The sequence below is a fragment of the Micrasema longulum genome, unplaced genomic scaffold, assembly GCF_059751315.1.
Source record: "Micrasema longulum isolate JH-2025_06_02 unplaced genomic scaffold, ASM5975131v1 h1tg000939l, whole genome shotgun sequence".
Classification (NCBI taxonomy): Eukaryota; Metazoa; Arthropoda; class Insecta; order Trichoptera; family Brachycentridae; genus Micrasema; species Micrasema longulum.
In genome coordinates, this window is record NW_028278130.1 from 1 (window position 1) to 70,796 (window position 70,796).

The following is a 70,796-nucleotide window of genomic DNA, read 5'->3' on the forward strand; positions in this document are numbered from 1 at the left end:
TATTCTGCACAACCATGTTTGAACACCCACATTTTCTCAATTCTTCCATCTGTTGACTTTTGTGAAGTAAAAGAGATTAAACAATGTTTGATTATGTCCAAATGCTTGCAGACTGGCTGGATTTCCTCCCTAGGGAGTTGTTCGTATTTAAATTTATTTCAACAGAGAGGGAAAAAGTTTTCGAGAAGGGAATATGGAAGTCTAGGCATTTACAGGGCTTATGACCTGTCATTGGCTGGTTTGAGTGGCCACTTTACACACTGTGTAACATTCACCATTCTGCCCGTGTTTGAACATTCACATTTCCTCAACTCTTCCATCTGTTGACTTTTGTGAAGTAAAAGAGCTGAAACCTTTATCACGTGGGTGAGATTCATCCGGCTGAACCAAATCACCTACTAGGCAACGCCTGGAAACAATTTTCCAATTTTTATACTTCTTCTTTTACCAGGTAGTAATTCAACAATGTTTGATTATGTCCAAATGCTTGCAGACTGGCTGGATTTCCTCCCTAGGGAGTTGTTCGTATTTAAATTTATTTCAACAGAAAGGGAAAAAGTTTTCGAGAAGGGAATTGGCTGGTTTGAGTGGCATAAGCCCATAAGCCCTGTAAATGCCTAGACTTCCATATTCCCTTCTCGAAAACTTTTTCCCTCTCTGTTGAAATAAATTTAAAAGAGATTAGATCATTAATGATAGTCATTCATGTTCCCACCTCAAAAATGCTTTGCCTCTCTGTTGCAATAAATTTCAATCTTAATAAATCCCTAGGGAGTGAAATTCAGACTGTCTCCAAACATTGGATGTATTCAAAAGATTGCTGAGAATGTGGTTCTGTGCGTGAAAAAGAACCATAACCGTGCACGAGTGTTATCCACTCGATGGCTAGCCTCAGGCATGGTCCTGAAAAGGGAAATCACGCTGTCGTGGTTGGCAAAGCGTGATTACCTGAATTGCTGAGCGCAGACCAGGTCAGGAAGATGATGTACACGCTGACCACTGAAGACTGGAGGAGGCCACTGCTGGGAAGGGTCTCCTGGATGGCGGGGAGGATGGACAGCACGCTGATGATGACGCAGAAGATCAGGTTGATGGAGATGAAGAACTTGCTCAGGTCACAGCCGTCGGGCTGTAACAAAAATATTTACAGTGCATACCAATCTTAACACAAGAAATAATTATTTTGAACTTTTTTTTTTTCATTTCAAATGTTTAAGTTCAGTTATAATCACTTCACTTCTTCGGGAATTTCATTAGACTATGCGAACAACGGAGGGCAGAATACAAACTCTGTTGGCTTATTTTATGTTAAGTCACTGCACAATGTTGCACCAGAACACACAGTAAAGCGTCATATTTACGTTCCTTATTTTTACATTTTCCTGCCTTTTACACGGAAATGATCAGGTCTGATTTTTCTTCATACATTTTCATACAAATATTCCCCCATCTACGTTTTTTCCTTTTCGTCACTCCGGTTTTACGTATAAAAAACATGGCAACACTAAAAACAACTGTCATATAGATCGCAGCACAATTGTTTCACACTGACAACATTTTAAACCATCGTTTTTATAACTTTCAACAACAACAACAACAACAAACCATCACGCCGTTTCCCCGTAGGGGTAGGCAGAGAGGATAGAACGCCATAACACTCTATCTTGGCATACAGACCTCGCTTCCTCTACATTCATACATCTTCTCATGCACGCACGCCGATTATTCCTACTTTTGACATGTCCATCTTCAAGTATTTGATGGACTTGATCGTGCCATGTCTTTCTCGGTCTTCCTCGTTTTCTGCATCCATCAACATTTGCATCGTAGATCCTTTTAGCCGTTCTTTCGCTGTCCATTCGCTCTACATGTCCAAACCAACGCAGCACCCCTTTCTTGATTCTGTCAATAATGCAGGCGGCCTCCGTGGTGTAGTGGTCAAGACGCTAGACTCACGCACGGAAGGTTCCGGGTTCGATTCCCGGTGAGAACACAAAAAATAAAAATGTGATTTTTCTCAAGCCTGGGTGCTCTGTGATGTAATTCACCACTGTAATTAGGCCTCCTGGCCTGTTGTGGTGCAAAAAAAAATGTAAAATGTAAAAGCATGTCTCAGCCTTACACACTTCACGGATCTCGACATTTGTGCACCTATCATACATCGTTTTACCACACATTCGCCTGAGGGATCGCATTTCGACAGCATTCAACCTACTTTCATCATTATTTTTCCAATTCCATACTTCGCTCCCATACATTTCAATATTTCTATTGTTGTTTAAAACATAGCAATTTATTAATATTAAAACTTCATTGATCCTAAATGTTTGTCAACTGCGTCTCATGATTTGCACAAGTCAATATGACGTTTTTGTTCAAATGAAAACTACAACTAACCCTAAAGGAAGACACTTAAACTAAAAGGTCAATTACACTGCACCTGCTTTGATTTTAGATTAAGACAATAATTAATCCTTTATTAGTTGTTTGCCTTTTTTTATTCTTCATTTGCGTGGCACACGCGGTTGCGCGCGGTCCACGGCACCATTATTAAGACACAATTTCGACTTTTTGACATATCAAATGAATTCTGTTTTTTTTTAAACGTAAAACCGGAGTGATGAAAAATGTAAAAAACGTCAGTTTAGGGGAATATTCATGAGAATGTATGAAGAAAAATGGGTCCTGAACATTTTGGTGTAAAAGGCGGGAAAACGTAAAATTGAGGAACGTAAAAAAGAGGTTTTACTGTATATAGAATTAAAAATGGGTGAGAATATGTAGACCTGATATCAGTGGCGAGCGGAGACTTTTTTTATAGGTAAGCTTTAATTTTTTTCATAATTTGTACCTGCATGTACATACATACTACATACATATAAGTAATCTCGCAAATGAGTGGAGGCGTATAAAAAAAAGTATATCCAGGTACACGGATTTTTTTTTTATGGTTTTGTGTAAAAACAACTTCATCTCTCCAGCTCCAGTTTCACCTGCTGGCAACAGAAGACGCAATACCTACTTATTTTTAATCAAAATAATTTTTACCAACAACACAACAAACAAACAACAATTAATAACTTTGCGTAATATGTAGGTATATTCTCCATTATTTTAAGACAGTACATGTATGCAAAAGTTTAAAAAAATAAAATATGTTAAAAAATAAGGATAGTAAAATAAATATATTCATAATTCCTTTTTGTTTGGCACTGATTAAAAACACCGTATATTTGTTTGTAATTTACATTTTATACTGCAATTATTTAGGTACTAATATAAAAGAAAGTAAACATTCTATTGTAAGACGTCACTCCCATTATGTACACAAAAAAATATTTTTTCTTTTACTATATTTTTTTTCTGAAAAATAAAAAAAAAAACAATAAGATTAGATTTAAATTAATTAATTTATGCCAAAATACATAATTTTAACTTTACATATTACATTACATAACATAATAACATTCATTAGAAATATTCGCAATAATATTGCAACAAAAATGTCACGTGACCGCCGTGACCGCCGCGCTGCGCCGCGCCGAGCCGTCAGCTTCGTTTCCTTCTAAACTGAGAATGAATAATGCAAGAACTTGACGACACCGAGCGAGGCGCCACTAGCTAAAACGCGCGGACTAAAAAACTGGCGTCATATGTCAACAGAATACTATCAAACGAAAATGGTCTTTAGGAAATAACGCTCGAAATGCTACTCTCCAAATAGAGAAGCTCGAAATAATATCTGTAATCTGCAAGTGAACTTAGCAAGGAAAATATACGACGCACTGGGTTTTTGAATGTTAAAATACAGTATACATTTTGAATTGAAAAATAAGCTGCAATAATCGGAACCGGGCAATGCGCTGGGTGCATAGTTTGCATGTTGGTTTAATTGGTGTCCTGACGAAGAGACGGGCACGTCTCGAAACCGGTAGACATAGAAAAGTCGGTAAGTGGTTATATACAAATATTTAATAACATTTAGTAGAATCATATGTTTTTCTTTGTGAGACAAAAAAAAGTTTTCCTTTGGTGCTAGATGTAACATGCCAAGTTTTTTCAGAATTTTGTCAATTTTCGCCGAGCTAAAAAGGTAACGTTTAAGCCAAGAAAATGCATTATTATAAAATTTTAAGAGAGGCTGTACGCCCTTAATGTAAAGACAGGATGAATAAGTATTTACCCTGGTGTAGTAGACAAATAGGAGGGCTACTCCAGTGATGGCCAGCGCATAGTTCAGTAGGGTGGCCAGCATGAGAGCGACGTACCAACCTTTGGATTCAGTGTTCTCAGAATTCTCTGCAAACAAACCATTTTGATTTAATAATGTTTTGAGTGTGTCCGAATTGCAGACAGGTTCCCTACAATTATTTAGAACTATAAAAAATACATATATATATCAACAATATTTTGAGTTTGTCCGAATTTTTGTAGACAAGAACTGGATTCAACTCCCCGAGGAGCTGTTTATATTAACATATTACAACAGAGATAAAGAACATTTTAGAGAAGCTTATATAGAAGTCTAGGCATCTACACCTGGTCCATGAAGAAGTATAGAAATTGAAAAAATAACATTTTCAGGCGTTGCCTAGTATGTAGGTGAAACAATTCAATTAGATGAATCTCACCCGCATAAATAAAGGTTTCAGCTCTTTAACTTCACAAACATCAACAGATGAAAGAATTTAAGGAATATAGATGTTCAAATATGGGCAGAATGGTGAATGTTACACAGTGTGTAAGTAAAGTGGTCATTTAAACCAGCCATTGACAGGTCATAAGCCCTGTAGATGCCTAGACTTCTATATTAGCTTCTCTAAAATGTTCTTTATCTCTGTTGTAATATGTTAATACAAACAGCTCCCTAATATATATGTATTACAAAAACAGCTAATATATATATATAAGAAAAACAGCTAATATATATATATTACAAAAACAGCTAATATATATATATATTACAAAAACAGCTAATATATATATATTACAAAAAAAAAACGCATCCCAAACTCTATGAGGCCAAGGGCCCTGTGTTGAGTTGGGAGACAACATAATGGTAAGTGGAAGCACGTACACAATTAAATAATAGCAAAAATAAAAATTAAATATTATTACATAAACATACATATATGTTTCAATAAACCTAGACAATACGGATAAAAGTATATAAATCTATGCAATATCTCGCAGCAGTCTCCTGCAATGGTCTCTTCCTTTAGACAAAATCCAGACTTGTTAACTCTTCCCGAAAATGGCTTTAATTTCGGAGAATTTAATACGTTCATGCAGGACATTGAACCACAGGCCACAGGGCCACAAAAGAGAAACTCCTCTGAGCAAACGTCGTATGTGTTTTTGGAATTATGTCATTGAAATTACAAGAAAACCTCGTACGGGCAATCTGCTGGGATCTACTCTTGTAGCCGCACGACCAGAAATGTGTCAATGACTCTTTTAAAAAAATTATTAGATTGGGTTGTGGTCCTGTGGCTAGTGTCTCGGACTCACGGACCAAAGGTCTGTGGTTCGAATCCCACTTTACCCCAACTTGATTCCATTTTTTAATAGTGAGTTATTTACAACTCGTTGAAAATGGCCCTCAAAATTAAATATTTGGGTAAATCATAAGAACGCAAATATTTCTTTTTTTTAAAAAAAAAAAAAATAAAAAATAAAAAATCTAATGTCCAGAACCTTCATGAATTGGAACAATGTCTCCGATGGGAAAGTGGGAGGACATCGAAGGATCACTCTAAATATTTATTTTTTAACGTTTATTAGGGGGTTCATGATAGACGCGGTGCAACCTCCCCAGCCCACTATTTTTTTTTTAAGGTTGCTATCTTTGCTTTCAATGTCCTCAATTAAATGCCCGAATTTTTACTACGCATAAGAAAAAAATATATATCCAATTTTGTTTTGCTTTGTATGTTCGTTTTTGTATTTTAGAACATGCACAACATAAAATTTCTCCGAAGGGCTTACCAATCCACGACTCGGCCCAAGTGATGGCAAAGTCCACAATCTGCACCAGCTGTATGAGGATGAAGAGGAACCCTCCGATCATCCCGAAATACATCCACGTCACCCCGAACTCCCCCTCGGGGATGAAGAAGGCTCCCACCACTCCGCCAATCACAATCAGATACTTCAGGCCCCAGAAACTAAATAAGAAAATATTCGTAAGATATAAAAAAAAAAATAACAAAATAACTTTAACTAATAATTAAAGTACAAAAAGGCATTATAAAGGTCATTCTTATCTAATGAGAATTCCATCTATAGAACTTTGTTAAGCCTTGATGCGCCTGAGATATGCCTAAATTATTCTGCTAAAGATTTGGAGATGGACATCGTCATCCTGTGCTCGAGGACATGAATATATAACAAGGGAAAAAAGTAATATTGCGGAGTAATTACTAGGTAACTTCAAATCATCATTATTCCCTTTCCGCACCTAATGGTGCATAGGGCACTGCATTCGCACACCAATCGCAGCGTATCTTGATCATTTCTGTTACATGGAGGGAAGATGATCAGTCTCACGCTTTAGGTACTATGAAATATTTTTAGTGTAAAAACACCCTTTCAAATAAATATTTCTTATCAGCCATGCCGAAAATCGAACCCGAGACCTCTTGCATGGTAGGCAAACACGCTGACCATTACACCACGAGGCCGACAATTCAGTAAATATATTGAGTGTTAACATGGGTTAGAAACTAGCTTAAATATATCTTCTCTTCAAGCCTGTTGAAATAAATCCGACCTTCTAGTCCTATTTAAAATTCTCAACTCACTCTTTGATGCGACTGAACTACTGAGCTCAATAAAATTAAATATCCCAACTAGAAACCTCAGACAAAACATACTCTTTCATACCGATAACCATAGAACTAACCGTGGTTTTCATTCCCCTATGCCCAGAATTCTTAGGTCTGCCAACAAACATACCAGTCTTGATTTCTTTGATAACAAGTTGTCTTCTTTCAAACAATCACTGAATCAAATTCAATTATAAACACCAATGGGAAAAAACATTTAAGTTTGTAAGTGAAAATTCTTGATGGAAGTTCATTGTAATTTATTATATAAATAAAACACGAGTGATACTTTAATCCACAAATTTGGAATATCCAGTGACCGGTTTCATCGCTTTCGCGACATCTTCGAGACTGGTATCTTTATTAAAAAGTTAAATGTATTTATACAGAACAGAGGTAAGGATACATAATTCAAAGTTATATATCGTGAGTGTGGTTTTGAAACAAAACCACACTCACGAAGGATGAGACACCAACAATAAAATAAAATACTTAAACTCATTAAAATAGCATTATATCCATTAATTAGTTAACCCATAGAAAATTTGTTGATAATGATCCTTAAGATAAAAATAACTTTATTTAATTTACTTACATATAACTTTGAATTATGTATCCTTACCTCTGTTCTGTATAAATACATTTAACTTTTTAATAAAGATACCAGTCTCGAAGATGTCGCGAAAGCGATGAAACCGGTCACTGGATATTCCAAATTTGTGGATTAAAGTATCACTCGTGTTTTATTTATATAGTAAATTACCAATGGGAAATAAAATAAAACTAGGGAATAAATCCACTTACCCATTTTGGATTCCAGCTCGTGCATCTTTAGAAGATTTAACTCCAGCAGTTAGAAGGGCCATCATAGTGAAGAACAAGAATAGAATAAAGTAGATTCTAAAATAAAAAAATACATATTCATTTTAAAAGATTTTCTGAAAATAGAGATGATCAAACACAATATGATCACAATAATTAATTGGTGAAATAAAAAGTATTGATAAATCAAATTGTCATCTTTCTCTTATGCCTCCTCATTTAGACTTGTTGATCTGTTAAAGCAGAAAGCTGCTACTCTTGGGACGTTGGAATCCAACTGTCTCTCCATCTTCGAGACTATCCGCCAGGAAGACGATGACCAGGTTTGCTGTCCTGCGGTCCAAATTTGGAACTCACATAGTATGTTTATAATTTTTATTTTGTATCTTGTATTTATTTAAACATTATTTTTGCTATGCACATATATTTTTTTTAATATGTATTTTGTTTTTACAACGGATTTTTTTGGGTTTTAAATATGTTTTACTATGTATTTTATTAAGTATTTTATTTTTTCTACGTATTTAAAAAATATATATTGATAAAACATATTATACTCCCGGGAGTTATTAAAAAAACTCATTTGGGACCGTACATAAACTATTTAAAAATCATTTTTGTGACAATACATCATATCATACATAGTCAATACATCTGAAATAGAAAGAAAACATTACATAAGAAACATAAAACACAGTACTTTACACCACATATATAAATTACATTAATAACTATCACTATCAAAAATATTTAGGTAATATTTTTTAATTGCGACACTTCTGGATTAGACTTACTATGCATTTTATTTTGTCTACTATATATAATCAAATGTGAGATCAGTGTGAACGGAGATATTCTGAATCAGGTAGAAGAATTTGTGTACATGGGAAGTAAGTTTACTAGGGACGGAAAGGCCGAGAAAGATATTGAAAGGAGGGTGAGTGCCGGGAACAGGGTGAACGGTGCACTGAAATCTACTTTGGCAAACAAATGTTTATCGCAGGAGGCTAAACTAGCAGTTCACAACGGAGAAAAATGATGATGAAAGTAGGTTGAATGATGTCGAAATGCGATCCCTCAGGCGAATGTGTGTTAAAACGATGTATGATAGGTGCACAAATGTCGAGATGCGTGAAGTGCGTAAGGCTGAGCCATGCATTATCGACAGAATCAAGAAAGGGGTGCTGCGTTGGTTTGGACATGTAGAGCGCAGGGACAGCGTAAGAACGGCTAAAAGGATCTACGGTGCAAATGTTGATGGATGCAGAAAACGAGGAAGGCCGAGAAAGACATGGCACTATCAAGTCCATCAAATACTTGAAGATGGACATGTCAAAAGTAGGAATAATCGGCGTGCGTGCATGAGAAGATGTATGAATGTAGAGGAAGCGAGGTCTGTATGCCAAGATAGAGTGTTATGGCGTTCTATCCTCTCTGCCTACCCCTACGGCGAAAAGGCGTAATGGTTTGTTTGTCTACGTATTTTACTGGGTTTTTTAAAATTATGTTTTTACTTCATTTTTTACTATGTTTTTTTGCCATGTATTTTGCTGCGTTTTTTATTTTTATAATTGTTTTTACGTATTAATTACTGTTTTTTTAAATATTTTTTTGACAAGCTTAGAACGGGGTAAATAACCCTAGTTAGATAGTCAAAGCATCTCTGTATACATGAATAATTTTATACATGGAATATAAATAAAGGAGAATATAAATATATTGGTTGGTTGGAAGAAATTGCCATTTGGCAATGAGCCCGCCAATGTACAAATAACATTATGTACAAAAAGTTAAATAAATAAATATTCTTTCACTCACATACAGGGAATCAAGAATAAGTTAATGTACTGACCGCGTGCATTTAATTGATCACAAATTGACAATACTACAGTGAGTGATATAATGAAAGCTTTTAATGTTTCTATATTTTGTTATTTTCAGAGTTTGATTGAAAAGAAATATTATACACATTTTTGGTAAATAAGTTTTTTAAAAATTGTTAGTGAATATGCAAAACTGAAGAAAGACACTAGCCTTAATGAACGGTTTCAGTAAAGGGGCGGAAGCTTTTACACAATAAAAATATGGGACATGTTACCTATAAACGGCCAGGTATCCAACGGCGGCTTCACAGTCAAACGTCACAGAACTCGGCACGAGGGAATTCTTTGTAGAATTTACGCAAAATGGTAACTGAAAAAAAATTATTTGATTTTATAAAAAGGTCAATTTGAAAAATATTTTTTTAAAAATCAACTTAAAAAAAAAAAAAAAAAATATTTTTTTTTTAAAAAAACTGAAAATTGAGACATTTAATCGATTGGCGATGTTTCTCTAAAATGGAAAAATAAAAACAGATTAAATAAGATCTAAATTTGTTTGAAATCATTTTCGAGAAGGGAATATGGAAGTCTAGGCATTTACAGGGCTTATGACCGGTCATTGGCTTGTTTAAGTGGCCACTTTACACACTGTGTAACATTCACCACTGCCTACGTTTAAATATCCACGTTTCCTTTCCCTCTCTGTTGCAACAAATTTAGATCTGAATGACTCCCTAGGGAGGAAATCCAGCCAGTCTGCAAACGTTTGGACATACATAAACGCACAGTATAATTATTTAAAAATTGTTTTCAGGCATTGCCTAGTAGGTGAATTGGTTTAGTCAGATGAATATCACCCACATGATAAAGGTTTCAGCTCTTTTACTTCCCAAAAGTCAACAGGTGGAAGAGTTGAGGAAATGTGGATGTTTAAACATAGGCAGAATGGTTAATATATCACATTGTATAAAGTGGCCACTTAAACCAGCCAATGACAGGTCATAAGCCCTGTAAATGCCTAGACGTCCATATTCCCTTCTCAAAAATGTTTTCCCTCTCCGTTGCAACAAATTTAGATCTGAATGAATCCCTAGGGAGGAAATTCAGCCAGTCTGCTAACATTTGGACATACTTAAAACATTGTCAGACCGAATAACATTACAAGTTGCCACACGACTTTACAGTGGCAATGAACAAACAATAAAAATAATGAAACGAGAAAACGTTTAAAAAGGCTATAAAAAAATGGATAGTGGAGCTAGGTAGAAGTAAAATGGATTGTCTCATTCGCCCAAACCAATATTGAATCAACTGCTCCACAAGTGTATATCTTATGTTAGGTTTTTGTTATTTTCATTGTGTGTTTTGTAATATAAATAATATAGATGCACATTTATACCTAGTTTTTAAAACTGTCTGAATATTTTGTTAATTATCTCTGTTTATTAAGTAGTCTTCTTTGTTAATTCTCAAATGTAAAAACATTTCAAAAAAGTATATTGTTCAATGTCCTCGGCACGGGCAACCCCAGTGAGGTCACATTATTTTTATTATTAATTATAGTTTGTAAGAGAAAAATATGAATAAATAAATGTAAAATTATGCATAATCGCTCATATGGACGATCCGCCTTTGCCACTACGTTAGTATATCAATCACAAACCTCTGTCCGGTCCAAAATTCACATATTTTCAAGTTAAATAACCACAGGCTGTTTCCGGTTCCTGTTTGAACCAGCGTGCTAAGCAGCTGCAGCCGGGGATGCTTACCTTGTGCAAGGTGTCCTGTAGCCCCGGGGACAGGGTGATGCAGGCGATGGCCGTAGCCACGAGCAGCATGAGCGCGTACATGAGGTGCGTGGACGTGGAGTTCCGGCACGAAGGGCACGCGGAGCAGCACAGCGAGCACGCCGTGCTGCCGCAGCAACATGCCAACTGGAATCATCACAACATTTAAGTTTGTAAGTGAAAATTCTTGATGGAAGTTCATTGTAATTTATTATATAAATAAAAGCTTGATAATTGCTTTACTAAAATTTTATCAACTACCTTTGGTTTAAAATCTTCTCCTTATATTGCTTTTTCAAATTTTGAATATTACTTGCCATACCTGTTATTCCTTCATTTTTCTCTGCCACATTGACATGTTTTTATACTTTTAAACTACTTTTAATTACTTATATTGTTTATGTAAAAGAAATCAATATATTGCTGCCTTACTATGTGTCATTAATTTTGAAGATGTTTTTTAAATTGACATAAATTTATTTTCTTATTTAAAGATTCTTTAAAGATTCTTCTCATCGTTTCTTTAAATCCCTTAAAATATGTATGTGTATATTTATGTTTTTCCTTTTTAAAAAAATGTTATTATTTTATTTTATTTTTACATCTAAGTGTGTTTTTCGTTCTTTATTTTAATTCTTAACTTTTAATTACTTTTACAAATTTTCTTCATTTTTAATTTTTAAACAACTTCTATTTATGTTTATTTTCCTTCTCTTTTTTGTACTTTAATTAATTTTGTACCTTACATATAATTATTTTATAATATGGAAACTTCACTGGTCCATTAGAGTTAAGTCTAACTGTGTAAAATATAAAACAATGTAACTGTACTGTATGTTTCCTAAATAAAAGAAAATAAAAAATAAATATAAATGACGAGTGATACTTTAATTCACAAATTTGGAATATCCAGTGACCGGTTGAACGACCGGATGAAATATAATAAATTGGAATCATCACCATTATTAATCTTTACAAAAGAACAATTGGGAAGTAGCCTGCTTAAATGTTTTTTTTCCATTCCCCTGGGCCTCGATTATGATAGGAAGATAAAGACGTCATACCTTCACATTGTCGGTATAGTTGAAGATAAATTCTCTCTAGCGATTACAAAGATATACTACCGACCCTCCACTTTCAAATTTAGGGTATGTACATCGATATGAAACAAGGGGAAGCGTATGTGACGGTACACTAAAATGACATAGCTTCAGTATGATGTCAAAGTTGAAGATAAAATTCTCCAGACCAAGTTCAGAGATATACTAAGAATATTTACAATGCGAATGTTGATGGATGCAGAAATAGAGGAAGACCGAGAAAGACATGGCATGACCAAATCGGGCTGTGGTCCCGTGGCTAGTGTCTCGGACTCACGGCTCAGAGGTCCGTGGTTCGAGTCCGACTCTACCCCAACATGATTCCCATTTTCTAATAGTAAGTTATTTACAATTCGTTGAAAATGGCCCTCAAAATTAAAAATCCAACAAATACTTGGAGATGGACATGTCAAAAGTCGGAATAATCGGCGCGCGTGCATGAGAAGATGTATGAATGTAGAGGAAGCGAGATATGTATGCAAAGATAGTGATATGGCGTTCTATCCTCTCTACCTACCCTTACGGAAAAACGGCGTGAACGGATGGTTTGTTGTTGCTGTTAATAAAAGTTATCCTCATAATGTAATTGAGATACATTTTATTTATATTTTTCTACCGACATATTGAAACCATTGTATTAATTCTATAATGTGTTTTGTTTTTATGAAAAAAAATAATTTTTTTTTTTATTTATGACCAAATCCTACAAATACTTAAAGACGGATATGTCAAAGTCGGAATATCGGCGTGCGTGCATAAACGTATGAATGTAGAGGAAGCAAGGTCTAGATGCAAGATAGAGTAATATGTATAAGGTTCTATACTCTCCGCCTACCCCTACAGTAAAACGGCGTGATGGTTTGTTTGTTGTTATTGTTGAAAAGATTAAGATAAATATATTTTCATTTCAACAAAATATTCACCTGCCCGAAGAAGCCCGTTAGAGGGAGAGAGGACTTATTGTTAAAATAAGTAAGTGGTAGTGTACTAAGTATTTTTAATTTTTTGGTAGGTATGTCAAATTATTATTTATTACCTAATTCAACTTATTTTTAAAATCTTAAGACATTACAGATTTGGTTTCAATTTCCCTAAGTGCATTCATAATGCGAGTTTATATGTTTTCTGGATTAACTGCGCAATGACTCACAATATCAATATTTTTTTATCACAGAGAACAAAGCCAGACAAATGATAATGCTGTCATATATTTACCTGAGCAGCAGAACATATGCCCAATACCGCCCCCATATTGGTTGGGATGCAAGAACTAAAATCTTAACGTGTTTTATAAAAGTTATAATCTACACTTGGCAAAATCAGCTTTATTCTTTATTTATCAATAACAAGATACAGGAACTGTCAAGGAAACTTCACGGAAATTTTGCAGTCAGAGACGTCAGAGATAAAATTGGCTGAGTCAATAGACAATTGACCTAGATTATCGCATACACTTACAAATTAGATGCTAAAGATTTTTAAAAATTAAGCTTACAAAACAAAAGTATATTCAACAAGTTTATTTTACTTATTTACTTCTTGGCAAAATTGGAAAAAAAAATATCGCATTTTTTTGCAGAATTTCATCAGAATACGATTAGACTAAAAATATAAAAAATGTATTCAGCATTTTCTAGTTGGAAATGCTCAGATTGGAAAAGTTATATTATTTTTTCTGAAGCATTAGGTATTTACAAAACTGAAAATTACTTTTTAAAAGGGAAAACATATTTATTTTTGTAGTTATTATAATGTGAACTTACGTCAAATAATTTTACGCATCAGATGCCCTGCTATTGTAAAAATTCATTACTTTATAACGTATTTACAAAACATGGGATAGTTATTGTTAAAACCACAATAATAGAACGCATGTAGAAATTCATAAGTTAATTATATTTGTAAGTACATAAAAAAGAAATATTTTCATCTGAATAAATTAAATATGTACACAAGGTAAAACTAAACATCAAAATAAAAAAAAGAAAATCCAAAGGGACATTCAATTATTGTTTTTGCACTGGAGGCTAGAGCATATTTTGATGCAGAGTTGTTAACCCAAAATCAAAAAAACTGCGTAAAACAAACTTCCAATTTTATTTATTTTATCTTACGGGCTATTGAATAAACTTAATTATTTATAGGGTGTATTGAGATTTTATGATTTTTTTGGTAGGTACTGCAGTTGGTTTTAATGTTCGTTATAGTGGTTACGTGTTCTATCAGGTTAGGCAAACTGAAGGTTTGAAATACAAATACGTCAAAAATCCAAGGTGTGGGGGAATGGATGACGGGTGTCAGTTGTGTGGTGAAAGTCATTTTTTATTATTAAAAACAGTGTCAGCTAGTTGGTTTTTCTCACGGCGCCTCGAGTTACACAAAGTCAATTCGCGTTGTTATATCCGAATTCAAAAGTGTTAAATGTCCTCGAAATGTTTGTTTTAAATGTGTCAACTTTTGATGTCATCTTCGATTTGTTTCGCAATTCTTCCAAATAAATCTACAACATGAAGGACAGGATGCCGGGGGAGAGTCGGCCTAGTATTCTATTGTCCCGAGAGGAAAATGAGCTGATTTTCAAATTAGTCGGGCAGCGATGTGTGGTAAGAAAATATTAACTCGAAACTGTAAATTGTTTTTTTATTATGAATCAACTTAGTACCGTGAGAAACTAACTAGCCGAGTGAGCTCTCACTTCTTACCACTTTCATATGCTCCCTTGTAAGTACTTAAAGCTGCACTAGACTGTTTATAATTTGTATGCACTAAACCACTTTCCAATCTTGCATTATGGAAAATAGGTTACTTATACATTTAAGTATTTACAGTTTTCCTACTTCACCTTACATTCATATTAATTTTCTAGAACATTTTAAAATTGAATGATTCTTCGACCAGTGTGGACAATATTTTGAAGGAGAAAATATAGAATGCTATTTAAGTTAAGCTTTTATTTTATTTACTGAAACCTGTTTTCTCAAAAATCGAGCATTAAAATATTTTTACAAAAGCCCTTCAGGTACCCCAGCGTCGAGTTATTTGAAGGATTCGTGGTTTTTGATATCGTATTTCGGTGGTCAGAAGGCAGAAGGAACCATCTGTATTTTTTTCTGATTTTTAGTTTTCAAAAGTTTTTATTAATATTTCAGTAAATACACATTAAAAAAAGCTTAATTTAGAATGGTAATTTATTATTGAAAAGCAACATTAAAATATTTTAGTTCGTGGATTAAAGTCTTGAAATTGAGTAGTATTTCAGCTTTCCTGAACATTTTTGAAAATTACAGATAATCCCTTCTCCCATCTGACTACCGATTTTACTATGTTAAATATATTTTTTTATATGTCAGCCTCGTGGTGTAATGGTCAGCGCATTTGCCTACCAAGCAAAAGGTCTCGGGTTCGATTCCCGACATGGCAGATATGAAATATTAAAAAAAAAAAAAAAAAAAACATATAGTCTTTATTCAATAAAATAAACACATTATTACAATATTAATACATTATAAAAAGAAAACAAAGTATCAAAACATATGTTGTCCCGATAAACTATTAAATAATAGTTTGTCATGGGGTGCTCAGACATTAGTTTCAATTAAGAATCAAATAAAAGAGCACAGACATAATACTGTATACAAATAAAATAATGAACGTGTATAAAAAAAAATATGCTTTGAAAAATTAAAAATATTTTTCAGAAGATAGAAAAGAAAAAAACTCAACAAAACCGATATTTTTTTAAAGTAGAAAAAGAGAGAAAAATAAAACAATTACAATTAAAGAAAAGCCATTTACTTATGCTACTAGACAAAAGGATAAAATAAGACTACCATTATTGAAAAGAGCTGAGTCGCAAAATTGTTTGATGTATAAGGGTTTAAAAATGTATGATGAGATGCCTGAATGTGTGAAGAATGAAAAGTGTCTGAAAGAATTTAAAAATAAATGTATAAGTTACTGTAAGGAAATGTAAATATATATAGAAGATGTAAATGTACATAATAGTTTATATTAGTTTTTATATAAGCTAACTTAAGAAATAAATTTTTTAAAAATAAATATATATATATATATTTAAATAGTGTGTGCTCATAAATGTAATTAAAACAAGATAAAAAATAAAACAAAGTAAATCGAAAATTTCAATTCATATCTACAGAAAAAAAAATATTAAAAGTACCTATTATAATTAAGATTTAAAAAATGAAAATAATATAAGAAAGAAATAAAAGAAAAGGTTAGCCTAAGAAAATAACAAAAATTTATTCAATGAGAGATAAAAATACTGAGTTAAAGAATGTTGTACAAAAATATTAAATCAGTATGGGAACGTTCTGTCTACTAACCACTTTCGTAATAAAAACATTATTTCATTTTTATTATGACATGTTTTCAAGTGGCAACATATTAAATATTTTTGGAATAATATAATCCAACGTGCATATTTATTTTTAAATTTTGGTACAACTAGGCCATCAACAGATGTAAATCTTGTTAGATAGCTATGTTCTAATTTTTTTTAAATTCTTTTTTTATTTTTTATTATTTTTTTTTTTATTAAAAAAACTAATATTTGCGTTCTTATGATTTACCCAAATATTTCATTTCAAGGGCCATTTTTAACGAGTTGTAAATAACTCACCATTAGAAAATGGGAATCAAGGTGGGGTAGGGTGGGATTCGAACCACGTACCTTTGATCCGTGAGTCCGAGACACTAGCCACAGGATCACAACCCGATTCAAAGGGTGTTTGCTCACCAGAATATTTCATAGTCCCTGGACTGTACGTGAAGCGTAAGACTGATCATCTTACTTTCATGGAACAAAAATTATCAAGATACGCTGCGATTTGTGTACCAATGCAGTGTCCTATGCACCATTAGGTACGGAAAGGGAATAATGATGGTATAATACAATGACAATATTGTACTTTATTAAATTCTACTTTTCATACAGAAAACTTAATTTTACTTTGTGGATAAATGTTAACTTCCCATTGTGGGGCCCAGGTATTACTACTTATGAAAAAAATTGTTTTTTTATACTTTTTAAACTTTTTTTATTTTATTACCGTACATATTTTTAAAAAATATATTTTTTAATGCTTGGAAGACATGAGTGGATGAAGGCATTGTTGCAAATTCAAAAAAATGTACTCTTTTTACATAAATAAATATTTTATGCACAACCTTTTCACATATATATTTTATTTATTTTATAAATTTATTGCATAAAATAAGTATGCATCTTTAATAACAGGGAATCTATATAAAACTAAAAAATAGAAAATGAAAACGGAGTGCTCTCTGTTTAGGAGTCTCCATCTAACATGACTCAGCCTGTTCTAAAATGGATTTTTTTTATCTTTTAAGGCATAAGTAGTTCTATACTAATATAACAACAACAAAAAAAAACTAAAACTACTTAATTATAAATGCCTAGTTAATCAAATGTAAGAAATTAAAAATTGTTATTAAACAAATATAAAGTGTATATATGTGCCAAGAATACATGTTACTTAAACATAAATAATATTGTATAGTATATAATAAAAAACAAATATAAAATAATGAAATACATAAAAATATAAATAATATGTGTACCAATTATATAATGTACTACGTTTATTGATCTACATATATTTTTCAAAAAAATCTCTCGCTACACTATTTATATGTGCAGTTATTTTTATTTTAAAATTTGTTTTACATTTTGAGTCTTATATTTGGCAATAAATCATTAAATTTTTCCTACTTTACTAAAGACATCGAGCTATTGGAAAAAGTCCAAAGATTTGCTACAAAAATCCCAAAATTACTCAAAAGGATGCCTCACCACGGGAGATTAAAATCCCTAGACTTACATCATTGGAAGAACGACGGAAGAGGGGGACTTGGTAGAAACTTACAAGATACTCAATAATGTATCAATTAAATCCCAACACAAATTTACGGGGTCATAACTGGAAGCTCTATCGTCCCCAATTCCACCTCAATCCCAAGAAAAACTTCCTTTTTAGCAGGGTAGTTTCAGACTGGAATAAATTACAAAGTTTAGTTGTCCATTCCATTTTGGTCAACAAGTTCAAAAACCGTTTGGATGCTTTTTTAAAGGAAGAAGAACTTGGACAAAAATCAGTACACGAGATATAGGCGCATCAGCAAAGGCTGCCTGCCTATAACAAATAATAATAAATCCGACTTCACCATCAATTTTTTTTCGAATGAAGGTGTTTTTTAATCAATAATTGTACTGGTGTTCAAAACATTACCCACGTATATCTTTGCTTTTTGTTTTTGTCACTTAACACTTTTATCCACAAAAAAAAATCAATTTACTAAACACAATGACAATTATGTGGCACTGTTCTGTGGTTGGTGTTGTCAGCATCCATTGTGCAAATTTATTAAGCAATGAAAACATCAAACAAATCCAAAACACAATAAAACTGAATCATTTGTATCCAAGTGCACAATAGTTTTGAATTTCTTTCAACATTATACTCGCGTGGTGTATTGTTTTGATTTTTAGTATGACCACAGTACGCAATGTTTTGTAACCAAAGTGATCACCTGTCTTCATAATAATAAACAGGATAGCATAATAAAATTTTAAAACCTGCAATTTTTTCCCCTTTATCGATGCTTTTTTTCAGATTACAGAATTCTTTGTAAATTCTCCAATTGTCAGACTACCAGCTCGGAAACGAGTATGGAGAAATTGAAATTTTTCATTGTCATATAGATTAAAATGCTTACGGCGATAAAATCAAAATAACTTTTAAACATTATTCAAACACCATAAAAATCACTTTGATTTTTTGTATTTTACTTCTTCACTCTACACTTAAATAATACCTACTGTATTCCATAATTTTTTGGCCAAAACTGTTTTTGATTTTTCAAAAACATTTCATTGTTACCTACCTTTTTTTATCTGTTTATTAGATACATATTTATTGACTTTTTATACCATGAAACGCTCGAATTTCAATGTTGTACCTGTTATGTAAAAGCCCTCTGGGCGCATATAATATAATAAATTAATAAATAATAATGGTGAAGTTAATATTTTTTATATTTTATTTACAGAGCCTGGCGACGGCAGTGGTACAGTTGTTCACGACAGAGGGGCCGGCACACAACCAGTGGACAAAGAGGGACACGGGGATTCTGTGCCTGATCAAGGACAACCAAAAGCGCTCTTACTTCTTCAGGATCTTCTGCATGCAGCGCCGGGCATGTATCTGGGAGCACGAGGTTTACAATCAGATACAGTACCAGACCCCCCGGCCGTTCTTGCACACGTTCGAAGCGGAGGTAACTCTTTTAGCAATTTATAATTAAAGTAGTAGCGTGGTTGCTCGGATTGCAAAGGGGTAATTATTCCTATTTTGAAATAGAGCAATATCTTAATCTGTCTTCATTGGAGAAACGTAGAACTAAGATGGACCTTCAACGCATTTTCAAAATACTTAATGCTTTAACTGATGTCCCATCTCTGTTGCAATCAATTTATTTTCATGTTTCCAACCGTGTCACCAGAAGTCAAAATCTGCTATTTATCAAATCTTCTAATAGCAACTTTTGTTTTTATGCTCCGATGTCCAGAATATGTAGATTTGTCAATTTGTCACTTAACTTGGAAGTGTTTGGGATAGATCTTCCGGATTTTCGTAGATCTCTTCGACACTGAAACAGTGTGAGATGAAGAGGAATTGGCATAGGTTAGCTGGAAGTTTTATACATTGATTGTGTTTTTAAATATATTATATACCATTCTTTTATTACCGTTGTTTGTCTTTACTTATAGTTTTGTGTTATTTTGGTTCAGTTAACTATTGTAAATGCCTTAGCCTATACAGGATGTTCATAAAACCCTGTCACATCTGAAACCACGATGATCAGTATGAGCAAGATGACATATTGGCACATTAAAATAAACTTTTTAAGTAAAAAAGTAAAGTTTAAAAAAAAAGTAAAACATCAAAAAAAGCAAATGGTTGCTTACTTCTGCAGGGAAGAAACAAGGAGGGGGAGGGGGAGTCTGATGCGCCGACACTTCACGGCCGCGCTCCCCTCACTTCTCCCCTGCAGAAGTAAGCAACCATTTGTTCTTTCAAATATTTTTTTGTAAAAGTTTTCTTTGTTCAAAATATTTTTTTTAATATGCTAATACGTCTTCTGCCCATACTGATCATCATGGTTATGGATGTGACGTGGTTTTAAGAACACTCTGTATATAATAAATAAAAATTTATAAATAAAATCGAGAAAAAAAACTTATTGAAGTAATTAAAACATTTTTGAATAATACTAAATAATAAAAAATTAACAATGTTTGATTATGTCCAAATGCTTGCAGACTGGCTGGATTTCCTCCCTAGGGAGTTGTTCATATTTAAATTTTAAACCAGCCAATGACAGGTCATAAGCCCTGTAAATGCCTAGACTTCCATATTCCCTTCTCGAAAACTTTTTCCTTTTGTGTTGAAATAAATTTAAATATGAACAACTCCCTAGGGAGGAAATCCAGCCAGTCTGCAAGCATTTGGAAATAATCAAACATTGTTGCAAACCTGGTAAAAGAAGAAGTATAAAAATTGGAAAATTGTTTCCAGGCGTTGCCTAGTAGGTGATTTGGTTCAGCCGGATGAATCTCACCCACGTGATAAAGGTTTCAGCTCTTTCACTTCACAAAAGTCAACAGATGGAAGAGTTGAGGAAATGTGGATGTTCAAACATGGGCAGAATGGTGAATGTTACACAGTGTGTAAAGTGGCCACTTAAACCAGCCAATGACAGGTCATAAGCCCTGTAAATGCCTAGACTTCCATATTCCCTTCTCGAAAACTTTTTCCCTCTGTGTTGAAATAAATTTAAATAAAAAATTATATTATTATCTAGAACTACCAAGTACTAGTCTCTCCCACCCATGAAATACAAGAGAAGAGCCGCCCTGTAGGCACATTTCACATGGAATGAATCACCAATGTCTAGAGAATGATCTCTATTGATGACTGCATTTTTAGAAGTATCACTCAGCAGTCTATGGAAAGAGAAATGTAAGGCGTCTCCTCAAGAGACCGAATAAGGAATAAGAAATAGGCGGGTCATTTGGCATGACAAGAGGTTGATAGGTGGACCCCCAGAATAATGAATTGGAGATTGATTGATAATGAATTGAATCGGAGAAATAAAAGGAAAGTGGGAAGACCACAGAGGAGATGAACTGATGACACCGTTAAACTCGTGGAACATGGATGAAAAAAGTGTCCCCAGGACAGAGAAACATGGAAAAATTTGGAAGAGGCCCATATCCAGCAGTAGAGAGAAACAGGCAGATAAGAAGATGAAGGTTTTATTGTTGCTTATAATATACAAAACTATTCAATGTCAACCATTTTCTACTTCGAAGCCTTTCCCCTTTCATTAAAACACCTTATCAGCAAAGACAAATATACTACGAAAATCAAACACTAGACTGTGACGCAATACTAATTCTATAAAAGTATTTACCTAAATTGCTACGCAAACATGTTCGCCCATTTTGTATGGAAATATATTGCAGTACCTACTCAATACTCAGAGTTTCATGTGACTTTGTCTATGTATTCAAAATTTGAAAATATACAACTAAATCTTTCCCGTCGAAAAAGATTTTTTCACTATCATGTGTTATAGATTTGCTGGTGCTGAGTCAAATAATGTATGTAATATTTTATTTTGGTGTCTTATTTTATTTGTGGTTATGTAGTAGTAATTATGCATACTTTTGCATATGACAACAGAAAGATTGAATTGAAGATGATATTTTTTTACACCTATGCGTCATATTGTTGACAATTGAGTTGATAAATATCAAACGCAGGTATGTCCACAGCGATCCATCACAGACTCCACGTGGACCTACTAGCTTCTGAATTGAAACAGAGTTTTTTGGCAGTGTTTTTATTGCAATAATGAGGACATGTTTTATTTGAACAGTACTGAAACGATCATATTTTTTTCTCTACATTTTGTAGAACAAATATTTAAAAAAATAATTGGGTTGACATACTGGCGTTTGATATTTATCAACCCAATATTTCGTACATCTTGTCATACAGATATATTGACCACTTAAACCAGCCATTGACAGGTCATAAGCCCTGTAGATGCCTGGACTTCCATATTACCTTCTCTTAAATGTTCTTCATCTCTGTTGTAATATGTTAATATAAACAGCTCCCCAAGGAGTTGAATCCAGTCCTTGTCTACAAAAATTTGGACAAACTCAAAATATTGTTAAATAAATAAAATTTACTCGATGGCAAGTTCATTGCTTTTGGCAGGAAGTATGAGATAAAATATGACTCAACTGTGACTCGCGTGTTTTTTTATATTGCAGGATAATATAAATATCAACAAATATCCTAGGACATTTACTTGTGGGGTAAAACTAATAATTATTATCTATGAATTATTTTAGACCATCTATTAATATTATTTTATTTTACATTAATGTAGTGGCTTCGTTTTAATCAGTGCATAAACTTTATTTATTCTTTATTCGTATAAAGATACACATTACAAATTATGAGGCCAAGAGCCCTGTGTTGAGTTGGAATACAACATAATGGAAAGTGGAAGCATGTATATTATTAATGAATACAAAAAAATAGATCATTACATAAACATAAATTTTAATAGACATCTGAACAACACGCCTAATATTATATAAATCTATGCAATGTCTCGCAGCAGTCTCTTTTACTTCTTTGTCACATTTTCACAGGCCTTGCGCACCAAAATATCTTTCTGAAAATTACATTAGCCTTTCTTATCATGGTATATCTCTCCGTTCTCCTCAGGAGAGGACATTTTCAATTCCTCGACATAGCACATCATTTTTCAGCAATTCGTTTTCTGTTCAAGGTGCCAGCCAGTAGCTCAATCACAAATTACTATCGACGTGCTTAAAAACATGCAAAGCATTTGAGCGATCACAATGAACAATAATGAACATGCCTAAGTTATCGCGGTCATAAGTCAACGCGTGTGTACTATCAAGCAGAGATATGTACAAGAAAATAAACAAAATAAATAAAAAAGAATGTAAAATTATGTAGCATAGACAAACAAAAGCAATTATATAATTTAAATACCATACTGTTAATGCGTGATCGATAGTCAACCTGTTAATTTGGAGTTAACATTTTTCGCCCCATGTTTCTTAAGTATTTTTCTATTTACTAGTTTTATAATTAAAAAGATAACTGTATTTATTTTTCTCCCCAGGAATATATGACAGGTTTCAACTTTGCCAGTGAAGAAGAGGCACTCATCCTCAAGACAAATCTCTTTGAGAAGATCGAACTCAAGAAGCAAAGAGAGAAGGTTTGTTTATTTCACTCGTTTTAACACATATTACGTTTCTAAACTGGCACTGCATAAATCAAAGTAAGTCTGATTATCTTATTTACAGACTTATTTAGTCCATTTAACAATGGTAAATACATTTATTTATAATATATACAGGTATGATTGAAATAAAATACAACTAAAGAAAATTAAAGCTAGGACAAAAAATAAATAATAGTCCCTATCTTAGTGATTGTTCAAATCTAGAAAGACTTACACCGAAAAGTTCAGATCTTGTCTCGAGTTTACAATGCGATACAATCGGGACATTGGTGCATGCAAGCCATAGTTTGTGGTGTGCTGATTAAGGAACAGCACATTATTATTTTACAACCGGCTGGTCAGAACATTGAATGCCACTTGTTCCAGTGATGATGGTACATCAATTAAACCATTTAGTAAATTCAATAGGAGTCAATGTTATTTCTACGTTTTTGTAGACTTGAGATTTTTGACATTGACTCCACTTCTCCGTAAGTGTAGTCTCCCCTCAAGGCCAATCACCCACGATACTTTTCTTAGCAGACGATGTTACGCCAATTCAATATGATTATCTGGCCTTCATCATCACATAAAATGCTTAGATTTCCATGTTTCCTTCACCGAAATGCCTCTTATAATTTATATCACTTTTTATTGCTAAGTCTAAGCTTTTTTTATTCAATTTTAATTAGGAAGGCCAATGGACTTAAGTTATTTTCTATATAAAATTCTGTATTTCGAATTTCGTGTATCGGAATAGTTGAAATAAGCCAATTAACTTTCGTGGCTCGCTTAAAATAAAAAAATAATAACAATAATAGCTCTAAATTAGTTGCAACAGAGAGGGAAAACAAGCTGGTTTAAGTGGCCACTTAACACTGTGTAACATTCACCATTTTACCTATCATCAACATTTCCTTAACTCTTCCATCTGTTGACTTTTGTGAAATAAAAGAGCTGAAACCTTGTGAGTGAGGTTCATCCGGCTGAACCAATTCACCTACTAGGCAACGCCTGAAAACAATTTTCCCTCTCACCCGCATGATAAAGGTTTCAGCTCTTTTACTTCACAAAAGTCAACAGATGGAAGAGTTGAGATGATACATCAACAATGTGCCTTTTTCTTCCCTTCAATGTTCCTCTTTGTGTTTTTCTCTCCAGAAAGGCGACAGAAGGCCCTGCAGGAGAATCGCCTGTCCTCGGGGGAGGTGTCGCGGGGGCTGCCTGCCACCCGGGGGCACCACCATCACCACCACCCGCCAGCCCCTCCCCACCCACCCACGCCCACGCCGGCCGTGCCCCTTGCCGTGAACGGAACGCAGAAGGTGTTGCTGCAGACGAGTGAGTCAATTATAATGCACTGGACAAAGAAAATTGTTTTTTGAACATTCATTTAACGATGGCTAATAGTGGTACAAGGTACGGCAGCATAATTTGCTGATTTGAAGGATCAATAAAACAAGATATTATAGTTACCATTTTAATTATTTTTCTTCATTATTCTACAACATTTGAAATGTATGACTGGCTATACAGTGATTTACCCGAAATCTGAAGTGCCAGTCAACCATTTCCAGCATAGCGATGGGTATGCTGGTCATTGCTTGGCGAATATTGTCCTTCAGTTTAGCAAGGGTCATTGGACGATCAGTGTGCACGATGGATTTGAGATACCCCCACAAAAAAAGTAGCAAGGGGCTAAATCCGTTTGCCAGTCTGCGTTTTGCCGAGCAGCAAAATCGCTCACAGTGAGTTCTTGTACCACCTCCAACTCTTAAGCGGAGGTCGTCATGAAATATTCACCTCGCATAACGATCAAAAATTTCATGCTCACGCGCAAAGCTCCGAGAAGATTGCAAAAAAGACTGCCTTTCTGCCTCGATGTTTTGGGCTGAGTCATTCTACCCTGATCTTCTCTTTTCCACACTTCCATTTTCCTTTATAGGCTAGAAACATGACCTCGGTCGGTAATATCAAAGTGAGCGCAAAATTAGCCCAATGCATTCTCGGTACTAAAGTGAAAGGGAAAATACTTCCCAACCCTCTCATTCAAATGAAACTATCCGCACCCTCTAGCGGCCGAACCTCGGTTCCTGGGGACCAATTTAAATCAGCAAATTATGCTGCCACATCCTGTATATTTGTGTATACTTTAATGAACATACGAGCTGAAAGCATCAATAGACTTGATAAAAATGTTTATTTTATTATGTATTTTTATTCTTGTTAATTATTATGGCTTAACACGGGAACAGCTTAAAAAGCCTTAATAAGTTCATGAATATGTAAACGAGTGTAAGGAGATAACCCAGATTGGGCTCTTTTTTTTTTTTTGCTGGCTAACAAACATAAACGCATTATTTAAATAGAACTCAGCATTATAAACATTTTTTATTAATATACCAAAGTTCTAAGTCAATTCTCTGAGATTTTTTTTATTTTATTTTATTTTGGAAATCAACAGTTCTACATACATATTTATAGTAAACAAACAGATATAGTGTATAAACTCAGAACTAATAACAGATTTCCACAAAGTATACAAAGCTATTAAAGAAAATATATTACATATTCAATAAATACATATAAGTTTATACATATAAAAATGTTATTTTTATGTACTCTTTTTTTTTTTTTAAGAACAGTAAGTTATTGTAAATTGGGCGGGATTAGGACAAGGATGCTTGAAGAGAAGACAAGGAGGGGAATTATTATAATGTCTACTAAGTTACTTAATGCATTTTTAGTGTAAATTTTAAATCTGACTGAGTGATGTTTGTGTAATCTATATCTTTAAATTTTGTATTGTACACTGAAAAAGTCCTACGAAAAAAAGCATTTTTAACATAAGATGTTTTACTTATTGGTACATGAAACAGGTGGTACCGTCTACAAATCCTGGCTGGCACATGTATTGTTATTAAACTAAGTAGCTCTGGACAGTCAACTATTTAGGTTTGAATATTTGCCTCAAATTATCACTCAACATAGATGTAAAGCAGTTTTGTTTTGTCAAAAATGTTATATAAAGTGGTGTAATAGTAGTTAATTGCGTTTTAGTCTCACGTGCATTTAGTGCAAAAAGGCTCAGGGGGAAAATAAAACAAAAAAATTAAAATAATCACTGTATCAAATATTTTAATGTTATCCTCTATAATTCTCCTGATCTAACAAATATATCTACTTCATGTTTGTGGCAGGCAGGTGCCTCGCATACCCCATGTACTATACTATTCACATCACGTGGGAGCGGCAGCTGATGTTCTTCTGCCGTTATGACAGGAGCAAGAATAGTGCGCAATAGCTTGTCTGCCCGTGGAAGCTTCATCTATGCCTGTATGCACATTATAACATGTTCGTAAACGGACGTGCCGGGACTGGATTCGCCCTCGAAGTATATAGAGATCCCCTTTAGAATAGATGTTCTGAGTTTTAATATTATCTCGCAGACTTGACTCAGAACTTTAGAATAATAACAATAAAGGTTTATTTCGTTATACTCTATTATAATATTAAATTTCATTTAGATGGCCGGCGCTTTCAAAATTAGCCCAAAAATGTATGGAGGCTGGGTGATCTCCTTTTGAATTAATAAATAAATGTGTCAATATCACTAAAACTGACATGTCAGTTGACTGTATTCTTCAAAGAGTGCCGTAATGAATAAAAATGATTATTTTAGGCTCTGTATCAAAGTCTGCAGCAAGCGCAAAGAGATCCAAGTCCAGAAAGCTGACCAAGGCGGATATCGGCCTACCGAAGAACTTCAAACATATATCACATGTCGGCTGGGATGCCAATAAAGGTATGTATTTTATTAATTAATATCTTTTTTATATCTGAGTGTTAATGCTAGAGATGCCTGTGTCAAAGAAGGTTATTACTAGGCCCTTACAGGGCGCTGCAGATTAAACAAACACCGCGCTAGAACGAACCTTTCCCAAATTTCTAGATGTAGGTTCTGCAGTGCAGATGAGGAAACACCTTCTTTGGAAAATTATTGCAACAAATTTTAGTTCAATACTTAGTATTTATATGAGAACCCAGATACCTAAGTTTAGTCTAAATTTGAAATGGCGTAATCTGCCGGTCTAAAAGTAATTATATTTTAGTTACATAACACTTTTAAGTATACTTTTTAATAGAAATACCTTAAAAAATTGTTTTTTTTATCCAATTTATGTTTTTTATTTTTTTATTATTGCGCGATTTAAAAAAAACATTAGTTTTAAAATGGCAAAATCGTATAATTTCCTCATTTTGCGTGAGTTTTACCAGACTACAGCCTTAATGATTCTTTCGTAGGTTTCTCTAATTTTTTTTTTTAAAACTTGCTACCTATTAAACGTAAAAAAGTTGCATAACTAGATGCATATTTATGTAATTCACACTTGAGAATTTTTGACAGAAATAATGACTAAAAATCTGATAAAAGAATGCTATGTACTGTTTTTGCTGTAAAATAATACACTTAAGAGTTTAAATGTATTGCCAGTGAAAAAAAATCATTTATTAAATTGAAAAAAAAATTAAAGCCAGAAGTCTACATATTATGTGTACCCGGATGCTAGAGGTTAAATATGTTCACATCTTTGTTCCAGGCTTCGACATTGAAAATCTACCCCAGAAGACTATGAAAGATTTCTTCATGAAGGCCGGAGTGTCGGACACGCAGCTACATGACAAAGACACTCGCGAGTTTATCTATGACTTTATCAGCAAACACGGCGGCGTGGACGCTGTCAAGGAATCCGTGGTCGGAATCGACGGAGTAGACACCACCGTCAATGACCCTAAATGCAAGTAAATTTTTTAAACCCTAAATTTGTTCCAACAGAGAGAAAACACTCCTGAGCAGGGAATATACATTTTAATTTTAAAATAAAATCCATCTTAAAGCTAACTCTAGATTGTTTACCTGGATTACATCTGAGCAGCATGTTTTCACCTTAGGAAGCCTAAAATTGTCTCCACTACTCGTAATAATTTTAAACGATTTATATTTATTTTTTGTTTACTTAGCCTTGAGCCACGCCTTGATGAATCGAGCCCAGATGCCTCCTCCAGTTCCCGCAAGAACACCAACTCCAGTGGCCAACCTTCCCGCGCAGGGTAATTTAGCATTATTTTTATTTTATGTTCATGAGGCCGTACGAGCTGCTAAGGCGAACATCACAGTGGCCAACTGAATGAGGTGACCGCGCTAGAAGTGAAGAAAGTTCGCGCGAGCCAGCAGGCATGGTAGACAATTTCAAAAATCATTGCGTGTTTACTGAGAATTTGGACATGAGAAAGCTGTGCGCGAGATGGGGGACATCGCCTGCCAGGAACACCACCAAAAAGATGAAGACTCCCATTCAAGAACAGATCAATGATCTATAACTAGCAGAAGAATAAATATATAACAAATTACTTAGGCAGATACTTGTATCATTTCGTAGGAGTTCTACGAACATACACGTGTATTTTTCATTCAATAATATTATTATTATTTATTATTATATTCATTTTAAGGGAGCAGCTTAAAGCTGATATGCTTAAATCTATTTTAAAGAAAGTTAGCTGTTGGCGCCCTTTAACTTTTCCTAAACAAATCTTGTCCATTTTTGCACCCATTGAGACTACACATTGAGATCAGCTATTGTGGCATCTTATTCCAATCATCAACAACCCTATTGCTCAGGAAATGCTTCCGTGGATTTGAGATTGAATCTCGTTTTCTCCAGCCTGAGACTGTAGCCTCGAAGACGAGCATCTTGGTTAAGCTCAAACATGGGATCCAAATTTGGGCAGCTATAGTGACTGTCGAGTATCTTGTATGTCTCTATCAGGTCACCCCTTTCTCGCCGCTCCCGCAGCGTTGCGAGACTGAGTCTCTCCACATATGGAAGCTGTTTTAGGCTCGGCGACAACTTTGTTGTAAGATTATAATTTATTTTCCGCCTCGTGGTGTAATTGTCAGCGCGTTTGCCTGCCCCGCAAGAGGTCTCGGGTTCGATTCCCGACACGGTTGACGTGAAATATTTGTTTAAAAAGGTATTTTACTCTAGAATATTTCATGGTCCCTGGACTGATACCCGAAGCAAAAGTCTGATCATCTTACCTTCTTGTAACAAAAACTATCAAGATACGCTGCGATTGGTGTATCAATGCAGTGCTCTATGCGCCATTAGGTGCGGAAAGGGAATGATGATGATGAATCTCACGCATGAATCCTAACATACAGGTGTTTAGTTTCAGTTAGCAGTACTGTGAGGGAAGCTCGCCTGGCCCCCCCGCCGCCTGCCAGAGCGCCCCCGCCACCCCCCGCGCCCCCGCAGAGGACTCTGCCCCCTCCGCCGCTACAGCAAGGTGAGACAGTCCAATCATTTAATATCCGTACCTAATGCAAGAAAGCTTATAAAATAAAGTATGAACTGCCTACTGTTCTTGTTGGGTTGGGATTGACAATACTGCGGTGAGGGGTACAATGAAAGCTTTTAAAGTTTCTTTGTTTTGTTATTTCCGCGATTTGATTGTAAAAAAATATCAAATTTTCGCTTAATTAGTTTTAAAAAAAAAATTGTATTGATATGCGAAACTGAAGAAAGACTCAAGTCTTAATGAACAGTTTCGGGAAAGGGGTGGATGCTTTCATTGTTCTTGTTGGGAAATTACCTTTTTGCCTGACACTAAGAACACCGATAAACTGATTTTTAATCTAAATAAAATTTTATTTTTAACCACTTATTTTTTTAAAGCTGTATCGCGTAGGACAGAACGCTGGGACAATAAAAAAATTGGGCATAAAAATAAATACACAAATGTTGGTTACAAGCAAATTTGCGAAAAATGTACTGGAATTGTCAAAGAACGAACTGAATAATCAAAAGGCATTTTTGCTGCTGACATTTTCAGCAGAAAAAATGTGCGGAAGTGCACGTATATCGTATCAGATTTATAACTTTTATTAAAAAAATTAAAGTTAAATATGGTCGATCACAAATTAAGTTCCTAGAAAAAATTATAAACAGACTGTGGAAATTTGACAACTTAACTTGATTAACTTTAAGAAAACACAAAACGCGATCTTGCTAATCACATTATAAGATTTTAAAACAACCTTGATAATAATAATAATAATATTTGGGCATTTTACAATATTGTGTATTTAAACTTACATTCTTACTAAGCTTAAGTTACATATTATATTTTCTGATTTAAAATTGAGGGTATGATAAATTAAAGGAGTGAGATTTTAGTTGGGATCTAACCATGGGCTGAGCAGATTGGTATTGTCATATGGTTCTGTTTGTGCCCGTTCACACAAGGACAATGCAGCTGCGAGCGGTGGTGGGGGTAATCATTGTCCTGCGGAGATAGCTTGCCCGTTTATCTCTGTGACAATATCTCACAATGAAACGATGTCCTGTCCTACAAATTGCTGCTAACATGTGGACAATAGCCGGATCCTGGGACAGAACAATGTTGTATCGTCCACATGTAAATGGCACTTTACGCTTCAGGTACCACTCCAGGGGCTATGAATATTTATTAAAAAAACACTTAAAATAAATATTCCGGTTTAAGAAATCCGGTCTGAAAATCTAAGAAATTTTATCTCTACGGCGTGTTCTAAACTATAAATATTTTTGGTATCTGAATTTTTACTGTTTGTTTCCCAGCGGCAGCGAGTGTGGTGCCGCCCACCCCTCCGCCTCCGCCCCCCGCGCCGCCTGCGCCGCCTCCACCCCCGGCCATGGCCATGGCGCCCCCGGCTCCGGCGCCGCCGCCCCTCTCGGGCGCGCCCCCCGGCGCGGACATGAGGGCCGCCCTCATGGACAGCATCCGCGGCGGCGCCTCGCAGCTAAAGGTACAGTCGGAAATCTTGTTTTCTATATACGAAGGCGCCATGTAAAATTTGAGATCTCCAAGTTGCTGGGATATTTACAATGAGCTGAAAACTATTTCCCAGCAAAGCTGTCTGCACTCTAATATATTGCTCGAATTGACTGTCCCTGGTACGACTCTGACACACATTCTGATCGCAGTACAACAGCACACCCTCCCCTCGCGAGCATGTACAGACCTCCGAGTAATTATGCAGAGCTTTTGGACTTACTCCACACCACCTGCAGCAATTAAATCGGCTGTCCTATCCGTTGAATGGCCATAATCTCAATTATCCGAGTACAGTAAACCTCCAATTTCTGGATTTACGAGTGCCAGATTAAAACAGTGCAGAGAATTCGAATCACATTGAAAACTTACTTAAACATGTCCAGCAAAGCTGATTGCACAATCCCCGTGAATAGTTCTCGCCCTTCAAGCTCAGGTCTTTAAATAGGCTGGCTTGGAAGGCAAGAGTTCTTTTGCTAAATCTCCCCTTCCAAGCCCAGATTCGTTAAGCTATTAGGTAGGGGGCGAGCTCTTTAACATCCTCAAGTTTAACCAGTGGTCCCCCGAGGGTGAGGCTCCTTTTATAATGTAAAGCATCACATTCACACATAATGTGTATAGATGTTTCCTCATCTGCACTGCAGAACCTACATCTAGAAGTTTCTGAAAGGTTCATTCTAGCGCGGTGTTTGTTCAATCTGCAGTGCCCTGGGCGGGCTCTAGTCATAACCGTCACTTGATTTGGCTGAGCTTTATTAGGTCGAAAGCAAACCTTTGCGACTGATAACGATAAGGGTTCGGATAAACGGAGTTCTACTATTTTAAATACTGCAGAGTATAAAAATTATTATCCATTTGTCAACTTTTTACCTGTGATGATTTTTGTGCATTGTGATGTCATCTACATGCGCTGTTCAATTATAAGAAATAATAGGCTCTTCAGTAACTGCAGCCATTGGAAATTCTTCATTGATTCGGTATTTCAAAGTTATTTTTTTCTCCAACAGCATGTCGAAGTGGACCGACGGCCATCAGGAGAAGGAAAGAGGGATGATTTGCTGCAGGAGATCCGACAGGGGATCGAATTAAGATCGGTGAGTCACAAGCAATTATTTATTTAATGAAAAATATCTCTGGGAAAAGAGATCAGGAAGTTTTAATGGTTTTTTTTTTCTTTTTAATTGTCAATAGACTATCGAACTAAGCCGAATTTAAAAAATATATATCTACGTCTCGTATTATTGGGGCTATAATTTTTTAAAGACATGTAATTATAAATTACTCCGCACGTGGCGTCTTTTGTGGAAGAGATGCTAGTCCGAGACGTTAAGGATTTTCTCCATTTTTAAATTAAAATATTTTTTAAAAATCAAGTTTACCATGAAACACCGTGCATAAATAACATTAAACAAAAAAGAAAAATTTTGGAGTAATAAATTTTATGAATGGAAAAATAAATAGTGACATTAGAGCAATTGGCCTAACAAACTGGAGAAGAGATGCAGGGAGGAATGGAGACAGATTCTGGAGGACAGGGCCCACAACGGGCTGTAGGGCCACTGATGATGATGAAAATAAATAGTGTAATGTAAGAAAATATGTTTCTATGATTCAGGTACCCGTTAACACAAACTCCGAGGATCGCAAGTCCACGAGCCAAGCCGGGCTGGCGGGGGCACTGGCACGGGCGCTCGAGGAGCGCTCCAAGGCCATGCACTCCGACTCCTCGGACTCGGAGCAGGACGACGTCACCAGCGACGGCGAGGAGTGGGAGGACTAACCCACCCTAACCCTGTTCTGAATCAACAATATCTCGAATCTTTTCTACTCAGCATTCTCTGTATGGATACACCAAATGCAGCGTAAGATCTTCTATCACATGGAGGTAAGGTGATCAGACTTACGCTTCGGTGAAATTGCAATGTTTGCAACCTTTTAAATGTAAATTTCATCGTATCGAACCCAAGACCTCAAGCATCGTACGTGAACTTTTTATTGTTAATTAGTTTGGAAAGGGTCTTTGGATTATGTCAGCTCTGAGGTGTGTATAAATTTGACAAATTCAATCACTGTTTGTCACTATCCCAGATAAAAATGATTTGTTCCAAATGTGTATAATGAAAATCCGAGTAAAGCTTTTCAAACTTAAAATCGAGTTGTGATTACGTGATAGTGTTGCGGTCTGAGGTTCGAACCCCGCTCTATCACAACTCGATTTCTATTTTCTAAAACAGTTTTTTACAACCAACTGAAAATGGCTGCAAAATTGAAATATTTCAATGCTTTTTTATGTTTATATATATAAAATCCCTCGTATGAGGGAACGATTTTAACAATAATCTCATTAACTACATGTGTAAGTTTAAGAGTTGTGTATGTATCTAATTTGGCTCAAAATGTTTTACCCATTTACTAAGAAATAATTAAACAATGAAATAGAGTGTGTTCAAATGTTTAATGGCCTATGTTAATGTGTTAGTGCCTGTCGGCGAACAGAGTCGGTCGTCTGGTGGCAGAAGGAACCATATGTAATTATTTTGGTTAAAATTATAAATATTTTAGTAAATACGAATAAATAAAAAAATCTGGATAAAATACTGCAATAATTTAGTTCTTCTGAACAGTTTTGAAAATGACAGATGGTCTACCGAAGAAAACATACAAATTTCGTTTGTATTCGTCAGCACACTAAAATAATATTTTATTTGAAAATGTTCCATCACGCACACATGAGCAAAGGTTTATTAAAGATTCCGCCAAAATTAGTGTTTTCTCTAACAAAATTCATCTCAACACATTGACTGTAAAATCAAAACATCATCAAACCCCTATCCGCACCCGATGGTGCTTGGAGCACTGTATCCGTACACTAAATGCAGCGTATATCGATCATTGTTACACGAAGGTAAGGTGACCCTTACACTTTAGGTGCCAGTCCGGAAACGTGAAATATGTGTAGAACCACCTTTTTGGTCAGTATTTCATGCTGCCCTTCCCAGGAATCGAACCCAGGATGCCCAACACTTGATTTTCTTATTCAAGATTTTTAACTGATTGAGTCTACCCATTGAGTCGAGCGCACTCGTCCAGGATTTGGGTTAAGTTTCTTTATCCGCACAAACAGAGAAATCATATTAATGTTTATTATTATTGATACATCAAAGCCGCTTTAAAAAACTTGTTCTATTTTTAATATTGAACTCATTTTGTCATTACATGTCTATAATTTATATAAGCAATTTGGAAAACACGTAGGTTTTAAGTGTTTTCTGAAACATCACTTCACTCTCACAGTTTCTGCTGGGAGAGCATTCCATTCCATAAAATCTGTTTTGGGAATTAAGTGCGCCGGTTTGCGTACAGGTATGACTTTTCCTATTGCTGTAGATGCAGTTGACCTTAGCGTAAGACCCGCAGCTAGTTCATCTGAAGTGCATTATCTAGGAACTTTTCTGTATAATGCCAACTACCAACCTGGGCAGAAAAAAAAGTAACGTGTTTGAGAACAACGTGAATTGAAAGAAAACTCGACACTTTTTTACTTCGGTAGGTACGAGAGTATACGAGGTTTCTCCAGAAAGTTATGTCCGTTTGACAGGTTAAAGAAAACAAGTATTATTATTATTGTAGTTGGATAATTTATAAAGTGCCATTTTTGTGAAAATCGCCTCAAGTATCCCAGAACATCTTGCAGCTACGCGGAGCGCATGGATGGTTGGGAGTCTAGTTCCTCGTTTCCAATTATGATATTTTTCAATTATAAAAAATAGGAACTAGATTACACCCCATGTCTTGCAGCCACAGAGCGCATGGACAGTAAGAAATCTAGCCCCCATTTACAGTGAAGTTTTAATTTGACAGTGAAGTAAAGTGTTTGAATAATATTTATATTTTAATAGGCGAATTAATAATTTTGGCGGCCTCCGTGGTGTAGTGGTCAAGACGCTTGACTCACGCACGGAAGGTTCCAGGTTTGATTCCCGGTGAGAACACAAAAATTCAAATGTAATTTTTCTCAAGCCTGGGTGTTCTGTGATGTAATTCACCACTGTGATTGGGCCTCCTGGCCTGTTGTGGTGCAAAAAAAAAATTGGAGTTAGATTATAACAAGTCTTGCAGCTACTGAGCGCATGGACTGTTGAAATTCTAGACCCCCTTTACAAAATTTAACAATTTTATGGTTGGTAACATATACGTACTGAAGCAAGATTACCAATCGTCTTGCAGCTACAAAGCGCAAGGACAAGTGGAATTCTAGCATCTTAAAATTATATCAATAAATTTTCAAAAAATAAACACTGAGCAGAGTTGATAATTTGTCAAGTGTTCATGCTTAAAAATAAACAATTAAAAAAATCATAATTAAAAAACAGTTTCAACATTAGGGTATACATAATTTATTATGGTACACATATTCAAGAAAAAAAAAATATTGGGAAAAAATCTTAAGAACTTAAAACTATTTTTCCACATAACACCCACCATTTTGTAGGAACTTGTCATAGCGAGACACAATTTTTTGTATTCTCTATTCGAGGATGCCTCGGAGGATTTGTTTATTTAGTCTTACCCGTCTCTGTAACTGGTTTAATGTTCATCGCATCATGGAAACGAATTACAAACTTTATGTCTCAAGCGGAGAGATTTTCTATTTTATTCAGCATTTCAAACAAGCACAATGCAGCGTACACAACAATCAGCCATTTCATAATGGCATTAACTCTTCGCTAGGTCAGGGTAAATACCACCCATGCACAAAACTGGTCGCAGCGCTGCGATGGCAAGAAATACAAACTAGACTTACTTTCTGGATATACCTCTCATAAATCTTAAAATTTGTGGATATTTGAATGAACACATGGTCCGAAGAGTTAATGAAATTAAGAACTTATTAATACATACAAGCTTTACCATTAATTGAAATATAATTTTATGGTTGGTTAATGTAATGAATGTACGCTGACTCAATTTGAATGTGCCAAAATGATTTTTCAAAAATTATTCAAGAAAAATACACCCTTCCTATTTTATCTTTAGACGACAATTTACTCAAAAAAGATCTTTATTGTGAATGTGTAGATATTATTTATTTTGCGTTGGGTGAGTTAATTTTTTTTTAAGTAGTGTAAAATTGAACTTGGCTGCCTTTTCATATTGTTAAACTTTGAAACAGGTAGGAACTGTCATAAAATTTTCACAAATTGCAAGACTGTGAAAGTTAGAAATAGCCATAAAATGCATTTTTATTTATTTATACAATAAGTATTTGTGTAAGACACGTGTGCATACCTACTAATTATTTAGATTTTTCATGTTTTTATTTAAGTATTTTTGATAAAACATTCATTTAAAAAGTAAAATGATATTTTTTTTATCATTCGCTCTTGTGCTAGGTAACTATTTAATCATGGCTGAGTAAGATCTTATTATTATAACGGTATGAATCTTTTACTACATGGCAACACTAATGAAATATCTATAGACAAAAATAAATCTCTGCAGGCAACATAAATTTCCTAACAAAAGTAATCTCGAAATATTATAGTAATAAAACATTGCCATTTTAAAAACCTTTTTGATGTTTGGAAATTGTTTCCCGGTATTATATGATTTTGTAATTAACTCAATAAAATTCCGCCAATTGGAACAAAAAAATTGATGTAAAAATTATTTTAAGGTACAAACTATGACAAAAAAAACGGGGTAAGATGTTATTATTATTATTATTTAACCCCTGCACATAATTTGTTGCTCTCATTCTAATACTATTTGTAATCTCATTAATTGATTATAATAATAACCAGTTATCCATAACACCCCATATTGCTTTACAAAAACAATTGTTTTATGTTTATAATTGTTATTATATATTATTACTTACATTGTTATTATTACTTGTATATTTATACAAAAGACAGTTATGTATATTAAACAATAAATTTAATACTATTTAAAGAGAATTTGAGGCCTGTTATTTTATTTATGTTAAGAATTATCACCAGTCCCCTTATTTGCGTCTAACGGTGTATAAAGCACTGCTAATATTCCAACCGCAGTCCATCTCGATGCGAAATATCACAATTATTTTTTTATTATCTAAAATAATACAAATTCACGCAGAAAATCATAAAATTAAACCAAAAAACAGTCACCACTTCTACATTTTTTTCGGTTTATTGGTGTATTGCTTCGCAAAATGTCACAACACAGAAAAATCATTTGTTATTTTCCCGATCAACTTACATGTACATATTTGACTTGCATAAAGCAAAATGTTATAAGCCACAAAATCATTCAATGTATCTCTAAAATGAAATGTTATGTTTCATTAAATAATCATTAATGTACTAAAATTATGGGGCATTTTTATTTTTCAGAAAAATGGGCATTACAATATTATTTTTATGAATGTTGTTTTTTAACTCCCGTGTAAAATTTAGGAATTTGTGGCTTATGACATATCCGAGTGATTCATATTTTTTTATTGAAATAAGAACACAATTGTTTTATACTAGGTAGGTACTGTGACATTATTTTACAACTTGATTTATAATTTATGGAAAATCTGAAAAGGTTTGAATCAGTTCATTTATGGTCGCATTTCTTCCTTAGTGTATTTTCCAAAATGGCCTTAATACTTTGCACTTTCATTTCGATCTGAAACCAAAAAGTATGTATAAATTTTCACAATAGCACACATGATTTGCAAGGCTTATTTTTCTTTTATTCATTTTTTTTAGTAAACAAAATAAACTTCTGATGAACTAGTGAAGTTCTCATATTATATTACATGCTGAAGTAATTAACAGTATTTAAATATAAGGATATTTAAAAATATAAAAAAACAATACTAAAAGTAATTAAGAGGACTAAAAATAAAATAAATGTAAAAATTGAAGTAAAACGCAGTGTAGGAGGACGACGTATCTCCTGGCTTAAAAGGTTAGGAGAGTGGTTCCACTCGAGCTCAAATATTTATTTAGAGCGACTGCGGACAAATAAAAAATTGCCATGGTGATACCACCGTGGAGTGGTTACCAAGAAGAAAAGCCGTTAATAAAAATAATTTATGTACTCACGAGAACATCAAACTCCTTGGGGATCTCCTGAGTATACTTGGCCATGATCAGGTCTCGCTGTTGGTTGTACTTGAGGGTGGCGGCTTGCAGCTCCCGCACCTGGAGATTGCAATCTTCCACCTCCCCGTTACAGCGCTCCAACTCCTCCTCAGACTTCTTATCTTCTCTGAAATCGATTGGAAATGTCGTCAGTATCTTGCCAAGCAATTTCCGATGACAGCTGCTACAGTAATAATGATAATTTTTATATCAGTAAATAGCTGTATAGTGCAGAGCCAGCTTCACCATACAAACAAAAAAAAAAACATTTTCTTTTTTTTAATAAAAAATAAATAATAAAATGGTCATCATTATCATCTCCCTTTCCACACCCAGTGGTGCGTAGGACACCGCATTGGTGAACCAAATGCAGCATAGTTCGATCATCTGGTACATGAAGTTAAGGTGATCAGACAGTCCAGGAACAATGAAATATTGCAGTTCAAAAAACATTTAAAATTAGTATTTCATGCCAGAAATCGAACCCAGGACCTCAAAAATGGTAGGCGAACGCGTCAACCACTACACAATGGGGCGGACTTATCTCCACTTGATTTCCTTATTCGGGACTAGCTTTCGAGTTGAAAGAACTCCTTCAGGGTTCTGGTTCTATTTCACACACAGAACTGTATTTGTCATCCGCCTAGACACGGAGAAAATGGTAAGGAAATAAAATAAAAATGATAATACTTTACAGAAAAACAAACCATTATTAAGACACTAAGTACTACTAAATAATTATGTCCTTGTGGTGGTCTCAACATTTGTAGCCAGTGAGTGGATACACCCGCAGTGGCTCAGAGAAGCGATTATTGGAGCTTCTTAGACATTGCCATAGGCTCCAGGCCCTTTGGCGCAACAGGAAAGCTGAGGAGTTCATCCGTCCAGCCGTGAACAAGTTAGTTCATACATGTAGTCGCGTGCACAGAGTTTTAAACTAGGGTAGGCAGTAGAAAAAAGGTAACTCTAATATAGTATAAATAATCAATCTTACCAAACAGTTTCCTTCACTAGTCACATTAGTTTGAATCACTATGCTGTAGGTAGTTAATATTGAAATTACCTAAGCTACATCAAATACACAAATAAATGCTAAATTTATGTGATATATTTCTTATTTTTAATATAATATATTGCTACGAAATCCTTCTTTTGAATATTTTTATATTTTCATTTATTACGGTTGCTACACTCGAAATCAAATCATTTTGGGCTCTATTTGATATTCCCGTAAATGCACTACTAGATAATTGCAAGTGATTTTCCAAGATACCGACATACATATTTAGCTGCCAAATCAATAAGTTCCAAAAAATTACCTTTATTATTTTTTTTTTTTAATAAACGCAGAACACAAATACTCTAGATTGTATAATTATAATATAAACCAATTTGAGGTTATTTATTCGACATGTCTGTCTTTTATTAAATAATAATCGAAAAAAACGCTAGATTTCAGTAACGTATTTGTTTGTTCTTTCTAAAACAATGTACCTACCAACATTTAAAAAGCACTGCCTACTAGCTTACACATACACGCGTAATTACAACTGAAATAAAACCCATACATACACATTTCGTTCCCCCATATGCGTTATGTTCATATGGAAGAAAAAGGCATTTGTAGTTCGTGCTTCTCCCGACCCAGGCCGATAGCGGCGCGCTGATCGGTACAATACACTATTATATGACATTGAAACGACTAAAACCATCAACAATGACGTGCAAAAACTATTAGAATGGACAAACAAAAACTTCTTAACACTAAATGCCAAGAAATGCAATATAATACATTTCCAAACACAAAAGAAGAACCATAACATGAACATAAAAATAAACAACGAAACTCTTAAAGAACTAGAACATGTGACTTACCTAGGACTCACAATGGACAGACAATTAAAATGGACAAAACACATAGACGGACTCACTAAAGTAATGGCATCACTACATAGCCTCTTCTACAAAATTAAAGATTTTATACCGAGAAAGGAAAAAATTATGATGTACGAAGCCTATGTCAAAAGTAAATTGAGTTACATGATCGCCTTCTGGGGAACTGGTAACAAGACAGACATATAAAGACAAAAAAATAAAATTCTTAAACTAACATACAACCTACCCTACCTGACCTCTACGACTGAACTGTACAAAAAAACACACCAGTTTGACATAAACTACTTGACTAAAATTGAGACCTTAAAAATTGTGCACAAAATAACACTGGGAAACATACAAGACGACGACATAATATTAGTCAAAAATGCTGACATACACAAATATAACACCAGACAACAACAACACTATCATATTGAAAAAGCAAAGACAAACACAGGACAGTCAAAAATACTACATAATGGACTTAAACACTACAACAAACTACCTTACTACTTGAAAACTTTTACTGGAGACAAATTTAAAATCAATCTGAAAAAGCACATGATGACTGAACTAACTAGACTAGACGAGACATACAATGACTTGACAATATTAAATTTCTAATGTAACCCTAACGGGTTTTTTAAAATTGTAAATAAATAAAAATAATAAAAATATATACACTACACTAATAACCGAATTATCTCTGGCGCGTTTTTCAAATTTAAAAAATAGTTACTAATATTTTTGATATTATTTTTTGCTATTATTTTAATTAAATTCTAGTAGGGTAGGGACTGCTTATGTGCCTTTATGGAACGCACGCTTCTGCATACATGCATTGTTATATGTGACCCTCAACTTATTACCAACTATTATCCCACCAGATCCTCACACAATAGTTAGAAGGAACATATCTTTGCAGTAAATATAAGCCTTGTACATAGATAAGTATGGAAAGAAATAAGCAACTCCCATCAAAAATGAAAAGAAAACCCTTAACTTATTTCACACCGCTTGTGTACATTTATTTCATAGTTGCTTACATGAGGTTGGCCTCCAACTCCTGCTCGGCCTCCAGGCAGGCCTTCTCGGCGTCGGCTTTCCATGCGGCGTCGGCAGCCTTATGCTCGTCTATCTGTTGCGTCAACTCCAGGCGCTCGGCCTTCAGAACCTCGAGCTCGGCTTCCTCCTCGCAGTAAGGGTCGTTAGTTCGCTCCACGTCGCTGTAAATATTTATCATGATCAATCCGATGGTATACAAACAACTTCCGGCTATACAAGACACAGATTCCATCAACGAGGCTTGGTTTACTCACTCAATTAAAATGGAGACTGTATGTTTTGAAAAAATAATTTAGTATGAATAAATATTGAAATTTTCCTATTTACACCCAGTGGTGCCATAGAGCGCTGCATTGGTACTCCAAAGTAGAGTCCTGTTGATTTGATACACAAAGAAATTATGAAAGAAAAGTCTTCTTCAGGTGCCAGTCAAATATTATTATTTTAATTTGTTTTGTTTTATTAGGTTTTTCAACAAAGGTATGTACTTTAAAAAATTCACAATTTGTAGATATTCATCGATACAATTCTATATGCATACTCGTGCTTTATTTAATATTTTCAAATTATTAATGTATTTATCTGTGTTTTACTTGATGTAATAGTGAGTATTCTTCTAAATATCGTAACTAATGTAAGTATACTCTTGAATTGTTGTATGTTTTATTAAAATATTGACAAATGGCGCGCCAAACAAGTCCCAGTTTGCTCAAAAAGACGAGTCTGTGAATTATATATAAGTCTATGAATTAATAAATAAAAAAATTGATTCCCCTAATCTACTTAAAAGACTTCCATTTCGTGTGCCATCTAGACCGACAAGACAAAGTCTTCTGTTATACACAGACAACGCGTCAACAAACTATTTGAAACAATCTACAATACCTAGAATATGCTACCGATATAACAATAGATTTACCGAGGTTGATATTTTTTATGACAATGTATGTAAATTTTGGTCAAAAATTGAGAGAAGCAGATATTTAATTAATTTTATTATTATACACATATTTTTCATTTCTTATCTTTTACATTTGTTATATTTAACATAATTAAAATTTGTATTAAGTGTAAACAATTTTTTTGTGTGTCCTACACTTAATATACAAAGAAATTGTCAATATTTGAGTGCATACTGTTTGTTTACCCAATAAAATAAATAAATAAATATTGCCAGTGACGACATACGGACTAGAAACCGTGTCTGTGATACAGAAAAGTAGCCAGAAACTGAAATGCACGCAACGAACCATAGAAAGACAGATTCTCAGTGTATACCTAAGAGACAGAATACAAAATGAAGGAATTAGACGCCGAAAGGGAGTCGTAGATATTGTGGATCAGAAAATTAAAATGGCAGTGGGCAGGACACTTGTTGGGAACATGAGAAGAAATTGATTGCAACAGAGATAAGACATTACTTTTAATTATACAACACTGCATTTAGTATTTTAAGACTAAATAATATTATCTAAACACTATATTTTACGATTTATTTAAATATAGAGATATGTAATTAAATTAATGCACGTTTTATTTTCTGTAATCCAATCCCCCGCAAAAAATAAAAACTGCTCGTACCTCCAAAATAACAACCGAGTAAATCTAATAAAATCATTAAGAGCCGAGCTTTTTCCAAAACATATTCTACCCTACTCACTTTATCTTATCGGTGAGTTGCATGACCGAGTCCAGAGCCCCCTTGCAGTCCTGTATGTGCTGCAGGCTGGCGCGGAGCGTGTTGATGGCGGCCTCGCGCCCAAACAGGCCGTCCGTCGCCTCCTCCCGCATGGCCGTGGCCTCCCGCTCCAGCTGCAGCGCGTGTTCGCGCGCCTGGAGGACCTTCTCGCGCTCCTCCTCCGCCACCACGTGTCTCTGTAGCCTGCCAACGGCGCAATAATACCGGTTTTCAACCAGAGAAGAGAGAGAAATGTGATTTTATAATTCTGCACTGCGTTGCATTTCTTTAATTTGATTAATTAAGTTAGTGCGTATAAAATTTAGAAAACTTGTGAATCAACAGTCTTTTTTTCTTATTTTGGTGTTTCTGAATTCAGGATGCATCTTATAATGGATGAGATCTTACAATCACTGTAAAATTGTAAAAAATAAATACCCTAGTGCGAAAGTACAGTGGTTTTTTTTATTTGTCAATAGATTATCAAACTAAGCTGTTTATGTATCGTATTATCATTGCGATGATTTTGTAAATTTGAAATTACTCCGCTTAAGAAAATGCTACTTACTCATTAAGCTGATGCTGCAGCTCTGTCTGCCGGCTGTGGTGGGAGTCCCTGGTGAGATTTAGCTTGCTGATCTCGGTCTCCAGCTCCAACAGCTGCTTCTCCAACTCCTCGATTTTCTCCTCGTGCTCGATAGGCTCGATCTTTAGGAGTTCTATCTTTTCACTGAGCTATAAACAGAAAGTTGAGGTATAGCAAATATCGATCCCGATTCCCGTGTCCAAAAGAAATGAAAAATATAGTTCTTCATGAAATAGAACTGACCCTGGAAAAGTAGTGGCTTAGCAAAATAAATTACAGAATAAACATCAAATAGCAATATCTAACAATAGACAAATCCAGAACTATGTCCAAAATTTAAGCCATAAAAAAGTAAACCTTCGAAGAATTTAAAAATAAATTAATGCGTCATCATCATCATTCTCTTTCCGCACCCAATGGTGCATAGGGCACTGCATTGGCACGCCAATCGCAGCATAGCTTGATCATATTTTTGTTACATGAAGATAAGATGATCAGTCTTACGCTTCAGGTACCAGTCCAGGGACTATGAAATATTATTTTTATGAAAAAGAAATATTATTATTTACCTTGCTTGTAGTGTATAAGGTTTTTAATGAGGAACTTTAGGCCTATGGGAAATGTGATACAAAAAATGATTTCTTGCGTGGTAAAAATTAGAGCATTAAATTGTATGGCAAAATTTCTTGAAAATGTACGAAAAAAATTATTAAAAAATATTTTAATAAAAAACACTACTTTGAACGATGTCCCTGGGTTCGTATGAACCAACCGATGAAATGAGAGCTATGAAGGATATCCGGTGTGCTTAACTTAAACGGACCAATCAGGAGAACTGTCAAAAAAGAACCTCTAATGTCACACGCGAAATTATTTCAGAAGTTCAAAACTTTAAAAATTGCTCCAAAACAAACAAACCAAAAAAACTAACCATTCTGTGTAATGCCGACTACTAACGTAAGCAGAAAAAAAATAAACATACTCAGGGTTACCAGTACCGTATTTTTCCACTTAGGGACAATAAAATGCATTTCTTTACTCATTTTCTTTATTTAAAATTCAGCCTAAAATTGGGGTGCGTCTTATGGTTCGATGCATCTTATCGTCTGCAAAATCCGGTAATTGAAAAATAAACTAAATAAATCTTAATTTTGTCTCTATTGAATGAACACGGACATGTTCTTTTATTGGATAAGATTAGATTCGTAGTTTACCTGTCGCATCCTCTGGTCCCTGTTTGTGGTCTCAGAGTTGATATGACGCAGCTCGTCCTCCAGGGCGTCCTTCTGGTCCAACAGTTGCTCCAGTTCCTCTAGCATGCCTTGCACCTCCTTTTCCTGCTCCTGCGCTTCAGCCTCCCGCAGCTGGGTAAACACCATGTAGTTCAGGAGACATCTGAAAGAAATCCAAATTTTATTCACATTCAAACCATTAACTTTGTGGTCAAACCTTTATTGAAATTCAAATCATCTTTAACACATTCCTGTAATGTAAAATTACTGTAATAGACATAGGCTATTGTGATATAAGTAAATGTCGTTTTTACTATCATTTGTGTTTGCAATATGGTCGTGAGGATGAATGACAATATCCAACAAAGGCCCTCGTGCTTTAAAGGTAGAGTTAAATTTAATTAAAATCGCAATATACACGGCGTTTCAGATCCAGACTATAAAACTTCAAAAGAACATTCTTTATGGTAAACGTAAAAAGGGGTTCGAACCGTCAGTAGGGTCACAGAGAGTCACATCTTGCTGGAGAGTGTGATTCTATTGAATGCTGCGAATGCCCCGTTGCATTCTACCGGCAACACCACTGACTAGTCCAACTGTTAGCGTCCACGTCGTGAACCCTAGGCAATGGGATCACTCATCATGGCAGATAACGAGAGGATGAGTTTCTGGCGCCTCCAAACCAGAACTAACCTGCTAAGGGAAGGCAACCCCAACAGAAAAATCCGCCAGAGAAGCCAACGGGAAACCACTCTAGTGATCTTTTACGAGTACATCCAACAAGCAGTTGTCCTGACCTCAGAGTAGCGCAGGACCGAGATGCTTTCGCTGTAGTGATCACCAAACCCAGTCAGTGAAGAATTCACTTCCCTCATTTCTCAATCCAATAAAGTACATATTATATAAGGCTACCAGATTACCAGGAGCTCTTTCGGGCAGCTTTTCTTGTTTGACAGTGAGCAAATTTTCCGTGTATGTGGTCACCGCCAAGGAGACTTATGTCCTCAGAGGCGGTGTGCGGTATTTGGTGGGCAAGCTGTAGTGACCACCAATGTAGGGGGGACCTGATAAGGTACGGCAAGAAGAAGAAATGTAAAAAATTCATTTATTTACATTTTTATAATTTTAAAATTGTGTCAACCATTATCACCCCTTCCGCAAACCCTGAACCGTCCCGAAAAATTGAGATAAAAAACGCACTTGACCGACAATGCGATACATACTGAACGCGGACAAGGGAAGCGGCTGGGTAGGGGAAGGGTAGGGGTTTGGGGAAGAGATGCTTGTCTGATAAAGTAAGGATTTACTCCATTTTCAGATTACAAAAATAAATTAATGAAAAAAGAGTTTTTGTGAAAAATTTATTAGAATTTTTTTTACATTTACCATGAGGAATCTTCCTCCGAAGTTTTGCAATCTGGCCCTGAAACACCATCTATGAAATTGAACATTTTAAGAGTAACTCGTTTATTGAAAAAATCTTTTTTTTAAAACAGTTTCGGGTATGTGGAGGAATTCTACTTTCACAATTACAGAGTCTTACGTTGTATTTATTAGCAGATAAAAATAAGAATTAAATCATCATCGTTCCCTTTCTGCACCTAATGGTGCATAGGGCACTGCATTGGTGCACCAATCGCAGCGTATTTTGATCATTTTTGTTACATGAAGGTAAGATGATCGATTTTACGCTTCAGGTGCCAGTCCAGGGACTATGAAATATTCTAGTGGGATAACACCCTTTTAAATAAATATTTCACATCAACCATGTCGAGATTAGAACCCGAGACCTCTTGCATGGTAGGCAAACGTGCTGACCGTTATATCTAGAGGCCGACGAACTAAATAAGCCTGTATTAAGAATGATGCATAAAGTAAATAGTAAATGAGACATTAAACACATCGTTTCATAGACAAAATAAACAGTTTTTACTTGAGAAGCTGTAGAGTGATGAGGGGATTCGGTGTCAGCAGATCAAAGGGGGTGATTTTCAGAAACTCAACAAGGATGGAGCTCAGGAGGCGGTTCACGGCTTCCGTCAGGTTGAGGATCGGAGCCAGAACTCGGAAGGCTTCACATGTCTCATCCTCGATGCCTTCAATTGGAGTCTGGAATTAAAATGTCATCATCATCATCATGAGACTGCATTGGTACTCACTCATAGAACATACCGAAGCACATAGAATAGAGAATTATTAGATAAAAAATAAAAATACTAATGCAATGATCGCGGTAATCCGGACGGATGGAGCAGGTACGTTCGCGGGGAGATGGAGGCAACGCCTGAAAACAATTTTCCAGTTTTGTTTACTTCTTCATTTACCAGGTAGTTAATTCAACAATGCTTAGAGTATGCCCAAATGCTTGCAGACTGGCTGGATTTTCTCCCCAAAGAGTTGTTCATATTTGAATTTGTTGCAACAGAGAGGGAAAACATTTTTTAGTAGGGAATGCCTAGTAGGTAAATTGGTTCAGCCGGATGAATCTCACCCACATGATTAAGGTTTCAGCTCTTTTACTTCACAAAAGTCAACAGATGGAAGAGTTGAGGAAATGTGGATGTTCAAACATAGGCAGAATGGTGAATGTTACACAGTGTGTGAAGTGACAACTTAAACCAGCCAATGACAGGTCATAAGCCCTGTAAATGCCTTGACTCCCATATTCCCTACTCAAAAATGTTTTCCCTCTCTGTTGCAACAAGTTTAAAAATGAACAACTTAGGGAGAAAATCCAGCCAGTCAGCAACCATTTGGACATACTCAAAACATTGTTGACCAAATTGTATTAGTTATTTTCCGTTTTTTAAACAGTTTTGTACATCATATGATGCTTAATCATCAGTGTGGCTATTTTATAAAATAAAGTGTCATTACTTTCAAAACATAAAAATCCCCAATTTAACCTCTCTCTAGGGGGTAGTGAAGATTCAGAATACCACCCTTGGTCTGTTGTGGTGCAAAAAAACATTTGTATTTTTAGCTTTATTTCAAAAGCGCAGTCTTCGTACATATTTATTATTCACTATTTTTAATATTGTCGAGGTTGTCGTTTGATAATTGAAGAAATTTCTCAAGTTATTCCCATTAAAGTATTGCAGACCACAATCCAAACGCCGTGGTAATCTGCCAAGGTCCTGTTTCTTGCATGTTCGGACTGTTGAGGCCCTGCTGTACTTGTAAACGGGTGGTTTCAAACATCGCTACCGAATTTCACTTTTTACGCAATTTTTAATATAATGTATAACGTAGGTTTAGCAATTAATCAAATACGTACGTTTATAATATCATCACCATCAAGACCAACAGCATCAAAAACTTCGAAAATAGCTTCGATCACAAACATCGGTCGAGGTCTCTGCAAATCTTCGGTATTTATTTGATAATGAGGATTACTAGCATTCCATTGCTCCAGAAATTCATCTAGCCGCTGCCCTTCTATAAAAATAACACCGAAAATACATATTTACACCGACGCGTAGAATAAAACCACTTAAATTGTAGTTATTATTATTTAGTATTAATATTGTGCATAGCTTTGTTACCTTCATTGGTTCGTTTCATGGTGTTCATTTTCTTAGACAATGTATTTTCTAAGTCGACTCTAACTAATTAAAGTTTGCAAAACAAATATTTAGAAAAATCACCCTGATCGTTAAATATCAGCAAATTATAAGAATCAAATATTAACTTTGATATATTGACAATATTATGATTATGACCACAAACTTTTAAATTATTTTAAAAACGTAACCGCCGATGACAGCCACAGATCAATAGACAATAGAGCAGAGCAGAGACTATAAACCAATGGAGTAAAGGTACAGAGTACATAGAAATTAGAAATAATAAATAATAGGGTCCGACCGAAACAAGATTTTCAACCGAAATCGAATTTTGGCTTCTGTTCTATTTTTCGCAACCGAAACGCATTTAAATAAGTAAAAAGTCACTTCGAAATATCATATTTAAGGCGTTTTTTATTAAACCGCACGAGTTTATTGAAATAAGTGTTTAATAAAATACACAATGAAATAAAAGGCACGAATTTGATGAATAATTTTGCTTATTTTTAAAGCTTTTTGGTTCGTTGTTACGTTATACATATAACTTAAATGCAACTGTTCTTCAAATTACTCTATATGAACTTTTGATTTATAAATTTTAAAGGAATTACAGCAATTTAAATATGAAATAAGTAATATTTAAATATGAATTGAGTTAGGTATACGTTTTTTTTTTTTGAAAAATAAAATAAATTAATTAAAGATTTTAGAACTATTAAAAACCACGAAAACAATCAAGTTATTATTTTTTTATGTTAGACAATGGAAATACAATAATAGAATCTGACACATCCCGGCAGGAATCGGCTGAGCCAAGGTTTTGGCCAACTTTTGACTGAAACCGCGGTTGAAACCACAGACTAGAGATATCGTTGAAACTCGTTTTATTGGCCGAAACCTCCAGTCGGCCACCGGTTACAGGTCACTAATAAATAATAACTTTTCCACGTTTCTGTTTTTCACTAGGTGAAAATTTTGTAGTTTTTTTTATCATTTATGTTAACACGCAAAAAGTAAAAAATATATATTGCGAATGCTTTAAATTTTTCAAATGTGTAATTTACTATCTTCAAATTGAAATACCTAAATAATACTATGCTGATTTCAATTGCGTACCGTTTAATGACTTACACCTGTATTCTAAATTAATATTTTTCTTATTACTTCTAATTTTAAGAAATTTTATTCATTATTTATTTTTTTAATTTTTATTAATGATATCACTTGATATCAACAGTAATACATGTAAAAAAAATAAGACAAATAAAATATACAGATAATAAATCCAATGACAGATATCCACAGAAATACATTAAATACTTTTACAATATATGCTAGTGAGTTTGTGTTAGTGTAAGTGTGTAATTTAATATAACTTATACGAAAAAATACACTGTTGTTCTGTCCACTACAATATATGTATGTTATTTATGTATAGTATACCCATATATTTGTACTTAAAAGAAAATATGATTTTTCTTTATATTTTTTTTTAAAGAAATCGTTTGAATTTTTTATTACTTTTGTGTAAAATGCATGTCTTTAATCATACCCAAATAACACATGGAAAAGCCTACAAGGCGCTTAAATAAATAAATATTATATATATTGAGGGACCAATTATAAAAACATATTTTTCGGAAAAAAATATTTCCGGTTAGGTATTCTGTTAGACTCAAGGCCAAGCAATCGATTTTGAAAATCAAAATCAGTCTTCATTGATCTAGTAATAGGTAGTGCTTCATTAGTAATTTTTATTTATTTATATATAATAGGGTAACCCGGGGTGGAACGGGGTACCGGGGCGGAACGGGAAAGGGGCCGGAAATTCGCTACGTACGACAGAGATGCATGAACTTCGCGCACAATAGTCAGTTCACTGCGCTGCGCTATATGGAATGGTTTTTGTCAGAGTCGGAGTGCGCTTAGTTTGAAATTCATAGAATGTTGGGAAAAAAAGCTTGAAAGTTCGAATATTTGCTTTGTTACACCAAGGTTTATTCAAAAATTTACATTACATGTTAATTTCAACCTGCTTTTGACTGAATGAAAGTCTAGTGATAACTCAAGGCCATCACTTATATCAGCCATAACTGACGTGTTTTAAAGAACGCTTCTGTCGGGGAACAATGAGTGGGGCACAATGGGGTGGTACCAAGTTCCACCCCTGAGAATATTTTAAAGGTATCCTTTTTCTAACTAATATCATAAATGCGAAAGTGAGTTTCTTTGTTTGTTGGTTACGCTTTTATACTTCTGACGTCACTTTTTTAACTGCAGATGGTACGAACATACATGAGAAAAACCAGCTGGCACTCCTAGTCTGCGGATGCTATGTATCAAGCTGTTGATGCAGTCATAAGTTGAAAAATAGGATACCTGGTGGCATCTAATCGGTACAAAGTGCCATCATCAACACTTGAGAGGTATGTTTGAAAAAGACAGGAAAATCCAGAAGCTCTTGTTAATAAAAAATCAAGAAAGTTCCGAAACCGTTTTTACATCCAAGAAAGAGTTGGAGCTTGTAAACTACCTAAAAGATATGCAAAAACTACTTTTCGGAATGACTATGAACGAATTTCCTCAACCGGTTTACCAGCTAGCAGAAAATAATAATTACAGACATAATTTCAACAGAACTTTGGGAATGGCGGGAGGAGACTGGATTAAAGGCTTTTTGAAGCGTCACCCTGATTTAAGTCTGACGAAACCAGAAGCAACATTTGGAGCACACGCTATGAGTTTCAACAAAGTAGCTTTATTGAATTTTTTAAATCTGCTTAATGAGATTCTGGAAAAACACAAAATAAATGCTACTAACAATCCTTACCGCCTCAACTTATAAGAATACTTTAGAAGAATATATTAAATAGGGAAAAAATGTCGAGAATGAAAAGAGTACAGAATTAGATAAAAACTCACATTAAAACGGAAAAAAACCAAGGGAATAAAAACAAAGTCAAAAATAAAAAATAATCGTAACTGGATCTGACGAAAGTTCAGTTAATGAAGTCAGTGTTCTTGTGTGGCGTTTGCAAAAATTGGGGTGGGACAGAATAGAAAATTTCCTCATTTTTAATCGCTAACTAATTATGTATTTAGGTAAGTGAAACACTTGTTTTTTCGTAGATAAATAAGTAAATAAACAGAAAAATTGACAAATAATGATGTTATTCATTTCAAACTCTCACAAATCGCAATCAAAGCTTAGCTACATTGTTCCGCCCCGGGTTCCTCTATATTACTAGAAAACTGTTTCAACATTATCGATAGACAATAATTATTTTTAATTCAAAGTCCATAGACCAAAGCTTCAAAAATTTTAGTGACATTTCGCATGAGTTTTTGACGTTTAAAAATATAACCCTACTTTGTATTTTGTTCTGCGCTCTCCGTCTTTGCTATATTCTGTTGACATGTTTTATCGAACTGTGATGTAAATAATCTAAAATGTCTCCTCCGCCGTTTTATGATTTATTCAGAGGAGCTGTTGAAATCTTATTCAACAATTGGACCGCTTTGCAATTAGCTGTAGATCAAGGAATGGGTGGCCACCGTGCCAAAAATGTAAGAATACACACAGCTTTGCATGAAATGCGCTTTGGTTTAGTTATATTATTATCTTGTTCTACTATTTGTGTTGTAAATTGTGACGTTTGTCCAAATTTTTTATACAGACAGCCCTGGAAATGATTGACTATGTAGCACAATACTGTTGCAATCGGGAGAATATTGATCACGGGGAAGTTGGAAATCTTTTGGAAGATATTATGGATGAGCAATTTGATACTATCTGTGAAGACGAATCTCCACAAGGTACGACAGATATTAGTTTATTTGATTAACTAGAAAATTTTCATGTTTTTATAGATATTTCTTGATAAAACTCCACTGTTAATAATTTTGATAGAAAACATAGACTCGGTTTAGATTGGTTTACTAAGGTGAAGGTGCTCATTAGTCAACAAATAAAATAGTGAAATTTCAAGAAGTTTGGTTCATATTTTTAATCAAAATTTTAAGAGATTTATTTCCTAATTGAACGTAGTTATGCAGAAAGCAACCAGTCCACAATTTTGAAAAAATAATATATTCATGTTATCGAGTGCAGGAAGGTCAATTCTATATTCTGCTAAAAACAGCCAGACTGCTTTTGTACAAAAAACTGTATTAATCACCTTGTGAAAATGGTGTCGATAAAAAAAAGCATTTCTCAATTTGCAGAAAACACCCACATCTCTATAAAAATTTATGGTTTTTTTCAAATTCATTAAAACTGGTCAAACACATAATAAGATTATTGTTTGTAATATAAAAAAAAACATAAGTATTCATTGTTTATCATTTGTTAAAGTCAAAAACATTCCAACTGTTATTTAGATTTGATAATTCACTCACCTCACATGAGTGCTATTATCTCAGTTTCATTTTTATGGCTGGCTGCTTTCTGCATAACTACGTTAAATTATAGTCCTTAAAATATAGCTTGATTAGAATGACAGTTGTCAGCAATAGTGACGACATAACTTTGTAGTAACGTCTAAGGAGTGATTTATATTGACACACGAAAAATCATTTGTATCTGGCATGTTAATTTTTTTTTTTAATACAATGCTTGACACATAAATCAACATAAATATATAAAATTAGCTTTAAAACTAAAATAAACCTAATTATTGACGACGTTCTTACAAGGTTACATCATTTTGCCAAAACGTTAGAGATGGGATAAATTGATCAATGTAAATTGATCGAATAAAAAAATTATTCATTTGATGTTGTTCCTAAAAAAAGTATAAATATCTTATTTCTTATGAATAATTGTCTTAAACACACTATAATAGGCTTGTTTTTGTGTTTTTATATCAATTTTCGGAAACAGACTTTCATGTTTACATGAAAATACTGATGAAATCGATTGATCGGTACATGGTCAGTGATCAGTACTTTCTCACCACTAGTCACATTAATATATTTAGTTTTTCTACTGACATTTTTTGGTGGAACTGCATTTTAATTATAATAATAAAAATACTTCATTGTTTTATTTATAATTTTTTAATAATTTTTTTACTAGTGACTGGGTTTCGCCATGACCGACATCGTCAGACTGGTCCACCAGTCTGACGATGGAATGTAGAACTCAAAACATTGTTGATTAATCCACCTGGTCCAAGAAGAATTATAAAAATTAAAAAATATTTTCAGGCATTGCCTAGTTTGTGGGTGAAAAAATTCAATTATATGAATATCACCCGCAACAATAAAGGTTTCAGCTCTTTAACTTCACAAACGTCAACAGATGGAAGAATCGAAGAAATATAGATGTTAAAATATAGGCAGAATGGTGAATGTTACAAAGCCCTGTGGATTCTAGACTTCTACAATCCCTTTTCTAAAATGTTCTTCGTCTCTGTTGTAATATACTAATATACATGGTACAGTTTAAAATAAATAATTAATAATTCAGAAAAATGATTTTATTTTTAGAATTGGGGTTTATAATAGTACATTTCATCCAGTTGTGTCGAGCAAACAATCATGAACAAATGATGCAAGAGGTTGCCGCACTTCCAAAATGTAAACTTTGGCTCTGTCAGCCTCAAGTACAAAATGTGTTACCAGTAAGTCGATTCATTATTTTTTTTAAATCTTCTTCCACATTGTTCCCTCAGTGCTGAGGACCGTGATCACCATAAACACTCACTCTCACCAGCCTGCTCCACTCCAGTCTGTCCTCTGCCCGACGAACCGATTCTACGACTGCCTTTCTTATTTGGTCAGTCCGTCTCGCCGGTATTCTACCCTTCCGGCTTCTACATTTGACTCGGCCTGACATTATTAAAAAGGGCATTTTGTTAAATATGAAATGTATGTATAAATAAATAAATAATTTATTCTAGATCCAACCACACGAAGTTGTTGAAGATGATGATGAGGAAGGCGATGACGGAGATCAACAAGATGAGCCCATGGACGAGGACCCCGATCCAGGATGGACAGTTGTCAAGACCAGAAGAAAATAATGCTATTTAATTTATTTTAGTAATAAATTTATTTACATAATTTTAAACATTGTTTTATTGGTGATATTGCCTCAAATATCTACGGGAATAATACAGCCGTGTGACTCAATATTTCTAACAAAAATGAACAGTATTATTAACTGAATCGGCATTCAAGTCTTTGGAACAATAGGCATAATCCCCCAGTCTACACACATGCGTTTCCAGAAATTCTCTAGCAGCCAGTGGACCACATAGTGACGGTATCTACCTACTGTCTACAAAAGATTCTCTTCGGACATCTATCTCCCTTTGTTAACCATGGAGTTGATTCAGTGCTTTATTTATTTAGTTTTTTATTGCTTACTTCTTGGCATGAACACTTGACAAACTAATACTATGCTTTTTTTGTAAATCTATTGATATCATTCTAACTTTGCTAGAATTCCACTCGTCCATGCGCTTTGTAGCTGCACGATGATTGGTTATCTAGCTTTCATATATCAACTTTAAAATACCTACATTTTGTAAATGGGGTCTAGAATTCCAATTGTCTATGCGCTTAGTAGCTGCAAGAAGCGTTGTAATCTTACTCCTTTTTATTATTCATATTATTATTATTTTTTTTAGTATCATTAATACACTAAATTTATTTTTCAATTTTTAAAATGTGTAAATGGGGGCTAAATTTCTAACTGTCTATGCGCTCTGTAGCTGCAAGACGTTCTGTAATCTAGCTCCTATCTGTTATAATTTTTTATTGATCTTAATTGAAAACGAGGAACTAGAATCCCAACCGTCCATGCGCTCTGTAGCTGCAAGACGTACTGGGATATTTATTAATTGTACAGCGCCCTTGAGGTGATTTTCACAAAAATGGCGCTATATAAATTATCCAACTATATATATATATTCACTTCATAATACATTATTATGAAAATAAAACCTTGTTCTTAGTGTCACACAATTTTGCTACCACATTAGGTAAGTGGAACAAACCCCCTGCTTTAAGTTTCACTGATTAATTTGTTTATTTTTTGTTTGAATTCTACGACATTGTGAACAATATTCCGTGATTATAGCAATATAGTATTAGTTTTATATCACCCGTCGATGGGAGGAGCGCTTCCCCGAAACTGTAGTAGTGTTCTTGTAAAAGAACAAAAATTGTGTAACACTAATAGCAAAGTTTTCTTTTCATAATACATAATTTAAAAATTAATAGATTTAACCTCAATAATTATGCAAAAATCTACTCATTTCCATGCGTTTCTTTCTCTTTTTAGCAAATAAATAATGAAGAAATTGACAAACATGGTATTATTCTGTGTGATTACGATACTAGGTGCTTCGAGTTCCAGATTACAGCCTCGGGGTTTGGTTGAGGTGATATAAATAAAAACTCCGGTGAAATTAAATTAGGTTTTATTTATAACAAAACATCTTACAAGATACGTGAAATACATATTTATGTCCTCAATTAATCCACAAATCCTAATACTTAACGCTAGCATTATTTTTACAAATTTCAATGCTAGAAAATCCCAGAATCTTCATTGACTCGTGATGAATTCCGACAGTTACGCATTGTTTGTGATTTCGTCACTAATAAATACAAGATTCCATCCAACCAAATTAGAATAGAACTTTAAATATACAAAGGAAAAATTCTTAGTAAATAAAAAACAAAAATTAATAGTCACAATGAAATGTTGACATATTAAAACAGAGATGAGGAACATTTTAGAGAAGGTAATATAGAAGTCTAGACATTAAGTCGAGTTTAAATAAAGTTTTTACTTGTTTTTAAGCTTATATTATTGTATTAAAAAATCATAGATTTCTTATTGAATGCCATTCTTGCTTGTTTTATCCGGCCGACTCTTTCTGATTTAAAATAAACTATAAACGACAAATAAACTAATTACTTTATGATAGTCGCATACGATGGTAAAAATAGATTTTCTAATATAAATGAACAACGCTGAATTTAAATCTATATTTTATCAACAATATTTTGAGTTTGTCCAAATTTTGCAGACAAGGACTGGATTCAACTCCCTGGGGAGCTGTTAACATTAACATATTACAACAGAACTGAAGAACATCTTAGAGAAGGTAATATAGAATTATAGGCATTGGCTGGTTTAAGTGGCCACTTTACACACTGTGTACCATTCACCATTCTGCTCATATTATTTTCATTAAGAAAAAACCTCAATATCTAAACCCTCAATTTAATCTAACTTATCTACAAATATACATGGGTTATTAGGGCCATACCCCGAAACTTCAGAGGGACATTTTGTATGATGAATATGTCCTAATGAATTTTTTGGTAAATCTACTTTTTTCTACTTCTAATATAAAAACCAAGCGATACGCACGGGATGCGGACTAGTGAAGCGGCTGGGTAGGGGAGAGGTAGGGGTTTGTGGAAGTGACGCTGGTCCGAGACATTGAGGATTGCCTCGATATTCAAATATATTTTTTTAAAGTTTTTAAAACAAATTATTAGAATTTTTTTAAAAGTTTACCATGAAGAATGTTTCTCTAAAGTTTCGGGGTCTGGCCCTGAAACACTACAGTAGGGTCAATTTAATAGGTCACATTTGACACTTCATCAAAATTCAACAACGTAACCTTGTAAGGGCGGTAATAAAATATTGTTTATTTTTTTGAATTTAGAACTGCACAATTGATTAACTTTTTTTAAATTACGATTACATATTTATTGTAATTATGACAAAAGAAGGTAATTTTATGATTTACTTTCACTAATACACCATTCTAAACGTCGTTACAATGTTGCATCAGTGAACCCTTTTTCTTTTTAAACACTAGGGATGTTACCCAGAAAAATTGAATGTTGATAATTTTGTTAAATTATCTACTTATCTTATTTTGTTCCTTAAATTTACGATAGGAAATAATAATGGGACAGGGAGTACACTTAGCATGCATGAAATGCAAGGTCGGTGTCGTGACGCCAACTGCGGATCACTTTGTACGTGCTTGTTTTAAAACTCCAAACTTATGTTTTAAACATTGAAAATTATATCATTGTTGTAAAATTGTAAAATTCTGCTCTTAACATTTCATATATTTCCTGATTTGTAAAAAATACCCTATTAGAACATTTGAGCGACCATTCTTCAGAAAAATTGTACCATCTCATTGTCAGTGAGTTCCTTTTCAATTGGATAGAATCTTATTACGTAAAAAATAAAAAGTTTAAAAGATAAATTCTCAAAACGGTGTACAAGGGGACCAATAACATATTTCCTTAAAACTATGAGATAAACAATACTTTTTTCAAAACTGAATGTAACCTGTCAACGTATTGTTACATAATATATTATTATCTTTTGGGCACAAAAGACTTTTTGCTTAGAAAAATCTTATTGACACAAATAATTGTCTCAGCATAAAATGTACTCTAATTTTATACAGTTAATTATTATTAATCGATACATTAATTAATTATGAATGGAATCTTTCATCGTTTTGGTACAATTTTATCATTTCAAAACAATCCAGTTTGTAAGAGAAAATTCTTGATGGAAGTTCATTGTAATTTGTTTATAGAAATAAAAGATGAGGGATACTTTTCTATATGCAGGTTTTATCCCTTTCGCGACATCTTCGAAACTGGTATTTTTATTATAAAGTTAACCATATGCACATGAAAATCAGTATGAATAAAGAATTAAAAATTATATAATGGTAATTTGAATTTTTTTTTTTTTATTATTCATGTTAAAAGCATTAACTTTGTGGACTCACATACTTAAAGGATAAACGACGGGAGTCACATTGAACTAAATGTTCAAGAAACAAGATTAGTTATTGCGCGATTTTCAAAACATGATAACTTTTGAACCAAATAAGATAATTTCAATCTATAAAGAACTTTAAATGCCAAGTAATAATTATTTGGACAATAAAAGTACATATTAAAACTACCGAAATTGGATGCTGAAAGTGAGAATTTAATTTAGTTCCGACGAACTAGTGAATTAGTATTTATTATAAAAAAAATCATTATTTATATCAAGAGATTATTATTTATTTTGTAAATTAATTTTAACTGTATTTATTAAATACAGTTATAATTTATTTTGAATATATATGGGTAGGATATGTATTAAATAAACATGTTAGATTGTTCTTAGAATTTTGACACGGTATCTAACCTTATATCTTCCATTATATTTGAGTTTATTTTACGCCGGTGTCTCTCGGAACAGAACCCCGGCGTAAAACGATGTTTACCTGTAACGAAATCGCTTTTTCCAGAGTTGTGGGTTAATTGACTTCGACCTGAACACGGTTGACATGTAGGTTAAATTCTATAACAAAGATACCAGTCTCACAGAAGTTGTGAAAGCGATGAAACCAGAAATTGAAAATTAAAATATTTGGATTATTTCTATCACTCGTCTTTTATTTCTGTAATTTATTATTTTTCTTCAGGAATCCATTATTTTAATCATTTTTAAGAGATTTGGGCAGAATATTTTACTGTAAGGCTTGTTTCAAATATAGGATCTAGTGTGTTTTTACAATCTAGAACAAAAATTAATTGAACCAATGATTTTCCTTCGATACAGGGACCAGACTTACATGATTTTAGCAAAATCACATAGATTACAGATTTTTTTTATAGATGGCAATGCTAGGCAATAATTTTTTGATCAGAATAGATACATCAGATTTTTTTGTATCATTAAATGTAATTTTTTTTATATTTCTTGCACATCTCAGTATTTATACAATACAAATGCATTTTTTTTATAACATTAATATTTTATCTAAATAAAACAAAAGATAATAACCATTATCGATCTGAATTTACTAAAAAAGGATCATAACCTCTTCGGGCCCCTGGTATCGTGAGTATACTGGAAAATAAATTTAACTCTCAAATACCTGTTTTGAGAATTCAAGCATTTAAGTTTTGTTCCAATTTTACTCATTTACATCTTATTTAAATATAGTAAGATGTTAATGTTTTTAATTTTTCCGTTTATTAATTTTATATAAAATTTTTTAAAGCTTGAATAAAATACCCGGTATACGAATTATCTTAAATTTATTTTTAAAACTACAAATATATGAAATTTAATATGACTAAGTGTATTTTGCCAGATTGTAGAACGTTAAAAACTTTACAAAACTGCACGTCAAATTTGCATTTTGCCAGTATACCCACGATATGATACTTGCTGTGTTATCCCGCCTCACAAAAAAGCTATATATTTTTTTATGTGGTCTAATTACATTGACAAATTTTTAACTAAAAAAATGGCCCCGGGCTCGAAGAGGATAAGTACAACTTTAAAAAATATATTACGAAAGAAAATTGTCATCAGCAAACAATCAGAGTAAAATCAACACCATCTTAAAATAAATCTAAACAAACTTTATAATTCTTTGATTAAATTTGTTGATTTGAAAATTCAAAACGGTCAATTAATCTTTCATATTTTAAAAATAAATCTGCAATATTTCACAGTCCCTGTATTGGCATTCGAAGTGCGAGACTGATCACCTTGTGACAAATAATCGAGATACGCTGTGTCCGGTACCAATACAGTAGTTCTCTAAGGGCCATTAGGTGTGAAAAAGGGAATAATGATGGTGAAAAATAGATTTAAGAACTATTAAAGAACAAAATAAAAAGACATTCCCAATTTATTCTAAATTGTTTAAATATTCATTACATTGTCTATTCAATTCTGGACTCGCATAAACGCTAAAATATAAAATGTGCTGGAGAGCGATCGTCGCGACATCACAAACAGTACGTTCCAGAGTGTTGTAAACGCATATTGGATTAATATCACATAAAACAGAACACCGAATTGTTGTTTAGGATTACATTATAATCTGTTTTTTGGTATTATTCCTGCATAGATAATAGCTTTACATAACACATGCATGTCTTACCTACGGGTGTTAACATATCGCACCTTTAGGACGAAAATAGCTTTAAATGAGTTAAGATCATAAAACTACTTCAATGAACATTATCGGTCTTTCTGAATTTGAAAAAACGCAACATTCGGGTGGGAATGGGACAAAACCGTTACATCGGTCTCTTTACTATTATTTGGAATTTAGATTCCGTGTTGGCACGGAAGCGAAGCAATTAGTGTTGTGTTTACGTTGCTGTGTGAAGGACGCAACGCAGACAAACATAAAGTGACCGAAAGTCGGTTAAGTCGATTTTATTCCGATACAAATGTCATGTTTACATTATTTTTAAAAATAGGAATTTAGCTCTGTGAATGTTTCGTTCTGACTTACCGATAATCTTAGTGGCTTACTTAAGTTAATGTCATTTTATTATTTAAGTTATCGATAATATTAGTGACTTATTTACTCTTGTGTCATTTTGTGAATAAATAAAAACATGTGTTTATTGACCTGATTTGACCTAATAAAAATTGTCATTATTTTATTCATCAAAGTGCTATTGTTTGTTTTTTTTTCAATCTAATAATGACTCATTGAATAAATGTCTTGTTTAAACTTGAAACCATAGAATTAAGAATAGTCCAGAAACCGCATATGCACATCAAACAGAAGGCGACTCAACTACTCATAAATTAGTAGGTTTACATTTTGACCCATTAGTTTCTTTGTAGACGTCGCTCAGTACGCAACTCCTGATTCAAATTTAACCATGCCGTGTTGTGTCCTTTTAAAGTGTAGAAATACTGCTAGGATCTTAAAGAAACAGGATGCAATCACATTTCATGTGTAATTATCAAATGAATGTGTTTGTCACAAATGCATTACTTAAAAATGGAATTATTTTTCCATCTGTCAGATTGTCGAAGAAACAAAACGGAAATTTCGTTAGTGTTGCCAGGGTAGTAAATTTTTTACCCTACTTTGCTCATATAATAAGAGAAATAATGAAAATTGAACCTCGGATTAAACAACGCCGCGGTGGACATTTGGCCGACATTATCTTTAAAACATAAAATATTATTTAACATGATATAAAAATATCCATTTTAAGTAAAATAAAATTTGTTTTATATTTAAGTTAAGTTCAAAGTTCATTAATTCAATTACTCTTATTAAATGACCCTTTACTTATCTACGCTGTTGTGTCTATCAATTTCCACGAGTGTACAACAAAATTTTAGATAAATTAACAAATTGTTTTTTTTTACCTTACATTTGTGATATGGTTATATTCTTCGCGATCTGGCAATATTACTCGGTGACTTCAAGTACGCGCGCGGCGAAAGTGTGTCTAAGTGGGAGAATTATTGGACACAGTCCGATGTATTCAAATATGATTCTACGCTCCTTTTGGACTATTCTTAATTCTATGCTTGTAACAATTTATTTTTACTACGCTTTTTTTCATAGATTCATAGCTGAAAGTCTTCGGTATAATTTTTAACTAAACATTTGGCGCTTAGTTAGAAAAATACGAAACAATCGACGAAAGAATACAAAGGTGTCACAATTTACATTCTTCTTTTGCAATTTCCCAAAAAGTTGATTTTTTGAGTTAAGTCGTTTTCGTCCTAAAGGTGTGATATGTTGCGTCTGATTTTTTCCTAATGAAGTAAACAAGACAATAAAAAAAATTACAACAAATTAGTCGATAATGTATTCTCCTTCTTTATTTCACAAAAAATAAGACAATTATTGAACATAGTTATGCAGAAAGCAGTCGCCCGTAGAAAAGTGAAACTGAGATAATAGGACCTTTGTGAAAAGAGTGAATAATCAAATCTACACAACAGTTTGAATGTTTTTGACTTTGATAAATTGTCGCATTAGGGAAACAAGGTTCTGTCAAACAAAATATGTTTTTTTTACATTTAACTTTTATCATATTTAGATTTAAATATCTGTTCTATTTGCATTGACATTCTAAAGAAAAACAAAATCAACCCTTAATTATTATTAAGACAATTTTATTAAAAAATAATAGATAAAATGAGGGCAATGGAAGCAAACTACTAAAAAAATTATTTTTTTAGTTATGATGTCATTCTGTAGTTTATCAACTTTATTTTTATTAAAATCAGGAGTTGAATTGCAAACATACTTTAAAATCATACTTCTGATAGTTTAAAAATAGTGTTTGGAAGCGAACATAGCAATATCCTTCAGCCATTTTATTCGACCAATGACAGGCTTGAGATTTAAATTTTCAAAATGGCCGTGCCTTACAAATATTAAAAAAGTTTTTTGAATTTGTGTTTCTATTAAAGCTAATTTATTGGTATCTTAAAGTTTAAGTTCAGTGAAAATAACATTTCTAACATGAAGACTCTTTGGCATTAGTGTAGCAGTTTTTGTTATTTATCTCAAAAACACCAAAACAGGAGTTTGCTATCTTTGCTTCCAATGCCCTCAAATATCTTCATTGCAAACTTTTATGTCTCAAAAAAATTGTGAATCTACATAGAAAATTGTTTCCCCAATGCAACAAAATGACAAAATAAGAATACATTAGTTTTTTTTTTATATTACAAACAAGAATCTAATTATAATATGTATTTGACCAGTTTTGATGATCTTTAAAGTACCGTAAGATTTTTCTAGTGCGGTGTTTTCTGCAAATTGAGAAATGTTCTTGTGATCGACACTATTTTCAGAAGGTGATTATTACAGTTTTTTGTGTGAAAGCGGTCTGGCTGTTTTTAGAAGAACATAGAATTGACCTTACATGCACTCAATAACACATCTATTTTTTCCAAAATTGTGGTCTGGCTGCTTTCTGCATAACTGCGTTCAATTCGTAGCATCTTCAACTTACACTCCACAAATATAGCAAGCAGCTTTATTCCCTCAATCGAACCCGAACAGAAGGTGATGTCAAAAATGCTCACTTTCATCTACTTCACTTTTTAATTTGAAGGCTTGTAATCAAATAGAATAAAATAAACATATAAATAAAAAAAAAATCCGAATGACGCACAACCGTAAGAATTTTTTTTACTTTTGGTGCTAATTTTTAAATTTTGAAAAAAGGGACACAACTTATGTTTTTTTTTTTTATTTTTTTTTTCAATTTTGACACCTAATACGTTGTATTGGAATTTATTCAAAATATTTTTATTTAAAAAAAGAATGGCAAATTTTCGGCGGGGATTAAAATAAAAAAAATGCAGCATTCACCGAGTAATATATTTAAAAAAAAAAAAACACTTGACTCCCTTTATTGCTCATTGAATTTAATATTTTTTATTACATGTTTAAAATGATTTATCTGTCATATTATCGCAAAACATTAATATTATGGCTTTTATTTATGTTTGTATCCTTTTAATTGTTACAAAATATAAAAAATTACAAAGCACGACGTAAACATTCACTATTTTATCAAAAATCCTGTTTAATTTACTAAATGTACAATCCATTAATTTACATAACCATTGCCCTTTTCATACTTGTGTATTTATTTTAATCATTGATTGTTTGTTATTATCGAATATTTTGTGTAGTTTGTGATTTTGTGTCGATTAGATGGTAAATATTCAATTTCTAAGATATAACATTACTTTCAATATAGAAATGGACATGTCATCGGGATTCTACAAATATCTATTCCGCCAGTGACATGTTTAAAGTTATTATTTTATGCTTTATTTGTACAGTTGCAGAGCCAAAATTCAGTAGATTTTTGCAGAATTACCATTAAATAGATTTTTGGCTCAGTAGATTAGGTATTTTAGATTGAGTCATTTTAGAAAACTTATGATTACATTACATTTATGCAAATAAAAGGTTCAGTAGATTCTTTTAGTTATGATACAATATATTTTGGCAGAATTAGATCAGGTAATTTTTTTCAAAATCAAGATAATTTTTTAATTTTTTGAATAATCATTTAATTATTTTTATTTGTTGTTTACAGCCTATTATGTACCTATACGCTAATAATGCATTTTATTATTAAATGATATTTATTTGCAAAATAAAGATTTATCATATTTTTGGAGAATTGAACTGGGCAAGTTTTTTGCAGTGTTATTACTGGATAGATTTCTCAAGTGTAAATATTCAGTATATTTTTTTAGAAATAATATCTGTACCTTAAAGCTGAAAGTCACATTTTTTTCAAAATTGAGTTATAAATGTCATTTTGTTCGTATATTCAGATTCTATTAATGCTAAAATCATTTGAGTCCTCCGGTATACCACTACTGAAAAAGCTTGTTGTATAACACCAGTAATAATACTCGTGCTTTCAACAAAGTTCAACAGTTTGCTGGTATTAAAGCAGTGGATACCGAATAAATTTCACAATTTTTATAACTACCTCCGACGCAGCGAGGGATTTTGCACAATTTTTGATCAAGTCTTATTGTCATAATTAACCATTATGTCATTTCTTTTGCCGTTAATTTCATTATTTTACTTTGCTTTTTTTCACATACTGTTTACTTTCAATTACTGTTTTATTGCTATTAATATCATCTCATTAAATTTATACTTACTTGTTATTTTCATAAATAATTAATGTTTCAATTAATAGCACATAATTTAATGATTTCGCCTAAAGAAAGTTTTATAAATACATTGTTTTTCATTAAATTTTCTACATTACTTTTTATATTAAAGTTCGAGGAGGAATTAGGACGCGGGCCGGGCAGTTAGAACAAAAACATTGAAGTCCCATAATTATTTGATAGTCCATATTTTTAATGTTTTTTATTTTTTTACTGAATATTCTTATCCAAAACCTATAAATCCAAAAAAACAGCAATAAAGTGTGTTTTTACTTTGAGAGATACATTTGAAACCATTTTACAACTTCAAACCGCTCTTCTGAACAATTTACCAAATGTGACTTCCAGCATTTCAGCTTTAGGGTACAGATATACAGGGTGTTCATTAAACCCCGTCACATCCGAAACCACGATGATTAGTATGAGCAAGAAGACATATTGGCATATTAAAATATTTTCTTAGAACGAATAAAATTTAAAAAAATAAAATATCAAATGGTTGCTTACTTCTGCAGGGGAGAAACAAGGAGTGGAGGGGAAGTCTGATGCGCCCACAACCGCGCGGCCGCCCCCCTTACTTCTCCCCTGCATAAGTAAGCAACCATTTGTTTTTTAAAATACTTTATTTAAAAAAAAAATCTTTGTTATATGTCTTATTTCCGGTATTGATTATCGTGGTTTCGGATGTGACAGGGTTTAAAGAACACCTGTATAATAGATTATTTTAGGGGTTGAGGATAGTAAGGAGAGTAACTACAAAGGTTCAAATTGTGGGTTAGGCTCGGTTTTAATGATGCCACAATCCTTTTCTGTTGGTGCTACACTTTGGAATGAGCTACCCCTTTATTAAAAAAAACGCACCTTCAAGAAACGCCTGAAACATTACTATAAACCCTCAGAACCCTGACCTACCTTCATTTTATTGTTTTTTTAAATATACTTTTTTATCCTTTTTCTTTCTTAGGTTTATCTATCTCTCTCCATCCAAACTGATTCCACATTTCTCATCTTTTAATATGTATAAGATAATGTACTTTTATTTAAGTGAATGTGCAAGCCTTATCTCCCCATTAAAAAAACAGTTGTTATTTTTTATTAATTGGGTTTTTTCCATGTATGTATCTATCGACACATATTTTGTTAATTAGTAAAAACTTCAGACCATCTCTTCTTTTGACCAGTCTGTTTTTTGGTTGACTGTAAGATATTATATTGCTTTTAGCAATAAGTCCAAAAAAGTACTTATTCTTTATACTTGAAGATTTAAAATAAAACATAAATAATGTCCGAGTTTCATAGGATTCAAATCTATATTTGTGTTTATCACAAAACCATGTTATTTTAGTTACATCTTTGTGATCCTAAACCCCGAAATACGATTATGGCATCGCTAAAGCTGAACTTGACTCAATATGTATTTTTGAGTTACCTCCCTGAGATCCTAAACCCCCAATTTCAGAGTAGATCTTTGCAAAATTACAATGCGAGTTAAGATTCTGTAAATGTTTGCAAAATTATGATTTAATAAATTTTTCCAGAATTACAATTTAGTAAGTAAATTTTTGGTTCGATGGATTTTTGCAGAATTCCGACAATATATATAATACACGCTATTTCAACAATATATAATCTTACAGTAATAATATTAATTAATAATGAATCTATTCACTTTGGCAAACTAACAAAAAATTATTAAATTGTTTATTAATTTATATTTTACATAGATAAAACACCTGTGGAAAGAAACAACTCGATCTATCAGCATTTACATGTATCCTCTTGGACGAATGATCCAGAAAATTTCATATCGTAATACGACACTTTTAAAAGAATCAGTAAAAATATATTATGCAAAAAAATTCTTAGCATGTCCGAATGATTGTAAGGAGTGGAATTTATAAAATTGATAGAAAATTTTTAAAAACAGAATATGCAAGACGGGTGTTTACAGGGCTTTCGCTGGGCGATATAGAAGTCTGAATGAGGACCTTGGAAATATCGCAATTGTAATAATATCTATCATACGTGGTAAAAAATAGTAAAAGCAATTGTTGAAATAAACAAAAGGACACAAAATGCTAAACACCGTCCGAGTGGAACGGGAGGTCTGTTGATGTCTGTCAACAGTCCGGCTTCTCCTGAATGAGTTTTCTGTGGTTTTCTCTTCTTATAGCTGATGCAGAGAAGTCCCTTCAAAAGACCACAGCCGATTATCCCACCAGATCTTCCCACAGTGGTTAGAGTAGTTGGAAGGAACATAACTTTTGCAGTAAATATTTATTTATTAAATACACGGCCTAAAAAAATTACAACACTTGTATAAAAAATGTACAAAAAAACTGAACAAAAATAACGTACAAGCATATAGCAAAGACCAACGAATGGCAATAAAATAATGATATACAATATATTTAAGAATGCAACCAACATACAAGGCTTCGAGCTGAGCCAAGCTAATCCATCTTCATCCTGTACTGAGTTAATTGCGAAGAGATCTACGAAAAGCGGGAAGATCCAACACAAAGAATTCCAAGTTGTGCGACGAATTGACTAATCTACACATTCTGGACATTGGGGCATAAAAACAAAAGTTGCGGTTAGAATATTTGATATTAGCAGATTTTGAATTCTGGTAACACGGTTGGGAACATGAAAAGAAATTGATTGCGACAGAGATGGACATCACATTAAGTATTTCAAAAACGTAAATAAGGTCCATCTCCGTTCTTCGTTTCTCTAATGACGACAGATTAACATAAATGTCTTGTGCATAAGCGTGGCAAAAAATAAGCAACACGAATCTAAAAAAAACCAGGTTTATTCACCCGGAATTTATAAGAGTCCCCTTTCTCCGAATACGAGGGTTGATTTATATGCTCCACACTCGGCTTGCTACGAGTTGACCAGTCGAGCTGATGTGCATGCATTTTGCAGCCTAAAGCACCGAGCGACAAGTTGAAACCGGCAATGGTTTAGTAACAACAGGCCGCTGACCAATTCTGACATGCATATTGAACAAACACATTGCTACAATGAACTTTTTCGAAACTTCTAGATGTAGGTTCTGCAGTGCAGATGAGGAAACATCTATACACATTGTATGTGAATGTGATGCTTTACATCATGAAAGGCGCCTCATCCTCGGGGGACCACTGGTTAAACCTGATGTTAAAGAGCTCGCCCTCTACATAATAGCCCGATACTTTACGGATCTGGGCTCGGAGGGGGAGATTTAGCAAAATGTAAACTCTCGCCTTCCACACAGTAGCCAGGCTCTTTATAGACCTGGGCTTGGAGGGCGAAAACTATTCACGGGGACCTGTCACAATAGATCTTCACGGGTCGCAGTGACGTCAGAAGCTTGTATAGCGATTAAGAATAAGAACACTGCCGCTGACTACTGCAAAACGCTGTTCAGTGCTAAAATGGCTGCTATTCACGAAGCTGGGTTTGATTTCATTGAACACCCCACACATTCATCTGATCTAGCCCCACGTGACGACAGGTTATACTCAAAAATTGAGGGGCATTGCGTGCAAAGGAAGTTTTGACAATGTCATGTGCCGTGTGGATGAGTGGTTGCCAGGGGTCGGACAAATGATCTACGAGGTAGCTTTAGAAATGTCGGAGCAAGGCTGGAAGGATATTAATAATAGTAACTCAAACATCAGCAGATTGGTGAATGTTGCAGTGTGTAAAATGGTCACTTAAATCAGTCTGACAAGTCATTAGCCCTGCAAATTTCCATATTCTTTCAGAAAATTTCTCCGTCTCTTTTATAATACCAATCAACAAAAACAATTTCATTATGCTGTAAATTTAAGTATTTATCAGGTGTTAACACGAGTCGTGTCCGTTTTTTTCCAAATTTAAAAATGAGCGCATAAATTAAAACAAAATGGTGAAGGTTATAAGTCGTTCAAAAGAAAATTTTCATCTTTACAAGATATTGTGTTTGCTTTTATATTACATATCGTCATTTTGCCTGTAATATCCAGTGACATTTAAAAAAAAAAAATAAGGCAATAATTTAAACATCATAATAATTCCCTTTCCGCACCTAATGGTGCATAAGGCACACCAAAAAGGTGTTTTTACACTAGAATATTTCATAATCCCTGGACTAAGACTGATCATCTTACCTTTATGTAACAAAAATGTATTTCAATAATTTCAACAACTTCCATTATAATAATAACAGATTTTTTTTATAGATAACAAATGGAAAAATATGTTATTTTATTATGAACAAATATTTAAGTTTATTTTGTTGTAACAAATCTTAGGGCTGTAGTCTTGTAAAACGCACGCAAAATGAAGAAATCATACGATTTTGCCATTTTAAAACAAATGTTTTTTTTTAAACGCGCAATAATAAAAAAAAAACAAATTAGATAATAACAATATTTCGCCATTTCAAATTTAGACTAAACTTAGGTATCTGGGATCTTAATAAAGACTAAGTATCGAACTAAAATTTGTTGAAATAATTTGAAGATAATAAATTGAACATGAAAATGGCCGAAGCAAATACAAGCATTTTAAATCACATACATTTTTGTGACATTTGTAAAATTATGCCTTCGGTAATACTTTAAAAAAAATATATTTATTGAAATATTTTAGATGAAACCTTTTTTTATAGAATTGTATACCTTTCGGTACCTACCGATAAGGGCAGGTATGAATGTCATAAAAAAGTTAATAAGATATTGTTTTAAATTAAATATTACAACCAGAATTATCTTCTTTTTTTAAAATAGGAGAATATTTATATGAGAATTTAATCTAAAATTTTTATTGAAATATTTTAGATGAAACTTTTTTTGTATTACCTGAATTTTTTAAGTATTACCGAAGGCATAATTTTACGTAGAAATAAACGAAATTGTCACAAAAATGAATGTGATTTAAAATGCTCGTTTCTTTTCAAAAACAAAAAATTAAAATTTTGCTTTGGCCACTTTCATGTTCAATTTATTATCTTCAAATTATTACAACCAATTTTAGTTCAATACTTAGTCTTTATTGAGATCCCAGATACCTAAGTTTAGTCTAAATTTGAAATGGCGTAATCTGCCGGTCTAAAAGTAATTATATTTTAGTTACATAAAATTTAAAACAATATTTTTTAATAAAAAATACATTTAAAAATTATTGTTTTTATATAATTTATGTTTTTTATTATTGCGCGATTAACAAAACATTCGTTTTAAAATGGAAGAATCGTATGATTTCCTCATTTTGAGTGCGTTTTACCAGACTACAGCCTTAATAAGAAGCAGTGGTCAGCACGTTGCCTACCATGCAAGAGGTATCAGGTTCAATTCCCGACATGATTGACATTAAATATTTATTTAACTCATTCACCGCGGTGCTCACATACGTCTGTGAGCGTCTATGACAGCACTACTATGTGATGCTCACGGCATATGTGAGTAATTTACTTTTAAAAAGGTTCATAGCTTAAGTATTCATCGAGAACAGTCTATATATTCATAGTCACTAACAAAATAAATGTTTAAAATAATAAATAAAATATTTAAATTTTTA

General features: G+C 33.6%; 4 protein-coding genes across 4 annotated transcripts; 2 read left to right on the forward strand and 2 right to left on the reverse strand.

Annotated features, from left to right (window-relative positions):
* Window positions 1-920: 920 nt before the first annotated feature.
* Window positions 921-13,751, reverse strand: Serinc (serine incorporator TMS1; the record flags this gene model as incomplete). The annotated part of the gene is made up of 7 exons (XM_088232030.1): window positions 13,575-13,751; window positions 11,242-11,406; window positions 9,748-9,842; window positions 7,632-7,727; window positions 5,989-6,167; window positions 4,184-4,299; window positions 921-1,129 (listed from the first exon to the last, which is right to left on the reverse strand). Coding segments are annotated over exons 1-7 (896 nt in total), but the record flags the coding sequence as incomplete, so codon positions are not given.
* A 907-nt stretch (window positions 13,752-14,658) lies between these two features.
* LOC148278015 (uncharacterized) lies at window positions 14,659-35,918 on the forward strand. Its single transcript, XM_088232033.1, has 11 exons — window positions 14,659-14,962; window positions 19,452-19,679; window positions 23,640-23,738; window positions 24,821-25,085; window positions 27,427-27,549; window positions 28,346-28,543; window positions 28,767-28,856; window positions 29,979-30,095; window positions 31,409-31,596; window positions 32,630-32,716; window positions 33,238-35,918. Exons 1-11 carry the CDS (start codon window positions 14,867-14,869, stop codon window positions 33,400-33,402), a joined length of 1,656 nt encoding a protein of 551 aa, XP_088088159.1. The 5' UTR covers window positions 14,659-14,866; the 3' UTR covers window positions 33,403-35,918.
* A 1,905-nt stretch (window positions 35,919-37,823) lies between these two features.
* On the reverse strand, window positions 37,824-48,966 carry LOC148278016 (uncharacterized). The gene is made up of 9 exons (XM_088232035.1): window positions 48,725-48,966; window positions 48,457-48,617; window positions 47,113-47,288; window positions 45,162-45,342; window positions 43,930-44,096; window positions 43,344-43,565; window positions 41,665-41,844; window positions 38,702-38,867; window positions 37,824-38,279 (listed from the first exon to the last, which is right to left on the reverse strand). The coding sequence occupies exons 1-9, from the start codon at window positions 48,750-48,752 to the stop codon at window positions 38,208-38,210; spliced, it is 1,353 nt and encodes a 450-aa protein (XP_088088161.1). The 5' UTR covers window positions 48,753-48,966; the 3' UTR covers window positions 37,824-38,207.
* A 3,124-nt stretch (window positions 48,967-52,090) lies between these two features.
* LOC148278017 (pre-rRNA-processing protein TSR2 homolog) lies at window positions 52,091-54,818 on the forward strand. The gene is made up of 4 exons (XM_088232032.1): window positions 52,091-52,312; window positions 52,423-52,561; window positions 54,236-54,369; window positions 54,649-54,818. Exons 1-4 carry the CDS (start codon window positions 52,196-52,198, stop codon window positions 54,769-54,771), a joined length of 513 nt encoding a protein of 170 aa, XP_088088158.1. The 5' UTR covers window positions 52,091-52,195; the 3' UTR covers window positions 54,772-54,818.
* Window positions 54,819-70,796: the final 15,978 nt, after the last annotated feature.

Coding starts and splice junctions, on each gene's coding strand:
- LOC148278015 (XM_088232033.1), top strand. CDS start 14,867: ATGAAGGACAGGATGCCGGGGGAGAGTCGGCCTAGTATTCTATTGTCC. Junction 25,086..27,426: donor GAAGGTGTTGCTGCAGACGA/GTGAGTCAATTA, acceptor TGATTATTTTAG/GCTCTGTATCAAAGTCTGCA. Junction 28,857..29,978: donor GGCCAACCTTCCCGCGCAGG/GTAATTTAGCAT, acceptor ACAGGTGTTTAG/TTTCAGTTAGCAGTACTGTG.
- LOC148278017 (XM_088232032.1), top strand. CDS start 52,196: ATGTCTCCTCCGCCGTTTTATGATTTATTCAGAGGAGCTGTTGAAATC. Junction 52,562..54,235: donor TGAAGACGAATCTCCACAAG/GTACGACAGATA, acceptor TTTTATTTTTAG/AATTGGGGTTTATAATAGTA. Junction 54,370..54,648: donor AAGTACAAAATGTGTTACCA/GTAAGTCGATTC, acceptor AATTTATTCTAG/ATCCAACCACACGAAGTTGT.
- LOC148278016 (XM_088232035.1), bottom strand. CDS start 48,752: ATGAACACCATGAAACGAACCAATGAAG. Junction 47,289..48,456: donor ATGGTGATGATATTATAAAC/GTACGTATTTGA, acceptor TTTTAATTCCAG/ACTCCAATTGAAGGCATCGA. Junction 45,343..47,112: donor ATCACTCTACAGCTTCTCAA/GTAAAAACTGTT, acceptor GATTTCTTTCAG/ATGTCTCCTGAACTACATGG.